The 72,089-nt window shown below is 39.0% G+C and overlaps 1 protein-coding gene and 1 long non-coding RNA gene across 2 annotated transcripts in view; both read right to left on the bottom strand.

Moving 5' to 3' along the window:
- The window catches only part of LOC105925645 (excitatory amino acid transporter 3), a 9,027-nt gene extending 6,224 nt beyond the window's left edge, over positions 1-2,803 (bottom strand). Inside the window, exons 1-2 of the mRNA XM_012861606.3 lie at positions 2,589-2,803; positions 2,360-2,500 (exon numbers count right to left, since the gene is read on the bottom strand). Coding sequence (XP_012717060.2) covers positions 2,360-2,500; positions 2,589-2,688 — 241 coding nt within the window. The 5' untranslated portion in view covers positions 2,689-2,803. The remainder of the gene's footprint in view (positions 1-2,359; positions 2,501-2,588) is intronic.
- A 41,212-nt stretch (positions 2,804-44,015) lies between these two features.
- LOC118561068 lies at positions 44,016-61,246 on the bottom strand. The gene is made up of 3 exons (XR_004929750.1): positions 61,097-61,246; positions 45,063-45,193; positions 44,016-44,087 (listed from the first exon to the last, which is right to left on the bottom strand). It is a non-coding gene; the product is annotated as an uncharacterized LOC118561068 (long non-coding RNA).
- Between the last annotated feature and the right edge of the window lie 10,843 nt (positions 61,247-72,089).

Below are 72,089 nucleotides of genomic sequence, written 5' to 3'. Positions count from 1 at the left end.
CCTCTTCCTGAATGTTGAGACAAGCAAACATGCTGTGGGGCAGAATAACCAAGCAGAACCAGGGTAGAAAACCAAGGACACCAGATATATCTACAGCTGCTATTTCTATTCAATTCGATTCAAAAATACCAAAAGGGACACTAAATTCGGACACTAACCTGGTGCATTATTTAAAATATGACTTAAAAATTCACCTCCCAGACTGGAGTGTAAAGGCTCCTATGACGTACGTTACGTCCATGCTTCCGATCATTAGGTGGAGCTTGGCGCTTTGTTTTGTTTTTGTCCTGCTGAGGTCTCAGAGCAGAAGAACTAAAAGACTAACATGGGTGTTAAGCTAAAGTTGGCTCTCGGTGTGCTTTATTGATAAAAACACGATATTACACCTCCCACATACTTGCGTGTGCTGTGCACATAATGCGAGCCGCACGGACTCTCCCTGGATCCTCTACCTTCATAGTAGAGCGTACCTGTTGTCTACATATCTTGTGACAAATTCCCACACTTATTCCCAGCAGGACGAAGCAGGGGAAGCAGGGGAAGGGATTAAATGTTTGATTAGCGTAGCGAGCATGTAGAGCCGTTTCTTTTCCAGCAGGCATCCACCGCACATCTGTCAGTGCGAGGCCGTCTGGTTGGAGGAGCTCAGTTGATCAAGCTTTGTGTCATACATGAAAGACTTAAACGTGAAGACTTCTTGCCGCCGAGTAGTTTATAGTGTGATGCGGTCGTACAAACTGAGCTGCGCTCGGACTCATGTCTGCGCAGCTCACACATTTAAGTTCACGGTGATTTTAAAAAAAATTGATCTCTGGTTATATGAATCAATTTTTAGGAATTAATATGAGAATCGATTCGTAACTGGAAAATTTATTTTTTTAACTCAGCCTTAGACTTTGTTTAGATTAAACCCCGACGTGCGCAGTATCCAAGAGACTTATCTACTTTGTTTACTGCCACTGGCAGTCTGGAAGGACTGAAGCAAAACTACCAGTTTTAAATCATCAACCTGTAAAATTTTGAATTTTAGTGACAATGTAGCTTCTGCAATTCATGAAGAAAAATAAAGCCAGACTCAGTCCTAGGGAACTGATTACTAATTTATATTGATATTTCTTTTACATTGTTTTTTATATTTATGCATCAATCAAAAACCACTCTCTAACTGAATAAAAGTGCATTGTTATGAAAAATGTTGGGCTAATCTGAACTGTTACTCACATTTTACACTTTATTTTATTTTAAGTTTTCCATGTTTTCCAAGCTACGATGGGCTGTACCCCGCCTCTCGCCCATTGACAGCTGGAGATAGGCACCAGCACCCTCGCGACGCCAATAGGGTTAAGCGTGTTGGAAAATGGATGGATGGATTTTTTCCAAGTTTATATTTGTTACCCTCTACATTTAAATTTGTATTTTATTCCATGTTGTCTATTTTTCCAAAACTGTTTTTATTTTACTTTTCTTGTAAACAAGTTTCAGAAAGGCCATAAAAATAAGAGTTTTGTCATACTATGGTATGTTGTTGCTGGTGTATTTAATTTTAAATTGGATTTAATTTGATTTGATTTTGTAAAACAAAACAAAAAATCCTTTCAGCTATGATTTCCAGTTGGTAATGAACCTTAACAAAGTGACATAGTAAACTCAAATAAACACTCAAAGGCCTCAACAATTTGGTAAAATATGAATATCTTTTAACACATGAAATTAAATTATTATTATTATAAAATGTAGTAACTGGGAATGAAAAGGTTTGCAGTTGTGTTTCACATTTTTTTCCGTGTAGTCTCCACATTGCCATTGCGGTGTGCTTATCTATTTGTTTTTATGCTTCCGTTCATTAGTACTGCTTTATGCTTATCCATTAATATTTATACATTAAATTTCCTGTTAGCCAATAATAGTAACATATCATAGCTGTTTATTTGATTGACATCCAGATGATCATTTCTTGTGTTTATTAAATAAATAGCCATTTGCATTATACTAAAAAAACAAATAGATTTTTTTTGTTGCTTGACATTACAAAAGAGGCCTGTTCTTGGCGTGATTGCATTATTTAAAAAGAAAACCCCTCCGTAGCAGAAAGCAATGGGATGTAGTAGTTCAGTTACATGTGGCAATATACATAAACGTATGTGCTGACATTTTTGCAGTAGTAACATTCAAAATCCAACATCTGATATCTATTTATTGTTAATGAAAAAAATGTCATCTCTAATTTAATCGTATGGTGGAACAACACCATGTAGGTTAGCTTGATTAAAGGTAATAACACAGTTTAAATGACACATTTTTTTCTGCATTTAAAGGGATATTTGGCACCACTGAATATACATTTTTTCTAGAAACTCACCGATTATCACACCACTTGCCACGATCGGGGTGGTTACCACCTTAACCATGCCCATCAGCATATGTACTGGGAAGGTGATGTAGAGCTTTTCCACCTCGAGCAGATCATCAAAGGTCTTCAAGATCAGGCCTATGATGACCCCTTAGAGAAAACAACATGTGGATTTGAAGGCAGACAGTCAATAACAAACTGCTCGTTTCTGCTGAAGCACTTTGCAAAACAAACTCACCCAGACCAACAGCCACCACACAGATGAACACCCGAAGGTTACCACAGATGTTGCTCAAGATCTGTCCACATCTTCTGAAGCCTTTCTGGTAGTTGCCCATGGCTTTACTGGTTCAGATACACGAAAACGGGACCATCTTAGAGTGCCAGACTCAAAGACAGGGATTGAAGCTGTCTTAGAGGTAACTGTTTAGTGTTGACATTCAAAAGCGTGTGCATTCTGTTTCCGGTAGATATCTGTAGAGGTATGGCAACAGTGAGCTGCGACTGTTCAAACAGTGGTTACCTAGCAACGCTGTAAACACGTATGTAACTGCTTTATATGAATGGCAACAATGTAAAATAAATGTTCTTATCTGAAATTAAATCTCATTCAGCACCTTTCAGGACCATATAAGGCAATACAAAAAAATCAGGGACAATTTCGGATAAGTGCTGGATAGCATTTCACTACACTCATAGTTAACACACTGACAAACCGGAAAAAAACATAAATTTATCATTATTAATAATTATTGTCATCTAGGGCGGGGTTTTCCAAAGTTGGGGTCAGGACCTCCCAGGGGGTTGTGAGATGGTTTGATACTGATGTGCTATTAAGATTTTGTATTTCTTTATTGTGAAGGTGGTACCAAAGTATAACTTTGCAAAATACTCAACAGTTCTCATTTGAAAGCAAGAGAAAGGCTGCACTTTTTTGCAGCAGTTCTTAAAAAAATGTGAAATTTTACACTTTATTGTCATAATATTTGGACTTTATTCTCATTATTTCCCCCAAAAAGAGAAGAAAAAAAAATCCTATTCGTTAAAAGGTGGTCACCATTCTGTGGCGGTGCCATTTTGGGGGTCACAGACTGAAAAGTTTTGGAAGCCCTGATATACGGGGGAATGTATTAAAATAACTTGTCTCATTCACTCTTCTTTTAGCTAATCTCAAGAACTGCAGTTGTTGACAATGATTTACTGCACAGAAATACAGCAGAAATGCAATAACATTTTCAGACAATACTGTTGATGTCCTGGTGTTCAGTTCAACTCAGTGCAGATGTATTTGAACAGAATACTAGTTAAATAACATTTAGAAGTGAAATTTATCCTCTGACTCTTGTTAACATCTACTGTTATATTAACATTTACTGCTATTTTAATTACTAATGTCATTTCCGGCATTAAGATCAATAATATCATCAAAATGCGCGCGCACACGCACGCACACACACACACACACACACACCCGCACGCACGTACATTATAATAATGTCTTTGGGGTAATTTAAGATTAGAGCTGCCATCATTTGAGGTTCATTAAATCAAGCCAATAAGGAAACTAGTTAGCAAGTTATTAAGTTCACCTTTTGACAAGTGCTTTACTGTCTTTTGATGGTCAAGCACTTGTGGTGGGTAAGGGTGGGATCATTTGACATGGGGAATGTTTATGTGGGAATTATGTTGACCAGGTTCCACTTTATTATCGAGCCACCACTTCTTGTAATTCATGATGGTACAAAAAGACGCTGCCAGACCAGAGCTGAAAATATCACAAAGGACACCTTCCACCCACACCACGAACTACTCTCACTTCTGGATTCTGGGAAGAGACCACGCAGCCTGTGGAGCAGAACAACAAGGTCCCACAACAGATTCTTCTATGGAGAGAGAAAATAGTCACATTATCCAGCTTTAAACCTGTATATAAGTGTAAAATAGGTCTTAAAACCCTTTGTGCACGCGTAAACTGATACATGCGTAAATGTAGCGTAGTTTTGTCCATGTGTATCAGATGATTTGTGCACATGTATTTAATGATTTATATGGGAAGGAGCCCTTTTGAATTAGTCATTATTACATTTGTGAGGCTGAGGATAATAGATTGAGTGTCAAATTTAATGCTTGTGTAATTTGAAAATATGTTTGTACAGTTTACAAATCAAGTATTAAACACACAGATGTACAGTGGCTTGCTAAAGTATTCATACCCCTTGAACCTTTCCACATTTTGTCACATTACAACCACAAACATAAATATATTTTATTGGAATGTTTTGTGAAAGATCAACTTAAAGTGCTATATAATTGTAAAAATATACATGATTAAAACATTTTTTTTTTTACAAACAAAAAACTGAAAAGGTGTGCAAAAGTATTTTGCACACCTTCAATTGCCTTCAGAAGTTGCCTGAATATTGCTAATGGCTGAATAGAGTCTCCCTGTGTGTAATCTAATCCTAGTGCAAACACAGCTGCTCTGTGACGGCCTCAGAGGTTGGTTCAGAGAATATTGGGGAGCAAACAGCAGCATGAAGTCCAAGGAACACAGCAGGCAGATGAGGAATAATGTTGCGAAGAAGTTTAAAGCAGGATTAGGCTATAAAAAAGATTTCCCAAGCTTTGAACATCTCATGGAGTATGGTTCAATCCAGTAGCCAGAAATGGAAAGAGTATGGCACAACTGTAAACCTACCAAAGAATAGAATGGTTTAAAGGTGCCATGACATCACTGCATAAACCATTTCATGTAGTTGATATTGCTACATATGTAACTTCTCTAAAGAATTTCATCTAAAAAAAAACAAAAAACATCAGCTTGTTGTTTTGTCAGGCCAAAACTAAGTAATCTGACATAAGGAAAAAAAGCAAGGGGCCTAACACTGACCCCTGTGGGACCCTGCACTGAAGACGAGCAGCAGAGGACACAAACTCACCCAGTTTTACTGAGAAAGTTCGTTCTGCCAAGTAAGACCTAAACCACTGCATGGCAGTAGCCCTGACACCCACACACTGCTCCAAACGAGAAATCAAAATTGCATGGCTAACTGTGTCAAATGCAGCTGTTAAATCCAGAAGCACAATAATAACATCGTCCACTGAGTCAGTTGCTGAAAGCACATCGCTAAAAACTCTTAAAAGGGCAGTTTCAATACTGTGTACAGCTTTAAAACCACATTCTTCTAAAAATGCCATTAGTTGCTTGTAAAACCACCTTTTCAAGAATTTTAGAGATAAAATGCAATTTGGAGATAGGCCTGCAACTCAAAAGCATCATGATTAAGACCAGGTTTCTTAAGAAGAGGTGAATAACTTCCCGTTTGAGGTTAAAAGGAACAACACCAGAGAACAGGCTACTGTTTATAATTGAACGTAGAACTGGTGCAATAGTGAGGAAAAACTCTTTAAAGAATCAAGGGAGAGGGTCATAACAAGAACCTGAGGGCTTCATGTGAGCAACAATCTCCTGTAAAGAAAGCAGCAAAACTAGTTCAAACTTAAAGACAGCGGAGAGGGGAGGGACAGAGGAGTCATATTAGCAAAGGGGATCTGAGCTTTCAGAGATGTTACCTTTTTCACAAACAGGGCCGTAGCCAGGCTAGAACAAATGAGGTCCACAACTCTTTAACAACAAAGACCAAAGCGTAATTCAAATGGAAGCATTTATTTAAAACATAAGTGACTGGTCAGTGTATATGACATGTATGTGTGTGTGTGGTTGTGTGTTGAATCCATAGGGAGCGACATCATCTGAAGCAACAGGGACCTCGGCACAACCATGACTCACTGAAATGACACAAATCAGTTTATATGAATGTTCATTGCTCAGAGTGCACAAACATATTCGAAACATGATAGTGGCATACATTTTACCTTCTTATCACATACTAGTGAGATCCTATTTTCTCTTCCATGTTCTTTCCTTCAGGGTCCTGTTCTGTGTCTTAAGGTATCCTCTTGTTCTCTCATCTATTCTCTCTTTCTCTGTCCTTATCCTCTTCCTCTCTTTCCTTTTTCTTATGTGTTCTGACCTCACAGGCTCACTTGTTAACTTTAGATTTGACTCATTGAAATATTTTTCTAAAAGAACACATAAATAAAATGTTCTTTATCAAGTAACACACGGATTTTATAGTAAAGTGAAGTAGTTTAAAGTGAATGCGATAAAGGCCATTCTGCTTTTGTCTTTTTTGAACAACAGTCTCAGCAATGTGTCCTGGCCTGAATGGATGGACAGAAGTCATCCATTACTTTCATCACTTTCCTGTGTTTTTAACACTCTTTCCTTCAAAGCTAAACTTTATTTTTATTGCAGCCTTTTCTTTGTCTGGATAAAATAAAGAAAAGGATCCCTGTTCATTTATGAAACCGGTTAAAAAAGTCAATTTAATGGATGGACACTTTAATGGATGGACACATTAGCTTTCGAAATAGAAACATCATTAATCTGTCATAGCTGCTCACAAAAAAAAAACAACTTAACAGTGTTATGAAGGGTGAGGACTAGTGAACTGTTATTCGGAGAAGAACGGAATTGAAGAAGAATATTTTTTAGCAAGTTACCTTTGTTAGGTTTCACCCAGAGTGATGTAACTGAGGCCTAGTCCACACGTAGCAGGATATCTGGGAAAAACGAGACAGTTTGTGAGGTTATGCCCTTCAGCCACGCATAAACGGCTCTATACATCCCTTAAAAAAATTATCCTAAAACATCCGGCCAAAGTGGAGATTTATAAACGCTCCGGTTTTGAGCCTGCGTGTGTACATGAAAAGACGGATAATAATGTCCGCCGCATCACGGTCTGCAACGGATATTTCCGCGCCGTGTCAGACGTGAGCGACCATTGTTTATACACTTGGCCATACAGTGGAGTTAATAATGAATTTCGTCAGAGAGGTGCTGATTTTTACATAGCTTCAGACACTTTTTGTTTGTATTTTTTATTTTATTTTTTACAAGATCGAACCTCCTGAATTGTCTTTTTCAGTTTTATATTTGTAAAAAATAAAATAAATCATGTAGAATTGTCTTACTACTTCACAACTGTATATCACTTTGTGTTGGTCTTTCACGTCAAATTCCAATAAAATATATGTATGTTTGCGGTATTAATGTGACAATATCTGGAAAAGTTTAAGGGGAATGAATACTTTTGCAAGCCATTGTATTGAATGTATTTTTTTTTCAATTTTCTTTCCCTATGCCTTAAAATTCCTGAACTCAAATTAATTTACCCCCAGCCCCTGACCTACAGTATCCCCCCCTCCTCCACAACTCTGTCTAGTCTGATTATAGGTTTGCCCCAAGGGTGTAACACACGCATCTTTTGTCCTTTCTTATGTGCAATACAGACAGTTGTCAATTAATTCACAATGTGCAATGTCTGGCTGGTTTACAATCCATAGTATTTTTTATGGTGTTTCTTTTCTACTATTTTTAGAATTTGTTTTGTTGCAATTTTGCAATATTTTGCAATATAAAATATGTCTCCATATGCAGTATAAATATTTATATAAAATATATAGAAAATGCTGTTGCTGGTTTACTTCTGCACTTTTCTGGAACCATCGAAAAAATTTAAAAATTATCTTATCCAGATATGGTTTTGGTAATGCAAAACTGAATGACAATAAAGATAAATCTAAGTCTTAATTTGTGAAAAATATAGTTGTTTCTCTCACTCTTAGCTTGGCTAAGATTAGCATGATACTGTACATTTATGTCATCTGTTCACAAGTTGTGCCAAATTTTAAATAAAAATGTTGGACACAATGCTTAGGCTTCAGGGTGCTATGATGTTGAGTTTTGAGGATCAGATTGCGGCGGAGTCTGCATCTTTCAGTAATTGAATGTTGAATGTACTTATGAGAAAACGGCCTTTTCTTTTGGGAGATAAATCTGAAATAAAACGAGTATACTGGGGAGAAGAAATAATTAAATTTTAAGTTGCATGCAAGACGGAAAATAATTGAATTAAATCCACTAGATGTCAATGTCGTTCAGGTTTTCGGAGTGCAAAATTTACTATCTGATGCTCTCCATGGCTTGACTTAATCTGGAGTCTCCATTATGTTGCAGGCACAGCACAATACCCAGAGCTGCTTCCTCCAAATAGGACCAGCTGCCACATCAGAGAAGGTCAAGTTACAGAGTGACCACAATGAAAAGATCTTCTCCTTGAGTTTCCTAAGAACAGCAACAACAATATGTCACTCCTTTGAAGTGGATGTCAATGTGAAGTGTGTCTTTTAGTGTGTCTGAGTCGGCGTTCACTGACCTTGCCAGCTCTTGCTGCAGCTTTCTGTTGGTCCTTTGTCATTGCCTGGAGACAAGGACAATGGCCATCATTGCATGCTAAATATGGTTGAGACTTCAGGCAGTGAGTGTCTTGCCTTTATGCTCCAATTTTGTTTCGCTCAATTAAGGAAACTTGAAGATAAAAAGAGCATACATGAGCCAAAGCCTTACCATCCCGAGGGCTGTCTGTATAATGAATACGGCAGTAGATTAATGATATTTATTGGAATTTTCAAAAGTGTGGCTTATAGGAACAATTGTTCATTACGTTTCAATGGTTTAAAGGAAGAAGTCAATATTTTACAAGACTCACGTGTTTTTATTTGGGGAGATTTTAGATGAATTGCACATTGGAAGACAAATGCAACTTGATAGAGGAAATAAGAAATTTGAGCCTGTCAGCGTGCCAGACTCCTATGAAAAGAATTATTGATGTGAAAGAAGCTTGGCATGAGTTTTTATTTTATCTTAAACTTTAGTTTGTCTTTAGAACGATTAATTTCATAGCAACCTTGGCTGTATTTAGCTCAATTATATTTTCAGTTTGAAAGACAAATACATTAAAATATTGCTAAGCTCATTATTGAGAAAACATTACTAAGCAACTGTAACCTAGCTTACCAGACTGCATCCTCAACTGCAACTACAACTAAGCAAAATTTTGCTTGAGTGAAAAAAATCTGAACTTTTCAGTCAATTTACATCATGTTAAGAGTGCTTCTCCTCCATTTATTTAAGCACAAAAATGTTATTTTTTTATGTGTTACATATTTAGACAGCACAGTTAGGCTATTCTATTGAACATTGATTTATTTACTCACCGAAGGCGTGTGTAGTTGGTGTCCCAGTGGGAGATATGTCCTCATATTGGGCCACATTACATACAGCACCGTGACCCGCTGCGTAAAATCCATCTCCTCAGTTAAATGCATCCCCACTTCTCCGAGAGTTGAAAGTGCTTGTCCATCCTCCGTGGGGGAGCAGGTCTCCATGCTCGGTCCTGGAAAGATGGAAGTACCGCTGGAAGCGACGGTCATCCATGCAGCTACAGGTGGTGGTACTCGGCGAAGCGGGTGCATTTCTGGAGGATCTGGTGGACCCAGGGGCGACAACGCTGTTGTCTGGCTTTCTACATTACATACAGCACCGTGACTCGCTCAGTAAAATTCATCTCCACCGCTCTGTGAGGACCAACTCTGTCCTGGGATGCCCCATGGACCCAGTGCAGGTGGTGGGAGACAAAAGGGCTGTGAGACACATATCACTGATGGACAAAGTCTTCCACTCCATGCATGGAGCTGTTGAGCTCTTTCAGTGACCGACTGCTGCATCCCAGATGCTCAAAGGAACATTTCCACAGGTTTTTCCTCTCAGCTGCTGTTAGACTTTATAATGTCTGCTGGTTACAATAGACTCAATAACTGTTTGCAAACATGTTAATGGTTAAACGGGTTCTGATTTAATCATGAATCCTTTATACTCTCTACCAGATACTAAGGTACACTTGTACACACCTTCGCTACTTCAAGATAGCTGCTTACTATACTATCATGCATATTGCATACTACCTCAAGTTCTGTAAATAGGCTGGAGTTTTTCCACTGTTTAGCTTGAATATTTCATAATTTTTTTTTTTACCAGAGTATGCCATATTATCAATAACTGTGCAATATTTACGGTGTCTTTATTTTAATTTTTTTTTAACTTTTTCCACATATGAGTCCTTTAGCTGAAGCTATAGCTTGCAGACAGGTAATAAAGAGTTGAAATGATCATGTTGTACAAAGGTAGGCTGCATAAAAAAATGCACAGCATATAAACTATTGCATAGTGGTGATTGTCACACTTAATTGGTGAAACTATGGAACATGGCCAGTACTGAAACTATACATTTCCAAAAAGCTGAAGAAAATACAGGACTGCAACTAGTCATTAAGGCTTCCAAAAGGCTAACAGCAACACTGATGGATGTTGCATGAATGTCCAAAAAGTAAAAAAAAAAAAATGCGACAATGTCACTTCAGACCATCTTCAATGAAACAATAACCAGACAGGTCCAGAAAATCATCTCTGTCCCTGCTTGTAGACTGAACCGCTATAACAACTTGCTATTCCGCTTTCTACTAAAGCAATAAACAGTATCAAACAGTAAATTGTGGAAGTAGACAATGGTATCCAAAAATTTAAACTAAACTGAAATGCTTCTTATATATATTAATTTTTCTTTTATTGAATTTTTTTTATGTGTGAATGTACTGTGCTAGCCATGGTTTGGACTACGCATGTGATTTTTACCTGTTTTCCCATCATCTGTTTTTTGGTCTGTTTTCATTGCTCCCCCCTATGATCCTTCCATTAAATACCGGTCTCCTACATCCATTCCCTTCCAGATCACTTGAAACCCTTAAGCCTGTTTTACACTGACTACGTTCCTCACTCCTTTAATTGCAAAATGTGCTGCGCAGCAATCCAAACTGGATCCATTCATGCATCCACAGTTCCGCCCACTCACTTCTTTATTTAAAAACATAGCAGATCCGCTTTACACTTTTTGTGTCTGACGTCCTGTATGCTCATCTGCTTTTTGGAAATCGACGCATTTAACTCTGTCATCCATCACAAATAGACTCGATCTGTTTTTCTGACAGACAACGGAGCCTGTGGAAAATAGCCCATTGACTAGAATGGCTTTTATTTGTGATGGGATGGAGGATATGTAAATGAGGGGTGAGTTGCGAGTGGATGGTCAGGAAACAGGCTTGGTAGCCAAAGAAAGCTGGACAAGTATCTCTTCTCTGGATTTCCTGTTCTTGGCTTGTTCTCGCTGGACACCTCATCAGGTTCTGTTTTCTGGAAACGACCTGGACTGTTTTCCTGACCCCGATTATTTGCCAAGCCCATCGGACCTTTCAGCTGTTTTCTGCCTCACAGTTTATGAAAGCCTGACTCATGTACTCCAGCATCAGCCCTTTTTGCCCACCAGGATTTGCCTGCCAACACACGTTTCTGTTTATTTGTTTATTTCGTAAACCTTTAAAACGCGACACTGTGAATATTGGGTTCTCTGATTCTCTGAGCATACCATACCAGGCAGGACTTGGGGGCCATAATTTTTTAGATCATGGGGGAAGAGATTGCAAATGGCATTGTGCATTATTTTTTTAAGATTGTTCTTAAACATATTTGCGTTTTTAGACACTACTTCAGAGGTGATTTATTGAATTGAATTGATTTGCTTTATAGTTACCAGTGGGGGAAATTACATGGAGAGGCAGGTTGTTCATCGATATATTACTGTTTTTATCATATCCACAGGGTTAGGGGTTGGGGTAGGGTAAGAGTTGTGTGAAAACTCTCTGGAAGGTGTTACCACCAGGTGTGTCCTCGCAGCTGGAGCTCACTAAGGACAATTGGGAAGAGCTTATAGAGGAGCAGATTCTCTGAGGCGGATGGATTGCTCCCACTGAGTGGTTATTAGGCCTCCTTCTCTGTGCTACCAATAATTTTATTGTGTCACGAGGCAGACAGGCAGGGAACCCAATATTCCAGCCAGACATGGTATTGGACATTAAAAAGTCTTATTGATAAAGACCTGGTGCACACTGGAAATCTCCGCAGAAGCAAGATGGAGATTTTGGCGGTGAAGAGCTTGCTGCTCCCGGCAGAAGGTGACAGGTAGGTTGGCAGAGGTTACGTCAGAGACCGGAACACAGGCTTGGGTCATAAACGGATGGTTAAAGCTGAGATAGGCGGCTAGATTCATGGGTCTAGGCAAGACTTGTAGTCGTGGTAGCAGTCCAGGTTGTGGTCCAGAAGATAGTTGCTCAGGCAGATCTCTGACAAAGGTTTGGCAAGATGGGGAAGCCCTTAGAATGTAGTCGAGGTCAAAACATTGTTACAGGCCTGAAAAAACACCGGATATAACTAAAAGCTCTCAATAATCTGCCGCTGATCTGGTATCTCCAGTGAGATTAAACCATGTGTATTATGCCTGAAAAGAGCAGGAAACAGGTGTGTCAAATGAGGTGGATTGTATGCAGCAGATAGGAAAACTCACAGGTGCGGTCCATAAGGCTTAATTATAATGGAGTATGGGAAGAGTGGCAGATGATGACACCTTGTGCTCCATGTTTACCTCTCATTCTCTTCCTTTTAGGAAGAACCTCTGTTTCCAGTCCTCAGCCCATCTTCTGGTTCCAAGTCCTTTGACTCCTCGTGTACCAGAGTCCTTTCAGAATTAACCCCAGGACCTCACCAAATAATCTTTTTAATTCATTCATTGTTTGCGTTGAAACAGTAGAATTTAAATTTATATCCATAACATCAGAATTATTGAAACATTTTAATGCCTAAATAAATACTAAGCGTCAAATACATGTGTTTTAAGCCCCTTGATGACAGGCTGAAGCAGGAGATGCTTAGATTAACTAAGATGGGAGATCTTCTGAAATGTCATGGGAAAGAAGACGCTGAGCTGAAGCTCTTGATTTATTCAACTGTATATTCTAACCCCTTGTAGTCATGAGACATGGGTAATGACCAGAAGTAATAACTGGATGTAGTTGAAATATACTGCTGTAGGAACTCTACATCTTTAGAGATAAGTAGAGGAGCTCTATCATCTAGAAAAATCTCAGCGTACAGACACTGCTTCTTGGCATCAAAAGGGGTCAGCTGAGGTGGCTCAGGAATCTGATTACAATGCCTCCAGGTCCCTTCACTATGGGGGTTTTGGGCACAAGCCACAAAGAGCAGAGGCTGAGTAAGACCCAGACATAGTAGGGTGGATTATCCAGGAGTAGCTAAATTGATTGAATTAACTCTTGAATTGTGATCTGTTCCACTAATTAAACTGAAAGTTTTAAAACTGGACTGTTCTATTGAAAAATATGTAAAAAAGAAAAAAAGCTCCTCACCAAGAGGAGCCGACTGGGGCTCCTCTTACATGAATTACTGGATCAGTGCAGTAGCATAGCTGGTAGCATCCAGGTCTTAGTTTTGATTTATGTGTGAGGACAAGAGACAATTGAAGATATTCCAGAACATAATTTAGCAAACAAATACAACTTGTCATCCCCTTTACCATCCATTGTGATGCTACAATCAATGATGGTGTCGAAGCAGATTAATTAAAATGGCTTCATGTAAATGTGCAATATGTATCAGCATTCACAATATTGGGGGTTTTGTGATACTGCATAATGAAAAACATCCACAGGTCACTGATTCCATAAAGGGGAAATGCATCCAAATCAATATGAAATGAGATGCCAACCTTTGTCTGACTCTAAAGTTAGACCAGCAACACTTATTGTGTATTTGGTGTGGGATCTATCATGTGCAAGACCATAAAGCCTGTTAGATTCAGCAATGGAAATTAGAAAAAGAAAAAAAAAAACTGATAATAGGGCTGATAATTTATTCAAGCACAAGAATACATATGCAGAGGGGAGACTGGAGGAAGATCTGCAGGCAGCCCAGTGGTATCCACTGGCATCCCACAGTGCAGCATACTGTACATGATGTTCCCCTTTGCCACTCTCAGGAAAACAAAGACTGACACAGACACATGGAAGAGGTGTGAATAAGTTGCTCAAAACCTCAGTGAACTGCATTAGTCTTTGTAAATGTATAAAAAAAAGGCACACTCTGATGCATCTGTGCTGCTTACTACTGCTGTCTGGGTTTGTTTAGTGACAAACTGTCATCCAGGCAAATGAAAAAATAGGTGCTTACTTGTAAAAACCTTTCTCTAAGGAGAAGGCGTCGTGTAACAGAAACAGTTACAGTGACTAAAAAGCACAAGTGGCAGCAACAAGCCAAATATGCTAGATATTATTTGCCTCCTGGTCTCATTCATAGAAGACACAGAGATTACTAGATTTTTTTTTCTTGACACAAATGCGGGCAATGATTGATTGATTGATTGCTTTATTTCGAGCCACATAAAAAGATGTTACAACCCATACTGGATAAAAAAGGAACCACACACACACACATACATACATACATACATACATACATACATACATACATACATACATACATACATACATACATACATACATACATACATATATATATATATATATATATATATATATATATATATATATATATATATATATGTATGTATATGTGTGTGTGCAATAAGTACACATGCAGTACAAACCAGACATTGTCTAAGTCATCCAGTTATTATTTTTTCACATAATACTATTTATACTTAAACAAGAAACACATTAAGCTCGAAAAGGAGTGGGAAGAAGACAAAGTTATCCACTTCCACTCCCTATTCATATATAATCATGTTATTGCCACTTTAATTTGGGATTTGGTAAATCATGTTATGTTATGAAATGTTTTTTACCTTTTATTCATGATGCATTTCCTTGTCAATACCCCCGGGGTCACCCATGGAGGAATCATCATCACATGAAAGTAACAACATATGCAGAAAAATAATCAAAATTAATACTGGACACACCAATATTCTGTATTTCTCAGCTCAAAAAAATAAAAGGAACACTTTGAAAACACATCAGATGTTAATTGGACAAATAACATGTTGGATGTCAATGCAGATATAGAATGGCTAATGTGTTAGAAACAATAGGATGCCACATCATTTGATGAAAAATGATCAACCCACAGAGGGCTTAATCCGTAGTCACCAAGAAAGTGAAACTGAAAAACTGACGTAACAGGCTAGACCAATTTGCTAAAATGTCACTGCAGCAACTCTAAATCATCAGTTTGTTTGGCCCCATGTGCTTTTGTGCATTCTTAACAATGTCAGGGTGCGCTTCTTATGAGATGACGGATGGTGTCCTGGGTCATCTCCAAGATCCTGACTAGGGCATCACTGAGCTCCTGAACAGTCTGAGGTGCAACCTAATGGCATTGGATTGACCTATACATGATGACACAGAGATGTTCTATGGGTTATAGGTCAGGGGAGCATGGAGGCCAGTCAATGGTATTAACCCTTTCATCCTGTAGAAACTGACTGCATACTCTTTCCACATTAGGTCGGGCATTATCTTGCACCAGGAGGAACACAAGATCTACGGCACCAGCGAAGGGTCTAACAATGGGTGTAATGATTTCATCTGATACCTACCTGCAGTAAGGGTGCCATCATTTAGCCTCCGTAGACCAACACTGACCCACCACCAAACCAATCATGCTAAACAACGTTGCATGCAGCATAGCGTTCACAGCAGCTGCTCCAGACCCTTTCACATCTGTCACAGAATGGGCAAAAAGGGACAAAGAGCCAAGCAAAAAGGGTAGAACTCTGCCAACCAAAACAAAGGTCTTAAATGTGAGTTTGGAAAACAGTTTTCCAATATTCTTAAAAATTCCCCAGCTCAGAGTAAAGAGAAGAAATTCCTCCAAACTATATTAAGTTTAATATAAATATTGGAGTGGGGAATATGAAGACAGGGATAAACAGGTTTTAACTTTGTCATTACAAAGACAAAAAAGCATGTCGATTCATTTCAGAAATTCTAAATGTAAAATAGTTAATACTACTTTATGACACTTTATATAACATTTAAAGGACATGTCCTGGTTAAAAATAACACCAGTGCTTTTACATCAGTACCAAATTTAGTAGTTTGTCCCTGTGGTGCTCGGATATAAAAATGTCTACCAGTGTCCTGCCAGAGATGACCTTAAAATGCAAAAGTAATTCAGATTTTTTTTTCTTCAAAACAAATTTGTGATCTGTTTAACTGATTGAACTCAAACATTTTTGTGAATAAATACAAAGCTGAAAATTATCATCACAACACTTTATATTTACCTTGTATTGTCTAATAATTTTACCAAGTGGAAATACTTACAAAGCAAATATGACTGGTCAAAGTGAGTAGAGATTCATGAACCATAAAAAACTTGAATCTATTAGAGAAAAATATGATGAATCTTAATGCTGTGTTTTCAGTCATCAATAATGTTATTGTACACCTGGAGAAAAGAACATTGAAGACTTCTCTTTCATTTACCTAATGTTTAGGGCTGCCATAAAGATATTGTTTTAGTATTGTCCAAAAGGTTTATACAATGATGTTTTGCTTTTCTCCAAGCAAAGTCAGTGTACCCAGGGTCAGAGAAAAAACTTTTACATTTAGACCCCACGTTATTGGGTCTAAATTACATGAACAATATTTATTGTTCAGGCAGTCTAATGTTACCTGAAATATGACAGCAGGAACGGGACTTTTGCTCAGATTCTGAATCACTCTATGGCCTTTTCACTGGTGCATGGGTGTCATTTTACCACCACAAGATTGGGCTTGTTACCTGAGGAACCAACAAGGCTCATCTCACAAGTATACCCATGACTATTTCACATTGTGATTCTGTTATATGAAATGGCCAGTAAAGAAGCTTACTGCTTTCCTGTGGTCCTGAAATGTAGTTTTACCTTCTAATCCAGGTTTTAACAAAGTCCTGGTCATTTCTTGTTTATCTCCAGGCTGAGGCTGAAGGCTGGTGTTGCTTAGATAAGAACTGATGTCCAGCGGTGTAAGCGAGATTTAGGAGCAGGTGATCACATGTGATATAATAATTGGCAGAGCAGTGGCTGTGAATTTGTTATACAATAGGAAATAAAATACGGTTTAAGGGGTATTTCAAGAAAACAGAAATGCAAGCAAATAGGAAAATGGATACAAATTTCGTATGGGAGAATGGCTAATTGAAAACAGCAATTTTACCTTTTTTTGAGAAAGACCAAGGCAGATTTAAACATGAACACAGTTTTCTAGTGAGTTGTTGTTTGTTAGAGGTTGTGCAGCAGACCAAGCACTTCTCTAATGGACCAACAATATCTTGTGGAACGTTTTTGCTGTTCTTACTTTCAAATGAGACGCATTTGCTCCAAATTTTCTGACTGGGCCTGGAAACCAGGTAGGTTGTCAGAGAAAAGAGTTACAGTTAGGCTTCAAAGCTCACCATAGAACTAAAACAGCTTTGGTGAAGGGCGCTAATGATATTCTCATGGCCTTGAATAATAGACTTGTGTCTGTACTTGTCCTGTTAGATCTCATTGCTGCATTCGATACAATTGATCAAGATGTTCTCCTAGAAAGACTTGAACATACAGTAGGGATTAAGGGGAAAGCAATAGGCTGGTTTAAATCTTATCTGTCTGACAGATTCCAGTTTGTTTATGTTAATAATTCTTTAAATTCAAGTGTCACCGGTGGAGTACCACAGGGTTCAGTCCTTGGGCCAATTCTCTTTACAATATATATGTTTCCGATTGGTAAAATTATCAGACAGCATGGGATTCATTTCCACTATTATGCTTTTGACACGCAATATTTATCCATAAATCCTGTGGAATCCAATCAATTACTTCAACTACAGGCATGTGTTGAAATTTCTTGCTTTTAAATTCTGACAAGACAGAAGTTGTCATCTTTGGACCAGAGTCCTCAAAAAATAAACTTCTTAATCAATCACTTAATCTGGATGGCATTACATTGGCCTCTGGTAATAAAGTAAAAAAAAACCCCATGGTATTATTTTTGACCGACATGTCATTAAAACCCCATATTAAACAGGTTTCCAGGGTTTCCTTTTTTTCAACTCTGGTATATTGCCAAAATTAGAAATATTTTGTCCAGGAGTGATGCTGAAAAACTAGTCCATGCATTTGTTACTTCAAGGCTGGACTATTGTAATTCTTTACTATAAGGAAGTCCACAAAATGCAGTTCAAACCCTTCAATTGATCCAAAATGCAGCAAGAGTTCTGATGAAAAGCAACAAGAGGGATCATATTTCTCCTATATTAGCTTCCCTTCATTGGCTCCCTGTTAAATCAAGAATATAATTTTAAATGCTCCTTATCACATATAAAGTCCTTAAAGGCATACTATGCAACATTTTTCAGTTAATGTGTTCCATACCGTTTTGGATGATTAAATGGTTTGGATGAACAAAGGTTTTCTCGGCCGCCCTGGTGGTCTGTGGGTGAAATATCGTACTTGCAATGGCGTACGCACAGGCTCAGAAGTCTCGTGCAAGACCGCAAGAGTCGGTCTTGCTTTACGGCGAGAACTCCATGTGTTTTTGCCCTGCCATTCACTATATGCACGTGTGAAAGCAACAACAAAGAACCGCGTGTTAACGTCAAATAAACATGCAAGTATAGGGTAGTTCATTGTTATTGTTTTGAGGCGGGTTTTTCGCGCATGCGCGCCGGACTGGTAGGCAAAAGGCGAACACAATGGCGGACGCAAACAGAGAAACTGACGAGTTCTCCACGTATTTTTCTTCTTTAGATAACGTACTACAAGATCGTTTTAAGAGTAAGTTGATGGTTGATGGTATCAGATTGCCAGATCCACACAGCAAAAGCCTTAAGGGACGGAGCGAGTCTGTGAAATGCTGGCCAAGCGCTCCGTACCATGACATATACAGCTGCCTTATAAACATGGCAGGCCAGTACAGACAGAGAGCACGAAAGCCATGAAACCACTGGACGGCTACAATTATTTTAAATCGGGAAAAAGGCTCCAGCAACGCCTGCGACGCCATGAGGGATTAATCGGTCAGAAAATGGATGGATGGATGGATGTTGTTCACACATGTTTGTGCAACAGCACAAAGCGGCGTCGGACACAGGCGGCGTCTCAGCAGAGGCCCGGTAGGTAAAAAAAAAAAAAAAAAATCACTACGGATTATTTAGGTGTTTTTGTCTTGTTAAAATGGGTGGCGGTGTCGGCGACATTGCAGCGTAAACACAGAAGTACTAGCACCCGTGAACCGGGGCGTAATGGCAGCAGCAGCTGCTGTAGCCCCTGCTGCTAGCTGCTGCTAGCCGCCCCGGCCCGGCTACACGGGCCGGGCCGGGGCGGCTAGCAGCAGCTGGCAGCCCCGGCCCGGCCCGTGTAGCCGGGCCGCCCCGGCTAGCTGCCGGCCCGTGTAGCCGGCGGCGCCGGCCCATGTAGTGTTTACGCAGCAGCCGCTGGCTGCTGCCGCAGCCCGTGAACTGGCAGAGCAGCCGCTGCCTGCTCCGCCGCTGCTGCTTGGCTGCTGCTGCTACCGCTTCTCCGGCCCGTGTAGCGATCTGTGTACCCTCCGCAGCTATTTAAGTAGAACAATGACTAGAGCAGAATTAAGTTGTATTTACCGGAGATGAAGTGTAGACTGCAAATTCTGTCGTAGTACGATGCCCCCCCCCAGTCCATTGGGAGTGTCAGCCTGCGCTCTTTTCATTGAAAATATCCATTCCTTTCTTCGTCCTTCCTCCTTTGGAAAACGACAGAAACGTACATCCAACGATTTGGAATGCCTCTCTGTGCAACCGGGAGCACAACAAGTCGTAGGCATTGCTTAGATTCCATAAATAAACGAAGTAAAAGTACGCTCTAAATCACCCGTTTTGTCATGTAGTAGACGAGAACAGTACTGTTTTCTGCCTACCAGCGGGACCCGGATGTAGCGCTGACGTCACGCGGGACGTCACACGTGAACTACCCTATATCGAGTTTTTTATTATTATTATTATTATTATTATTTTATTTTATTTTTATTTTTTTTTAATGTTGGCGAGGCGGTAGCGTGAGTGTATAGGCCCGTTTACACTACACTTTTTTAACCGAGCCGAGACCAGTCCGAGCTCGGTCAGCGAGATAACTCTTGTGTGTAAATGGTCAGAAGACTGAACTGGACCACGCTAACTGCAGACCAGTTCCTGAGTAGGTCTCGGCCTGTTTTTTTTTTTCTGGTCCGGTTATCTGATAAAGAGCGCATGAGCAGACCGCGTCATCCGCTTACAGTCAGCTGACTGTCTCCGCCGTGTCTGGCTGCACATCCCGATTCACACTCCATTCAGACAAATTTCCGACATTCATAATAATACCAGCTTCCTTACCATGCCACACGATTTCCAGAGATGATTCTGCTTAGCAGTGTGATGAACCTCAGTGTCTGTCGTTGTTTCCTGTGTCTGTAAATCCTCATTAGACGTTCGTTTGTCTTATCCACGTCCCAAAAGCCGACTCTGTCTAACATTAACATCCTGAATGTTACGGGCGCCGCGGTTTTGTTTTGCTGCTTCCGCCTTCAATCCCAGAGAGCGGTAGTACCGCAGATCGCCACTAGGCGGCGAGGAGCAACCAAGGAACCAGGATAGTGTGGTGTGTAAACGGTCGTCTTGGCTTGGTTAACTGATCCAAGCTCAGACTGGTCTCGGCTTGGTTAAAAAAGTGTAGTGTAAACGGGCCATATATTTTTCTCACTCTGCTTAGTTCTCCTACTGTTCTCCAATTCCCATTGTTTGTTGTTATTTCTACTTTTCACTTTTTGTTCTTTGTCATTTTTTTCTTCATAGTAGGTACACCTGGTCTGGCGTTCTGTTAGCTGTGACATCATCCAGGGGAGACAGATCATCAACTAATATCATATAACATAGAAAGGGTTTGTGGATCACTGTGTGCTTCTGTGTCTCTGCTCTGTCTTCTCTAACCCACAGTCGGCCGAGGCAGATGACTGTTCATACTGAGCCTGGTTCTGCTGGAGGTTTTCCACCCTGTTAAAGGGGAGTTTTTGCTCCACTGTCACTTCATGCATGGTCAGTATGGGGGATTGCTGCAATGCCATCAACAATGCAGACGACTGTACCCTGTGGCTCTACGTCCTTTCGTGAGGAGTGAATGCTGCTTGTCAAGACTTGATGCAATCTACTGGGTTTCATTTGTGAAGACATTTTTGACAAATCTGTATGATTTGATTGAATTTGACTTTGTAAAGTGCCTTGAGATAACGTCTTGTGAATTGGCTATATAAATAAAACTGAATTGAATTGAATTAAAAAAAAAAAAGAAGGCACAGATTTTCCAACTGTATAGGCATATGCAGTAAAGACACTAAGTTTTTTGGGCTATTTTGTGCTGCAGAAGGATTTTTTTTTCTTGGTTTGCCCTTTAAAGTAACATTGGAAAGTCACAGTGTCACACTCTTGCACATCAACACTTCGTCTTGATTAGCTGTCTTTGGAATATCTTGCTGAAAAAACAGAAGTTTATAAATATGAAGTAGGATAAAAAGGTAATAGTTAAAGCAGTCAATGGGTTTGCAGAATATAAAAAGAATGGGTTTGATATTTTCCTTTTTTGGTGTCAGGATAAGTTTATATAACATCCAAACATCATCAGAATCCAACCCAAAACTTTAAAGATAAAACTTTACCCCATGCAATCTGTAGAGATAACATTAGCGGAAGATCAATGTTTTGGCTCGATTAGGTATGGTTTTAATTAAATCCATATATCTACAATTGTGCATAAAACCAATTGCATTTGACACGACAGTTAAAAAAAACAAACAAAAAAAGAACATTAGCTTTCCTAATTTATAAAAATTCCATCTCCATATTTAGTCTAAAAATAGTCAGACATTCTGATTCCTATCATCTACATAAATGTTTTGACATAAATAGATATATAGAGAAGTACCACACAAAAATACATCCACAGACATAAATAAATAAGAAAATGGTATTTAATAACTCTACAAATGTGGTATGAGAGTGTCTTATTGCCCTGGGAACAAAAGATCTTCTCAAGCGCTCAGTTCTGGAGCTCAGCGAGCATATGTGTCTGCTGTTGCTACAGCTGTTCTTTTTGCCAGCCAGGAGCCAATGAAGTGGATCTTTACTAGTCTTACAGATCTTAACAATTTTGCTATAAAGAATTATGACTATATGACCCACATGACCATCAGCTTTGTCAGTTTAAAGGTTATTGACATGATCATAGAAAAACTAAAGGGTTTGCAGCTCAGCCAGAACCAGGAAATGTTTACATCTGAAGTGAGAGATATAGAATAGACTAGAATAGAATAGAACAGAATAGATCTTTATCTTGTCTAATCATAAAAGTTTGACAGCTATACTGCTGTAGAAAGTCTGAGAGCTATGGTTTTTGAGCAAGTCCTTCATTGTTGTACTTCATTGCCATTATTTTTATTACATTTTTTATGTGTTGCTTTCTTAGTGCCAAAGAGAGCCCAAGAAATGTACTTTCATAAGTGGAGCATTACTGCTTTTGCTGCTGTTGTGCAATTATGCACTGTTTTAAGTTCTTTAATGTTTACCCAATAACTCTCGGTCTGTTAGGTATCAGCTGTTAGGGCTGATACCCAAACAGCTGATATTAGGACAATAGTTAAAAGGGTGATTTGAGCACTGGCATTATTTTAACATTATTTTAACAGCAAACTCTCCTCGAGAGTCCACAAGCAAGAAGTGAACATAAGGGAGATGTAGCCTAGCTTCAAAGCAGGGCACCCTGCTGTGAGAGGCTGTCTCTGCATAGATGTGTGGAATTCCTTTGCTTACAACCCATTTTGATTTCTCCTCATGTTACATGTTGTTCCCAATTCAATCAGATTTTTGCCCATGACCTGATGGCACAACACTGAATATAAAGATATCTACTCAACTTTTGTTCATTACTAAAGACTCACAAGTACACAGCAAAATGTATCTAAGGGCTAAAAAAGTGGATTTTGCATAATATACCCCCTTTAAATTGCTGTATTCCCCTTCCTCGTTGGAAAAGGGTAAAGGTTAGAGTTAATTTCAAAATAAATGTATAAAAGTCCCAAATTAATGAAAGCGGACGTGATGCTGACTGTCAATAAATCTTGGAAGCACATCAATAGCTGACCGATCAGCAATCGCAATTTGTCCCAAAGTGAAACGCCCTTTACCTGCAGAAGCTGCTCCCTTTTTCCCTCCTACAAGATCCCAGGATGTTACATTACAAACGCATTGTAGTCAGAGTGATTTCGTTAAAAAAAACAAAAAAAAAACATTGGTAAAATGATTAAAAGTTGTTAGTAGGGAACGTACCATTCAGACACGCATTATCCTGAACGTTTAAAGGGTGTTTATTCCTTTCCCGAAACCTAAAAGGAGTCTAGTAAAATGTAAAAGATGGATATGCTGTGGACCAATCTAATGAACAGCTGAACACAACAGTGATCGACAGAGAACTACCATAAGTTTGTCGCTATGAAGGTAACTAAATTTTTGTTCATAAACATTGTATGGTTAATTGTTATATTAAGGGGTAATGCCAAACTGTAATTCGGCTGTGTTTTATATGTTTTGGCTATGCTTAGGCTGCAACCTCTGGTTGTCAGAACTTAGCAGACAGCGCCATGCAGTTCTCTGCTGGCGCTGTCCCCTCTGCTCTCTCCACAGGTGACTGCAGCTGACTGGTGGGCGGGGCGCGCACACCTGCGGCTCGTTCTGCGAGTCAGCGCTGGAGCATAAGAGCAGCGCTCAGACAGCCGGTGGATGCCTGAGTGTTAGCATCAGTGGTATGCTTGTGTGGCCACTGTCTGTCAAACGATTATTGCTCGCATCTAATCAGTGCCTCTTGTCCTCTCAGGTTCCCGTGCCTTGATCCAGCCGTGGCGCTTATGCACTCGTCTTGCCAGACTTCAGAGGAAAACCAGTCAGTCTGACTCGCCAGATTCCACCGGCTGTCCTCGACCACCTCGAGCGCTGCTCGGACCTCCCCTTGCTCCCTCAGCTCACCGCCGCTCAGTCACCAACCTCCATCAGAGCCGAAAGCGCTAAGTTCCTCCTCCGCTCCACTTCCCCCGGTCCGGTCCCCGAACCTTGTGGTAAGCGCCCCGCCCCTCAGTCCGTTATTTCGCTCACCGCAACCCTGCCTAAACTTCTTGTTTCTCTCCCTAGATCCTCTCACCCCGGCTCCGTTCAGCCTTAAATTCTGTGATCAGCCAGCTCCGCTCCTGTAAATAAACCTTTAAACTGCTCATTGTTGTCCCAAGTGTCTCTCTGCATGTGGGCCAAATACGTCCGAAACATGACACTGGTTGCCTGAGTTTTTTTATTGACAGCTAAGATCAGTTACCAGGACTTGCATTTTGCACAAAGGGTTTTATATGTAAAGTAAAATTCGCACTCCTAATACAGACTTTCACTATAAATTCTTGCCATGGATAGCTTAATGGCAGTATGAAAATATCTACTGCAGTCTGCAGTAGATATTTGTCATAATTTAGGTTTTTGCTTGTTTTCTTAATCTGCCTTCATCTCAAATCCATCATCCAATCAGCTCAGTCTCCCTCCAGCCTCCAACCTACTCTAGATCAGCTCCACCTGTTGCCACTAATCAGTCAATTTAGCTCACCTGTTCACCTGTCTACATATACCTGCTTCATCCTGCCGGAACGTCTCTTCTCATCTTGTCTCGTTTGATGTGCTTCGACTCTACCAGTTCCTGTGTGCTCAGTCAGCTGGACTCTAATGTTTGCTTCACTAAAGGAAGTTGCCTGTGTCTGCATGCTGCAGTTCTGCCTGTTTTCCCATGAGTTCCAGCTGCTTGCCCTCCCCGTTCTGGTGGTTACCCAGTCCACATCGCCTGTTCTGGTCTGTCACTACCTGCCTCCTCTGGTCCCCTGCTCATCCCTGCCTGCCTGCACTATCAGCGTTAAGTCTGGTTCTGTTTGCCTGCCTCACCCGCCACTATTCATCTCTCACAATAAACCTTTTAAAATATAACTCTGTGTCTGGCTGGATATCGGATTCACCAGCATTACCCTTTACAGCATTTTAAGTTACCATAATATATATTTTAAGTTGGGTATAGGTTTGTTATTTTAACCTGGGCTTTAACATGGATTTGTTCATGGTTACCTTAAAATAACTTTACTGATGTGATGTACCATTCGCTTGGAATTATTTCCCCGTTTTTTGCCTTAATGTTAGTAGATAAGGCAAAAATGCCTCTTTTAACACTGTGAGCTTCACTATCACTACCATTGCAACAGCTTTGTTTGTCGAGGGTTAGAGCCTGGGGTACACTTTCTGCGTAAAGAAGTTTATGCAGTAGGAGTGAAATATATACTACACAGCTGAACTTGCAAATCTCCAAATTATTCTTTAGCTGAAGTGTAGGAAAAAAAAAAAAGCTAAAATGTTAATTAAGGTATAATTAAAGTGTTTTTTTTAAAAGAAAAAGACACTGACTCACTGCTCGTCATATTAATAGTGGTGCTGGGCAATGAAACAATGTCGTAACTGCTGATTACAATAACGCCTTTTTGCAAGAACATAAGGGAAAGCATGCACTGACAGGTTTCTAATCGTCCCGGGTGTTGTCGCGTGGGAACTGTTTGCTCCTGATGAAAATTGAGGTAAATCAATTTTCCATTTTCTTTCAGGACTTCACTTCAATCTGGTGTCAAGCTAATGACAGCATGAGCCACTGGGACAGGAGTGATTCATCAGAGGCATTTAAAAGCAAACACCGCGCTGCTTCCTTTCTTGCTGCTCATTAGTTCAAACAAAATTACCTCTGAGGAGAGCGTCTTGCAGCTATCACATTTTCCTGTATGAGGTGGAGGTTTTTTTTTATTCCCCACAGGAGCTGAAAGGAATAAAATTCTGAATTACATAGGGGAATGATATATTGATGTCATTCATTTATTTGTCCTATTTTGAAAATTAGTCAAATAGAACACTTTGTCTCTTTAAGCTGAATGTAAAACAAAGTTGATACACTGTGTCTTTGCATTTTTAAAGAATAACACAAAGGATGGATGGATGGATAAACTTACAAAGGGATGGTGGTCACACAGTTTAGATGATGGACAGATATATTTGAAAATTATAGATGGAGGGTTGGACACATTACAGATGGATAAATGACTAGATGGATTTACTGACAGGTGATGGATGGGCAAATGGTTGGATTATGGACAAACAGAAGGATAGACAAAATATGGATGATGGAGAAACAGATGGATAGGTGGGCAAAAAGATGAGGGGAGTGATCATAATAATAATATTTTAACACATTTCATTTACAGACGATCTGGTAGTGTTACAGTCAAATCTATCAATGTAATAAAATCAGAGACATTAAATACAGATGAACTACACAAGTAAAAGTAATAAGTGCAAAAAATGCAAAGTAAAATAAGACAAACAATAAGAAATAAATTAAGAGATCGTTAAAACATTGGGTTAAAAAGAAAGATTGTCAAGCCTTTTATGAAGCACGTGAAAATGTTTGGAGCCCTACGATTTAAAGGCAGTGTTCCACAGCCAAGAGAGTACCGGGAATGTGGATAGGGTGGGTGTTGGTGAAGTGGAGAGTGCGTGAGGGACAGTGAATGGTGAGGAGGTCTTTTATATCAGATACCACATTACCATGCAGAAACATGAGCAGAGGGATTTTCTATGTGATCCTGGCAGGGACAGGAAGCCTGTGAAGTGAATGGAAAATAGCGTGATATTTTTGTGTTTACGGCCTCTCATCAGGATCCAGGTGGCATGGTCTGAATATACTCTAGTTTTTGTATGTACTCTCCAGGGTTCCCAATGAGAAGTGTATTGCAATAGTCTAGTCTGGTGGAGACAAGGGCATGGACAAGCTTTTATGCGTCCGAGAAGGATCATGTTGGCCGGGGTTTAGCAGTGTTGCAGAGGTGGAAAAATTAGAATTTTCAGATATTTTTGATATGGGTTTCCAAAATTAATTGTGGCTCAAAAATAACACCAAGTTTGGTTGCTGTAAAGAGAAATGTTCTGGTCACAGAAAGTAATACTGAGATTTTCTTAAAAATGTATTTATTAATAATTATTTTATCTGATATAAGTAACAGTTTGAATCACTTCTGTTGTTGAAATATTAAGGTGGATGAAATTTTGCTGCATCTAGGCCTTTAGCTCCTCCAGACAGGCTGTAGTTGTGGAAAGAAAAGAGAATGGGGAAAGGTGAAGAAGCTGAAGATGATTAAAATAGAGTGACTGGGGTCTCAGGCTCTCAGCTTCTCAGCTTAAGGTACAGCTGAGTGTCATCAGCATAGGAATGAAACGAGACTCCATAAGTGCAGATAATATGCACACGTGGCACCATGTACTATTGAAAAAGAATGGGTCCCAGAACTTAGAGCACACCACTGGGGACAAAGAGGCTCGGTGACCTGGCAAGCCCAATGGAGGTAAATTCAGGTCTGTTTGGAACCACTCCATGGTTTTGGTGATGCCTCTCACTCCATGCTTTAGGTGGTGGAGAAGGATGTGATGGTTCACAGTATCAAAGGCTACTAACAAATCAAGTAGAATCAAAACAAGACAATATAATTCAATTAAGATGTTTTATTTGTCCTTCTAAATACAAGGTACTTACAACAAAATTTCGTAGCTCAGATGGACCAATGGCCGACCTGACCAGCATGTCTTTTAGTGGTGGGGGAAACCGGAGCGTACGCAAGGAGAACATGAAACTCCACACAGAAAGGCCCCTACCGAACTCAGGACTCAAACCCGGGACCTTCTTGCTGTGAAGCAAGAGTGTGCCACTGTGTCGCCAATAGTGAATAATGAAAGAAGTAAGAAAATTTGTTTCAGAGGTCATTAGAGTCAATGAGTGATGCTGTTCAGGGCTGAAGGAGATGGTGGAAAAGACTGCTTTGGAGCTATGGTTATATGCTATTATGGATGGCTATAACGGGGATCAAGATTATTTGAGGTAGTGTGCATACATTTTGTGGTGCTCCAGACAAGTTAGGTTGTGGACCAGCTGACCAGAGGGTAGAAAGTGCCTCTCAAGTGCTCGACCAGCTGCCTTCAGGGGGTCTGTAGATGAGGAGCACTGTCATTGAATAAGGGGGTTTGTTGCAGAAAGCCAAGCACTCAAAGGAGGACATCTCAGGCACAATCACAGGACAAAGGTCAAAATGAAGGCTAAGATAGGGCTGTCATGATTATTCGAATGATTCGAGGACCTCGATAAATAAAATTCATCGAGGCAAATTTATCTGCCTTGAAGCTTCGTTACATTGTTTATTTATTTAGCACGCTGTGTTCCAGCCATGCGGCTAACGCTAATGATAGCCTAGCCTGCTAATACATGGATGACAAGTGTGGCTGTCCGCTATGGAGACGCGCAGGGAAAGAGACCTAAAGTTTTAAAGGTGTAAGAACACCTTAAATTACACAGCGAGCTGCCTGGTATCAGCTGAGCTTCTAGCTGCCAAAGACTTGTTCTTCTGCTCACTGCTTGGCCCCCACCTTTCCCCTCTTGCCTGAGCTTGCCAATCACGTGAGGGTCATAACATACTGTAAAAAAACAGAGAGCGGTGCAGTGAGTGCAACTGTGAAAAGAGGGTGAGTTTGTTAGTTTTTCCTGTTAAAATAACTATAAGGGACAAAAAGAACAAAGAATCTGGCTGAAGTTTAAAGATGTTGGGGACAACAAAGCAGAGCTCCTTCACTGCAGAGTGAAAATAACTTTAAGAGCAGGTTGCACTACAAACCTGCAGAGACATATCATAGCTGTCAATTTAGATAAGTTTTTGGTTCTGTTCTTTGGATGTCTTTGCAGTTTTGTGTTAATTTGTGCAACAACAACAAAATTTGACTAAAATATTATTATTATTAATAATAATACATTTTATTTAACAGCGCCTTTCACATGTGGGGTTCCCCAAGGGTCCATCCTGGGTCCCCTCCTATTCAATATCTACATGCTCCCTCTAGCTCAGATAATAAAAAACAATAACATCAGCTACCATAACTATGCAGACGACACCCAGCTCTACATCACCATGTCACCAGGTGACTATGGACCAGTTCAAGCACTGAGTAAATGCCTAGAAGAAATCAATACGTGGATGTACCAACATTTTCTTCAACTGAATAAAAACAAAACTGAAGTAATAATATTTGGACCAATAGAGGAAAGATCAAAAGTTCGCACACAGCTTCAGTCGCTTCAACTAAAATCCACTGATCAGGCCCGAAATCTGGGAGTAGTGATGGACTCAGACCTGAACCTTCAAAAGCATCTAAAGACAATTACAAGGTCAGCTTTCTATCACCTGAGGAACATTTCTAGGATTAAAGGACTGATGTCTCAGCAGAATCTGGAAAAACTAATCCATGCGTTTATTTTTAGTCAAATTGATTACTGCAACGGTGTTTTCACAGCTGCAGCTGATCCAGAACGCTGCTGCCCGTGTCCTCACTAAGACTAAGAAAGTAGAGCACATCACCCCAGTTCTAAAGTCCTTACACTGGCTCCCTGTATCTCAGAGAATAGACTTTAAAATACTTCTGTTAGTCTATAAATCCCTAAAAGGCTTAGCACCTAAATACATTACAGACTTGTTATCAGTGTATCAACCCTCCCGACCACTCAGGTCTTCTGGCTCCAGCCTACTCTGCATACCTAGAACCAGAACTAAACACGGAGAAGCAGCATTTAGTTCCTATGCTCCGCTTATCTGGAACAAACTTCCAGAAAACTGTAAAAGTGCGGAAAGCCTGAGTTCTTTTAAATCAAGACTAAAAACACATCTGTTTAAAATTGCCTTTGACTGTTCTAGTTAAACAGTTTTACTGTTTTTAATGTTCTTTTTTGTTACTACATTCTATCCCTACTTGCTTTTATTCTATTTTCTATCTACATTTTATTATTTTGCTATATCTTAATCATGTAAAGCACTTTGTATTGTCTTGTACTGAATTGTGCTATATAAATAAATTTGCCTTGCCTTGCCTTTCTGGACACTCAGGGTCACTTGCTGAAAAACTAGTCCATGCATTTGTTACTTCAAGGCTGGACTATTGTAATTCTTTACTATCAGGAAGTCCACAAAATGCAGTTCGAAGTCTTCAGCTGATTCAAAATGCTGCGGCAAGAGTTCTGATGAAAATCAACAAGAGGGATCATATTTCTCCAATTTTAGCTTCCCTTCATTGGGTTCCTGTTAAATCAAGAATATAATTTAAAATTCTCCTTCTAACGTATAAAGCCCTTAATAATCAAGCTCCATCATATATCAGAGCTCTGATTACCCCGTATGTTCCTAACAGAGCACTTCGCTCTCAGACTGCAGGTCTGCTGGTGGTTCCTAGAGTCTCTAAAAGTAGAATGGGAGGCAGATCCTTTAGCTATCAGGCTCCTCTCCTGTGGAATCAACTCCCAGTTTTGGTCTGTGAGGCAGACACCCTATCTATTTTTAAGACTAATGTTAAAACTTTCCTTTTTGACAAAGCTTATAGTTAGAGTGGCGCATACCCTGAGCTATCTCTATAGTTGTGCTGTGATAGGCCTAGGCTGCTGGAGGACATCAGGGTCTAATTTTTTCACTCTACTGATTTCTACTGTTCTTCAGTCTACTGTTCTCCAGTTTTGCTTTGTATTACATTGAAATGACTGTCGTTATTTCAGCTTTTAACTTTTTGCTCTCTCTCTTTTTCTTCATAGTAGGTACACCTGGTCTGGCGTTCTGTTAACTGTGACATCATCCAGAGAAGACGGCTCACCCGCTACTACCATCTAATGTAGAACAGATTACTAGATCAATGTGTGCTTCTGTGCTTTTTTGTCTCTCTTATTGTGTCTCTGCTCTGTCTTCTGTAACACCCAGTCGGTCGAGGCAGATGACCGTTCATACTGAGCCCGGTTCTGCCGGAGGTTTTCCTTCCCGTTAATGGGGAGTTTTTCTTCCCACTGTCGCTTCATGCTTGCTCAGTATGAGGGATTGCAGCAAAGCCATGTACAATGCAGACGACTCTCCCTGTGGCTCTACGGTTCCCCAGGAGTGAATGCTGCTTGTCGGGACTTTGATGCAATCAACTGGTTTCCTTATATAGGACATTTTTTGACCAATCTGTATAATCTGACCCAATCTGTATAATATGATTGAACTTGATTTTGTAAAGTGCCTTGAGATGACATGTTTCATGATTTGGCGCTATATAAATAAAATTGAATTGAATTGAACTTTACAAAGAATAAAAATGAAAATACAAAAATATGAATACAGGAACATATTACACCGTTTTGTAATTCATCTACTGATTTTTCTTCACTTTTTAACTTGAACACTTAATTTTTATCTGAATATGCCTTATTATCTATTAATAATTGCACAGAATTTTTCTTTCTCTTCTGCTGTACAGCTTCATTTTAAATGTAGCTTTTTTCATATTACTTAATCTTGTGAAAAAAACTTTGAATTTGATAAACTGTTTTAAATGTATTTAATTTACATTTTTTCCCTGTTTCAGATATTTGTTTTTCAGTTACAATTGTTTTTTTTCAATTTCAGGTTTTTCTTTCAGTTTCAAGTGTGTTTTCCAGTAAAAAATTTTTCACTTCCACATTTTTTTTTCTTTTTTAACAGACTTTATGACCCCAATTTGGCTCCATAGAGGAGCCATCCAGTAATTTCGGTGAACACATTTCGTTTGTGCATGACATTCTGACCGCGGGCAATAAGAGGACTGTGTTAGAAAAAAAACAAGAAAACCAGTTGGGCAGTCTTCAAAACGAAAATCCATTGTAATCTAATCAACCTTTGGGTCAGAATTTGGGCAAACGTTGGAAGCAGTGAACAGCTCTGCTCTGCCCTATTAGTTTTAGGTTTCTGCTTGACATGGAAGGCCATTACACAAAACTCACAATAAAATAAGCTCTCATTTAACCAAAATAAGTAGATGGGTTTGGAGACAGGCTATTGTGGGGTAAGTTATAAATTCATGACGGTTTTGTTGCTGCTTTATTGGCTTTAGGGCTACACTGCAACACCAGGCATGTAAATCAAATCTGACAAGCTCCCATGTAGAGCAGACAGAAGCGGAATAAGCTGCTCGTCCTCCCGTCTTTATTGCCTGGAACCTTCTGGATCACAGGAACTGCAACATCATGGACCCTGATATAGAGATTTGGTCGCTGAGAGGTAAGTTGGGCTTCAACATCGTCTGCGAAACATTTACAATTCTGAACAAAATTGAGCTTTAAGGCGAAAAGTATTGTGAAATTGAAGCATTATATAGTTTTACTGTGTAAAGTTTTTGCCAGTATTTAAAAAAAGACATGTCTCAGGGCAATGTAATAGCAATGCCATGTCAGCGACAAATCTAACGTGACACAAACAAGAATGTAAACTTCACATTTAGGAAATAAATTGCTTCAGGATCTGAAATCAAATATTGATAATTTACTAACTTTGATCATCAAACTGGTTTTTGGGGCGTGCTGGTGGCGCAGCAGGTAGCATGACCCATGTATGGAAGCCTTAGTCCTCAACGTGGTCGCCCTGGGTTCGACTCTGACCCGCGGTCCTTTGCTGCATGTCTCACCCCGCTTCCTGTCAGCCTACTGTGTTAAAAAGCAAGCCACTAGCGCTGTGAAAAATCTCCAAAAAACAAACTGGTTTTCATGATACACTGAAGATATGGTACACATCAGTATTCCCTTTGAAAAAGCTGGGGTCTGTTCAATGTGAGTGGCTTAAGTGAGACCGTATGGTTTAGTTTTGGATTGTAAATATGAAGAGGCTTGTTCAATTCATAACTTAATCTATCACAGAGGCAGTTGTTGCTGAAAACCTAACCTGGCCTTGTGCAGGTCGGGTTTACAGACAGCAGCATTTGCAAAAGCAATTCTTTTCAAAAATGGTGAAATGTAAGAATAATTCCCTAACCAGACCCTTTATTAGCTTCAACTGTTTACTTGCCTGTTAACAAAATTAAAAGTCAACTGAATGATGACAACTCAGTGCTTTTACACATCTATAGCTACCTCTAAAAAGATGTGACTATTGCTATAAGGTGCAATATTTTTTGCCTGTCATCTCAAAAGTGAAGCTGATTCATATAATCATATATTCCAGCCCTTTGTTTCTCATAATTTCGACTGTTATGGCTTACATATAACAAAAACTGCAAATTCAGTGTCTACCCAAGGCTACACAATCAGTGTCACCTTTAGATTTAAAGAGACCACACCAAAACAAGTTGCTCTCAGATCCACTTTTTGTAGACCACAACTGAATGATTTAAATGTGAAAAGGATATAATTAAAAAGCATAAACAAAAAAATCTGTTCAAAGTTCTTTTTAGCTTATAGGTCCTATCCAGATTTAGTCTAAATAAAAGTTTAGAAAATAAGACCTGGTGAATACAACCACCTTTAAGTCATATTTAGGCATCTGTAATTTTCTTTGTGTCCTTATGTTTTCATCTCTCACGTTCCTATTACATTGTCAAGATCAGTAAGATCACCATGTAAAAAAAGATGGCTAAATCATAAATACTTCAAATAAATTACAAAAGTTTAACTGGTATAAGAAAATAGTTTTTAAAGTGTAACTCAACCCAATGTAAAAGCAAAATGCCCGGCCCCAGACAAATTTTCAACAATTCCACAAAAGTGGGTAGTGTCAAGAGACAGTGTCAGTGATGGCTCCTGACACATTTCCTAAAGCAAAATGGCTAAGATGACCTGTTCAATGGGTAAAATATTCATAAATGAAAATCAGACAGCAAACTTTACAGTGTTGCATTGCAATGCTAAATTTGTTTTCTTTTTCAACCACTAGATGGCGACACAATACATGAATTGCGCATACTGTACAGTATTTTTGTAGAGGTTTTAAGTTAAATGTACCAGTGACTAAAGCGTGTATAATTTGGACCAATGGAACCAATGCCATCTTAAGGGTTGAACCACTGTTCAACCCTAAGCGGGCAGCACTAAGACAGTTTTAAGACAAATACTGTAGAACTAAACAGGTTCACATGAAAATGTAAAAAATGCACGATAACATTAAAGTAGCACCCTTATGCCCAGTTTATACATATTATCTGCAAAATAAAGTTGATTTTGGGTGAGTCACACTTAAAGTAGCAATATGATTAATTTTGTGGTTGCTAAACCTTCATATAAATGTTGTAAGATGAAACATTAATTTAATTGAAATGAACACTGACTTTAACAGAAGAGAGCTATCGTGAGATCAGAGACTGATACTGGATGAGATCGCCTGACTTGCAGTCTGTAATTCTTCTATCCATCCTTAATGTGCTCTATCAGGTGGCGATCAGGGCTCTGTGAAGACCAGTCAAGTCCCTCCACACCAAGCTCGCTCATTGCTTGCTTTATGCACCTTTTGTTGTGTGCTAGTTAGTGCACACTTACAGTAGAACTGAAAGGGGACATTCCTAAACTGTTCACACAGAGTCAGGAGCTGAGCCCAGCTACTGGAGTCCCACACCATAATCCCCTCTGCACCTCAGATATAATATGACAATGAAGTCAGACAAGTGTCGTCTTTCAGCCAATTGCCAAACTGACAGAGAGGCATGTTTCACTCACAACCCAAACGTCCAGTGGCTATGTGCTTTGCACCACTGCATATGACGCTCTGCTGTGCACTCGGTGCTATAAGACCTGACTTCAGGATCTTAGCCATTAAAACCAGTTACATGAAGCTTCCTACCCTCTGTTTTTTAGCTAATCTAAAGGCAACGTGACGTTTAGAGGTCGGTAGCTATACACTTCACAGAAAGTTATTTAACTATGCACCTCAGCATCTGCTGGCAATGCTTAGCAATTCTATCTGGCCTAACACTTATCGGCTGAGTTGCTATTGATTTCAATCCCTTCCACTTTTTTAAAATACCACTAGCAGCTCACTGTGGAATGTTTAGTAGTGAGGACATTTCACAACTAGCCATAGAATAAAGGTGAAAATTCACTAGCCTTCTGTGAGCAACTCATTCTTTCACAAAGGATTGCAGATCCTGGTTTGGATGGGTAATTTTTACCTTTAGACATTGTGTACAGCTTACGGTATGTACAAACAAAATAGTAATTTAATTTATGTCTGCAGTGAATCAGTAATGGTGCATCCAACACTGAGATAGGTTCTATTGTTTTTACAAGCAGCCAATGACAAATTAAAAAAGATTAATACATGTCCCTTTAAGTTATGTGAAAGACAATTACAAAACAGAACTCTTTCTAAATTATGTGAGCTGGTTTAATAAACTTTAAAGGTGCAGAGCCACGTTACTTAACTTTTTTTAATTTATTGTCATGATTTAGGGTTTTATGTGTTTTGGACTTTTCCAAAATTTTTTCCAGTATCAGCCCTGTCACCCCTCAGCCACCAGTTATCATAAAATCACCTCAGTCTCCTTCCAGCCAACACTCTGCTCCTGATCAGATCCACCTGTTGCACTAATTCTGCTCTTTGCTCACCTGTTCACGTGCCTTCTTATACCGGCCTCACTCTCTGCCAGAACATCTCGTCTTGCCACATGTGCACTGCTGCCGTGTTACTACCAGTTCCTGTGTACGCTGCCAACTGGACTCTGGTTCCCTGGCCGTGTTCAGCCTCACTGATGTTTCCAGTGTCTGTGTGCTGTCTCGTGACTATGCCATCATTACAATTTTCTGACAGCTTCAAGCAGTTAGACGTCATGTAGCTGGGATAACATTGCAAATATCCAACCAAATATTGGACCCTAGTTGTCTTTGCATTTGCAGTATTTCAAACCCTGATATTGCAATTGAAGCAGGGTTTTTTTGTTGCCCCCCCCCCCCCACACACACACACACACACAAAGAAGCTGAGTATTATATTAAGCAACCCACCAACCAAAAATAAGACATTGAGGGAAAGTCTCATTAGCAAAAAAAAAACAAAACGGCAAAACCTGTGGATGGTGAAATGCAGGGTTTAGATGATTCAAAACAATTCCAGCTTATCAGTGCAAAACAAAAAGGTTACCTCATGACCTGGGAATTAATGTTAGAATAGATGTTGGCAGCAAAAAGATGAAGGGATATTGTATTTTCAAGAGACTTTATTTAATCTGTCTGGTAGGATGTTTATCCTGCTTTCATACAATTCCAACTCTTTATACAATCAAATAAAGGTTTAGAAGGTTGGTTTTCCTTTGAACCTTACATAATTTCATTTCCCTCAAAGACAGATTGGAGAGTGCCAGTACAATATTCACTTAGAAGTAGATGGTTTGCTTTTTGTTCCACTTAAGATTTTCATATCAAACAAATGTTAGCATTTGGCTTTTGACTAGTGGTCCATTCCAAAACCCTCATTTTCTCAGACATCCAGATGTGGATTTGCTAGTGAGTTTTACAAGGGTTAGTTTTCCACATAGGGGCAGGTTGGCCATTTTCCCCATTGTTAATGAAGGAGAAATGACTAGTGTTTGAAAAGTGCTTTGTGTACTGTTAAGCAGTTAAGCAGCTAAACCTGAAGAAATGAATGGAAAACACTAAATGTTTGATACCATTTTCAAGTCAGAAAGAAGGCACCTATTGAGTAGGGCTGGACGATAATTCAATAACAATATATATCGATTGGTAGATGTATATCGATGATAGGAAAAAAAAGGGTAAATAAAAAGTTGAATTGAATAAATTTTCCTTCCTTTTGCATTCTAGCCTATGATGTAGGTTAATATTACAATCATTACAACCTCCCAACCAATCACAAATGCAGACCCAGGAAACATGCCATCACCAAGCTCTGCTCCGGTTAAAGAGTTCAGAGAGCACATGTTTTTTTTTTTTTTTTTTTTTTTCCAACTTGCAGGTTTGGTAAAAAGTTGGTTGAATAAAAGGTTGAGTTTGAATTCAGTGTTTCTTTGTTTTCTGTAACTAAAAATAGGTTGCTAAGCAACCACATAAAATGGTGAGGGCTGCACTTAAAATATATATTTTGAATTTAATTACCGATATCGATCAATATGATTTCTATTTTATCGATATTCTGTTTCTACTAAATCGTCCAGCCAAACTATAGAGTTGCCCTTTGGTATTGTAAAATCCACACACCAAAATAGAAACCTGCGTGTTGGGCTTTCTGGCAATACTTTACAGAATGAGCAACAACAAAAAAAAAAAAACCCTCACTGCTTTAATGTGATACTGTTTTTGGGTACTCTCTGGCAAAAAAAGAAATGCTAATAAAGATGTGAATACTATCTAACCTGAAATGATCATTAATCTCCAACAGCATCTTTCATAGCAGTCAGTTTTCTGTATTGTCTTGTACTGAATTGTGCTATATAAATAAATTTGCCTTGCCTTGCCTTGCCTTTTCTGACCCACATGCAGAAAGTCAGCAGTGATACTTAACCATTTATTGAAACTGGGTCTTTAGAGGGTTCTTGATGATGAGTCTAGGTAATTCTTCAGTGGCTAACCTTTGAAAAGGAGCAGAAGTACCAAAGGCAAAAACCTTGAGAGAAAACATCAGAGGTTTAAGTTGCTGTACCGCTAGATTGACTCTCAGGCATAATGACCAGCAGCCAGCCTCTTTAAGGCTTCAATAAAGAGCTTGCTCAGACACAGGTCAGGGGAACTCACCTGTTAATCAGGAGAACCTGTAGCTCCAGATGAGGAAAGGAACCACCACACAGACAACACACCCAGATCCCTGACAGCATAATGTCTTTGTCCTTGCATTACTTGTTAATGCTTTTAGTCGATCACTAAAGCGTGCAGAACATGGATGGTTCACAAACGGACAGTTTGATCTGGGAATGGCTTATCTCAGATTGTGTTATAGAAGCAGCATGTTAAGGAGCATGATGGGAAGTGCTTTTTCCCCAGCAGCACACTCAATGTCATTCTGGAAGACAGCAATGTGTTCCCAGATCAAAGAGGAAAAGATGTATAATTTATCCAGTGAGTTCTGGGTATTACCCAAGGTTGATTCTCAAAAGGACATATTTCGTGAAGACATGCTGATCAGATCTCCTAACCAGCTAAGCCGACTCCCTTAAATGTGGAGGTACAGTGACTCTACACAGATTTCAATTCAGATTTCTGACTGTGTCATATGATTTATGGGTCTGAGGCCCACTCTTATATTCTTGATCCCAGTGTTTCGGTCATGATAATTATCTCTTGATTATATGTGACAGTTGAAATGAAGATTCATCCTGTGCATAAAGGAAAAAGACTATTGGTTTTTGGACTCAACACCGACGGCCTTCAGTGGTGCTTGTTCTGGAGTTTATTGGCAGTGTTTAGATCTTTCAGCTAGTTCTTGTTTTTTTGCTTGGGTCCATTTATGCAATAAAGGTCTTGAAATGTGTAACTAGTTGCTTAATGTTAAAGTATCAGAGCTGATAGTATGTCAATGAGTAACTGCATTTTATCAAGCTTTTGTCACACTTTTTGCCATTTTACTGTGCATGCTGATTCAGAATGTTGTATTATGTGGGTTGAAGAGGATTTAATGGAACAGAATGCCCTGTGATGTCTTTGAAGAATGTGCCTTGCTTTTGGTCTGTTCCCATATTGAATAGTGCATGTGCATTGGGATCAAGGGCATGAAATGTACTCTTTTGCCTCAGCTTTTGCTGTTTCATTTTATTTTTTAAGGTTTTCTTTGTGATGGGGAATCTATGTAATGGGAATAGGTTTACCGGTCTGAGTGGTCCCGGAGTTGTCAGAAAATTGTTATCAAAACCTACTTTGTGATTAATTTGGCTGTCAGTTTAGCTTTCAGCTGGTGAGTGAAGAGTCCACATAGCTTTGGCTTTGATTACCTAATGTTATCATTGGGTCATTGCTGCAACATTTGAGTTGCATTTCAAGTGCAGTATGCATGTCTTCATGTGCAATTGAAACCAAAAAAAAAAAGAAAAAAAAGACACACAGTATTGTGATGAGGGTATTACAGTGTGAAATGCTAAATGTGAATTTGTGAGATTCAAATTGGTTGACGTTAGGAAATTAGGTTTACACTTTGGCATTAGTTTTATCAATTCAGGTGACCGACAATTTTGGAGTGCTTGATTTCAGTGATGTTTTTGATTTAAAGAGAGAGGGGGGGACAGCAAAACACAGTAATTAGATTTGCCCAGAACAGACGCTGTTATGATGAAGTTCCTTCATTTGCAGCTGATGATAAGACGTAGTGGTTGAGCAGAGTTGCAGATGGTCATGCAGCCCTATTCAATTCCCGCCATGTCACCACAGGTCCACATTGTGTGGAGCACATTCTGAAGCGTGGGTCTGAATGAACGAAAGCCCTAGGAGATGAGGATCAACAAATCATCCCACCGGTTCTGGCAGGCAGACAAAGATCCACTCCTCGTTGTGAAAGTGGTCACAGCTTGGGATTTAACTGCAAGGATTGATGAAGTCACATAAAAGGAGAGACAGCAGCAATCCAGAGAGAGTAGATAGGTCACACGACTATAGGACTGAGGCTGAATATCACATAGTCACTGGTGCATCATGCAGAGGACACTGACAGAGGTCAGGTGTCATCTCTGCAGCCAGCGTATCCAACAAGCTGTCAGTCTACTTGAATGGAAAATCAGTAAAAAAAACAACAGCAGTCCATCACAATGTGTGTTTGAATAATGTTATCTATGGAGGCAGGCTAGGCTGTTAAATAAATATAGATTTTGCAGTTATTGTTTTAGTACAACTTGTTTTTTTTATTTTTATAGCTTTGTCTATAACATCTGGCCTCTATTATACCGCCACACGCAACACAGTAGCTATTTATCTGTGAAATACAGATGTTCACTGATAAATTAAATGAATCTGTTTTATGTGTATGTGCCTAAAATGGCTGGATTTTTACTGCTACTAAAATGTGGTTTGACTGATCTGAATACAAGGGAATCTTGATGTGTTGACTTTTAGCATTTAGTAATTCTAATAATTTTGCCAATTAGTGTCATTAATAGTAACATATTAACTATTGCTTAGTGTCAATAAACCAATAGGAATTCTGCTTGTAATCACATTTCCTTAAGTATTACTACTCATCCATTTATCAGTTCAACACTCCCCAAAATAAATTTGTATTGGTGAAATGTTGCTTTTAAGTTTCAGGAAACAAGTGGGGAATTTGAGATCTTTTATCAGGCTGCCTTTTGTGTCAGTTTATTCTCAAATATTTCTCACATATTTCTCCTACAATTTGCAAGGAGAAATGGAGGCTACATCAGCAGGAGCCATACTTGAGACTTCAGGGTGATATCATTGAGATCTTCATTTTGTGTTTTTTTTTGTTTGTATTTTTGGAGCTCACTTGTGTCTCCATTTAATGTTTTTTAAACTTGCAACAGTAAATAAAATCAATGGACTAAGCAGCATATTCCAAAGGCAGTTGGACCGCTGGAATCTATGGTGGAGCCCTTGGGACTTGGAACCATGAAAGGAATCCTGGAGAGCAGCATGGAAGCCTGGATACCCCCAGATGAGGCTCTTGAAAATTGCATGGAAGCCTTGTGAGCCCTCACCAAGTCTCTAGTGCAGGGGCCTGCAACCTTTACAGTTTAAAGAGCCATTTTGCCTACAGTCCACTTGAATTAAACTTGTTCAGAGCCCCAAATGTTGCCTGGCCTTTTGAAAAAAGACAAGTGATAATTTTTTATAAAGATCTACTGTAGGAAATATGTTGTCATCGTTAAAGAAACGCTCTTTTATGTCTATTTTCAGGTTTAAAAAAAAAAGAGAATGGATGGGATGTTGATATTTATGGACAATGATGTGAAAAAAATCTATTTCCAACATAATGAAAAAATATTGATTTAAAATTAAATATTACTGGCACTTTTAGCATCATTCTGCTGTGAAAATTAAAAGTAATTATTCCAAATCTGCATTTATTATCATTATTACATTTAAGTACCTTAATGAAAATATAATTTGTAGCCAAAGTTATAAAGAGCCACTGTGGAAGGTACAAAGAGCCACTTGCGGCTCCAGAGCCACAGGTTACAGACCCCTGCTCTAGTGTATGGTGTGAAAAGCTGGATATGCTATTATGGAGCACAGCAGAGTACTGTGGAAGTCGGTAGATCCCTTGACAGGGCCCCGGAGTGCACAACATGTCCAGCTGGACACTCATCAGAGAACACGGGAACATGGACATGAGGCGGTTCCACGGACATGAGGCGATTCCACCTGGATACCCTTAATGGAGAACTCCCAAACATGAAAACATGAGCATGACGTGAGTTTACCTGAACACCGTCTTTAGAGAAGTCAGGATCAGAGACAAAAGGCTGCAGTGAGGTAGATGGTTGGACCAGGAGTGAAGTTGATGAAAATGACTGAACCAAGAGTGCAGATGGCTGAACCAGAAGTGTAGACGATGATGTCTGAACCAGAAGTGTAGATGATTATGATGGTGACCACGAGCTGGCTCTGAGGCAAAGGTAAGCAGGCTGTTGGGGTCTGAGACAACGATGACCTGGCTTTGGGGCTGGCTGGCAGCCGGAGCAGGGACTGAGGCTCTTTGCTGCAGGAAGGGGAACTGGACAGGTGGGGGTGACAGCAGTTGTGGGAAACTCTGCTACTGTGGACTCAGGCATAGAGAGTTCTGCTGCTGCTGAGGACACGAAGGGCTCCGCTGTGGCTGCTGAAATGGAAAGTTCTGCTACTGCTGGGGAAGAGGAAGCTCCATGCTGTTAATCCATTAATTGTTTTATCTTTTGAACACTATAATGAAAAAACAAACAAACTGTAACCCTTGTTCACTGCCTGTTTGATCGTCTTTACTATGTGTACTCTTAGCCGGAGTCTCCACTGAAGCAAACAAGCATTCCCACAACTTGTTAGGCTGGGCCACAGTGTTGCAATATAATCTCAATTTGGTGGTTAATATATATATATATATATATATATATATATATATATATATATATATATATATATATATATCTTTTAAAGGGTCTGCTAGGTCCAGTTGATTGGTTTGTTCTATGATTTTTAAGGAAGAACCCAAATGCACAATGTGAATGATGAGGAAAGCAAGGAAACTTACTAAAATGTCAGCAGACACAGAGAAACAGGCCAGCAAGAGACAAAACGGAGGGGAACAGGTATAAATCCAGAAAGGAAAACACACGACCCAGCAACTGGGAGATGAGTGCAGGCTGGGGAGGAGACTGAGAGAAAGCATGGAGAGGAGGTGAAGGTAATGAGTTGATTGGTATGGGTAACAGCTGGGAACAATGAAGGCTGAGGGAGAAAAAAATTATAGGGTAATAGGGGGGAAACATAGAAATCTAACAGAAACAATATATAAAACAGATACAGAATGAACTAACAGAATCCACTGACTATATAACAAGGTAAAATTAAATAAACCAAAGAATGGAAAAACTAAAAAAAAGCATGACCCAAGAATGCAAAAAAATTCAAAACACACCCGGATCATGACATAGTCAAACAGAGACTGTCTTTACTGCTTTTCAGCTCCTCAGGGGGACTGAGGGAAAAATTGAGGCCTTCCTCTTCTCATAAACGTGTTCACGGTTTGCTTCTTGTGACTCTAAGCCATTTTGAAAGTATATGGTGAGAGCAGCGGAGCTACATTGAACGGCTAACACTGAAGCTAACCGGATACATAAACACTGGAAGTACACAGTCAGCAAGCGGAAACTAACAAGGAACGCAGATGCACATTGGCGTTATGTGAGCGCGTCAGAATGATTTGCATGTGGTTCAGGGCCGGACTGGTACTCATTTTCAGTCCTGGAGTTTCATGCTTCTGACCGGCCCACTTAAGATAACGACCTATTATTATTTAAAAAAATATGCAGATTAATTTCATATTCCATCACATTCCCTTTCACTTATGGGCTTTGTGTATTTACCATCTTACTTTTAATGATTAAAAAAAAAAAACTATAACGGGTCACTGATATTGTTTTGGTATAGAAAGAAGTTATATAAGAACTAATGCTTGTTTGTTCACACATTGTTACAGCTTACCTTTTTCTTCCATACTAACAGGAACAATCCCCTCATCACTACTGGCTCTGCTTCTGACATTAAATCATATGTTGAAATGGGGCTGGGCCTTTATCAAATCGTTTTATCGTTATCTTGAAAGATTTCTTATCATGGTAAGAATTTTGATTTACCTTGATGATAAAATCCAGCTAAACCCCCCCCCCCCCCCCCCAAACTACCAGTATTGTCAGCTTTGGTATTTTTGCTATTTGCGCCACTGTTGGTTTATTGACAGCATCAATAAATATGTATGATTTCAAAAATATAGTTAAATGCGGTTACTGTGTGCAGTTTGTAAAAAAAATAATAAAATTAAAACTTTTCTATGTAATCAGAGTCCTGATAAAACATATTTAAATTTTGTTTTATTACATGTTACATTTTCAAATTATTTTATGGACAGTTTTATTACTTATTGGGCAGTAATTGACATGCAGTCACAGCCACACAGTTACCTGAAAAAGATTGCAAGAAGCTGTAAGTACTCTTTTATCATCACTTTTATCGCTCTCACATTAAGACAATACATCGTGATAAAATTTAAAGTCTACATCACTCACCATTATTTTTAAAAAAATGGTTATAATTTCCAGCACAAAGGAAATCACCCCTTGTTACAAAGCCATTTGATAAATTCAGGTCAGTTTCATGAATGTATTGCTGAATGACCTAACATCTCAGGGCACCGTTCATACAGAACAACTCCATACTCTTCATTCTATTAATTCTAATATTCACTTAATGAGTAATCCTACCAGCCCATTCAGGACTTGTGGGCTCATGGCTGGTACTTGGTGCTGTATCTTGTTTCCGACTCTGTGGGGCTACGTGATAAAAAATTTACAGTTATGTGGCGTTGCATCATACTATTGTTTAAACAGCTAACATTTCATTATGCGCCACAGCATCACAAAATTCATTGACTTGATAATTAACTTGTATGGTGGTTCACAGGCAAAGTTCAACATCTTTCTTTATCAATTTCATTGTCCTCATATTATTAAAAAAAGTTATATATATATATATATATATATATATATATATATATATATATATATATATATATCTATATCTATCTATATATATATATATATATATCTATATCTATCTATATCTATATATATATCTATCTATCTTATATCTATATATATATATAGATATAATAGTATATAGATATAATTAGATATAATAAGGAAATAGCACAACAAACTAATTTAAAGTTTTTAAAACCACCAAAATTCAGAAGATTGTACATCTCCAGAATGTCACAGTGGTGATATTTTTATTCCTCGTTTACATAATGATTAAATTTGTCTAAATGAGGTTTCATTTGTAAGCGACCAGTTTGTTACATGGTATTCTGTATGTGAGAATAAACATCCTAGTTGCATTAAATGTCATTGATGTCCGAATGTATCTATAATTGTGAAGGCTGAATATAATTGTTTTAGAGTTTTACTTGACATGACTCTTGAATGTAACAGCCGATTCAAGAACCACTCCAAGGTACTTAAACACTTGTACCAGAACACATTAAAATCTAATTTTAACAACAGGTCCTTCTCAAATGATAAATAAAATATCTTATTAGTATACTGAAATAAAATCCTCTCTCAGAGACAGTCTCTTTCATGTGACACCCTTAATCCCGTCAAGAAGGAACTATTTGTGGAACATCCATGATTTAAAAGTCGACAGAAGCCTAATGAAGCCCCTGGGTCAGAGCAAGTGTGTCGTGGTAATAAACCGAGATGAATCATTGATTGTTCGATGGTCCTTGATGAAAACTCTAATGTTACCTTGTGGTCTGACGCTGCGCTTCAGAGGAGGCCTGTTTTCTTTTCTTTTCAGCCGAGTTCCCTTGTGGCTGTACAGAAATGTCACGTCGCTTGTAGCACCAGTTGTGCAAAGCTCCCTGGAGCTCTGTGACCTATATAGAAAAGAAGCTAATTTGAATGTTAAAATTATATTGAAGGGTGGTCTTGTCAATCTAGTACATGAGTGTACAATGACATACTGAAATAAGGGGATCATATAAAAGACCAGTTTTCCTTCTTTGTATGTTTGTATTAAATGTCTTCATTGAGAGCAAAGCAAAACTGATTCTGCTTCTAAAAAGTAAAGAAAAACAACACAATTATTGATTTCTTTTGCAGTCTTTTAAGAACTATGCATTTATCCAAACTGAATCCTGATTTTGTAACTTTGATTCATAACCTGAAAGTTAATTGTTTTCTTGTACTTGTATGCATGTCGAGCTCTAGTATTTTGAAATAATGTATCATAAGTATACAAAATGTCTTTTATCAATAAAAAAAGTATGTTAATAAAATATCTCTTTTTTTACATTTTAGCTTAACAGTTGGCCTCAGTTAATACCTATTGGCTCAAGGGCCCCTGACTCTGATGATTAAAGGATCAACATGTGTAATACATTGAAATATTTATGTACACCACTGTTACTTTGCAGTTATTTATTTTGCAATTTAGTGTTTTTTTTTTTTGGTTTTTTTTGCATGCATGCATGCATGCATGAACAAATTTCAGGGGTTTAGACACCTGTTTAGGCTGCCTTTAAGAGTTATTCATTGGAAGATTTTTCACCTATTTCCTAACAAGTGGAAACTTTGGGGCAGACCGAGGGTTCATTGAAGTGACTGTTTCTCTTGGTAACGGCTCATAGTACCACCAGATGAACCAAAGAAGGTAGCTGTGGAGAGGCAGATCTGGTGATTTCTATTCAAATCATGCACCCAGCAACCTTATCCCAGATATGCAACAGAAGACAGATGGATACATACTTCTCTTTTCATTCTCCCAAGAGTATTTATTTCTGTTCTCTTTTTTTTTACATGCCATTGAATGCTCTTAACAGCTTCTTTCATAGGCCACAATAACTACCATCTCCATTCGCAACAGCTAAAATCACCTTCATGCAGTCAGCAGTGTAATGTAGCTCTTAGTAAAATCAATAGTAGGAGACTGCACAACACACACGCTGACAATTTGCTGAATGAGAAAGGAAAGGTTGGAACCTGGTGCCACAACAGGAAGGGTCATTTTTCTCCTTTTTTGTTGCTCTGTACCTACCTTCATCCTGACTTCCCCGTCTAACTATGTACAATTTTTGTACAGAGCACTTTGCATCTGAATGATGTCAGATTTGTAAGGAAATGTCACCTCAACTAAGGCTCATTTTGGACATCTTTTGCTTTTTACTGCTGCTCAGTTGGGACAAATAGCTTCCATTTGGTCCTTTTTATAGGATGTGACTATTAGACGCTTATCCATATTTCAAAGTGTAATAAAAAACTCGTAAATTATAATATGGCTTTCAGTTTTGATATGGCACCATCTTCTGTAACTTCCTTATATTATCATTTTAGTTAATTGGTAAAAGTGGAAAATTATTTTGGCAATTTATAATGAGCTTTGTTGTAGAGACCCTGCTGCATGAAACAAGTGGTACAGTTGTTAGCAATGTTGCTTTGCAGCAAGGAGGTCCTTGGTTCAAATCCCAGCCTGGGGTCTTTCTGATGACTGTTAGGTTGATTTGTTGCTCTAAATTGCCCTTAGATAAGATTATGTGTGTGCATAGTTATCTGTTCTGTGTAGATTTATGTTTCTAAGTTTAGCAGATTCAGTCATCTGTTGAAGAAATCTCAACATCTTTAGCCATTTTATGTCCTCTCCAGAAAAAAAAACAGCAGTCAGTAAATCACAGTGCTCTGCATTTTTGTCCTATATTTCATATAAGCTTGTATTTGCAATGTGGCACTAATGAGATTGGACAAGAAAAGCACTGATGAAACAGGCCTTACAAGATAACCGATGGACCCTGACCAGTGAATGTGCAAGCTAATATCATCCAAAACATCAGCGTGTATAATTAGGGTTGGGAATTGATAAGATTTTCACAATTCCGATTCCCTTATCTATTCTGTGAAACGATTCGATTCCTTATCGATTCCAATTTGGGGAAATTTTTTTAACCTCTTTAACAAAAATAGACATGGTATTAAGCATTTAAAGTAATACTAATTTAACATTTTAGAGACATAAAAGGACAACAAATAAACATTAAAGTATGATTTATTGGTTGGGTTCTGCAATGTTATGAGTATAAAACTCATCTTTAGAACCAATCTCTGCTCAAAATGATGTTCTGTACCGCCTAATCTACTTTCAGCAGTTATCGTCAGTTATTGTAGCCGTAAACTGCAGAAAATACGGCCAGATCGGCTCTTATGAAATTTACAAGCGACTTTAGAAAAAAGAAGACCAAAGTCACATAAAATAAGTAGGCTTCACAACAGTGAGCAATGTTTCTAAGAGTGTCACATCCCTCCGCCCCTCTGGTCGGTAAACAAATGTCTCGGCAAATTCTACATTATAAAAAAAAAAAAAACCTACCGAAAAGTCTTTCTCTCATGTCATCTTGAAGACATTCTTCTTCGAAATGTTGGCTACAGACGACGTGTTTTCTCTCTGGCCAGAAGTTCGATGTCAAGTAGGCAATCCAACAAAAGAGCCCGTCGTTTTTTCACTTTTACCCGATGTATTGGAACATCCAACGGTCATGCACATGGACATAGTTTCAATCCTTATGCAATTTTGTCTGTGTTTTGTGCACCTGCCTGTTGCTTTAATCCTATAATTTTCCCCGTCATGGGATAAATAAAGGATTAGCTAATGTTATCTTATCTTAATTAACACTTTTTAATAGGATATATGTACTGGGTTCTTTCAAGGTCTTAATTACATTTTCTGTGTGGGCTCCAGTAACATATGATAGATAATATCTACTTTGAAAGTTAACATGAACTGCTGCTGAAGATGACCACTGATCTACCTGGATGTTCTCTGGAGGACTGAAACGACTCAGTCATTGACGTCAGTCTAAGGGTCTGGGTCTGTCGGGGCAATGAGAGAAGTTTCGTCTCCTCTTTCCGTTTCTGTTGCTCGACGTTTTCTTGCTCATGGTTTTTCACGTGCTTAGATAAATTTGCTGTGTTTCTTCTGAATTTAACCAGCATTTTACAAAACATACAGCTTGATTTCATTTACGGTATTAAAATAGAGCCAAACGGCGCTATATTCCCTCTTCATGTTTTTCCGCTCCTGCTGTCTGTCTATCTCTGAGAAGCAGCAGCACAATTGTTTGTGAGAGAGAGCTGAGTGGGCGGGCCAGGCTGAGCCTGCATGCTGATTGGCTGGCGCCGCTGAGCCATGTACCAGAGGGTAAGGGGAACAGCAAAGTACCGTGACACAGACTGCTGCGCACGCTGACTGACACTCTGACCATTTTAATGGTCAGTCAGAGTGTCAGATTTGGGCCCCTCCTCTGTCCTGGGCCCGGGACAACTGACCCGTTTTCTCCCCCCCTGTCGGCGCCCGTGGGTACACCTGGTCGGGCGTTCTGTTAGCTGTGTCATCATCCAGGGAAGACAGATCACTCGCTATTATCATCTAATGTAGAACAGATTACTGGATCAATGTGTGCTTCTGTGCTTGTTTGTCTGTCTTGTTGTGTCTCTGCTCTGTCTTCTCTAACCCCCAGTCGGTCGAGGCAGATGACCGTTCATACTGAGCCTGGTTCTGCTGCAGGTTTTTCCTTCCCGTTAATGGGGAGTTTTTCTTTCGACTGTCGCTTCATGCTTGCTCGGTATGAGGGATTGCTGCAAATCCATGGACAATGCAGACGACTCTCCCTGTAGCTCTACGCTTCTCCAGGAGGAGTGAATGCTGCTTGTCAGGACTTTGATGCAATTAACTGGGTTCCCTTATATAGGACATTTTTTGACCAATCTGTATAATCTGATTGAATTTAACTTTGGAAAGTGCCTTGAGATAACATGTGTATACATGTACAAATGTGTTTGTGTATATAGTAATAAAAGTAATAAAAAATATATAAAAACGCATGAGTGACTGTGTTTTGTAACATACATACATTCTGTCAGAATATTCTATTACTTTTAACCCCACTAAGATTATTTAAATGCACTAGACCATTTGTTATAATAGCTATAGTTTAATGTTTTCAGAAAAAATAAAATAAAAAAAATTAAAAATTTGTTCAATATTCAACGAGTTATAGTTGATTAAAATTGATTCTGCGTCTGGTCAACACATTACACTGAGCTGAGCTGTCGACCGACCCAAGATGGCGCCCCCAAATCTCGTCAGCGCCCATAAGCAAAAGCGATCGATGTGGGGTCTACTCTTATATTATGTCTATGATCGAGATGTCAATTTATGGTTTTATTTTCTTATTGATTAACGCCAAATTCAATAAATCACCACGAACGTATTAGTTTTAGGTACAGCTAATGATTCACTGATTTTTCCTTGTTGACCGGACTTTCGATCGCTTCACCCGATGGGGCACCATTTTTTTTTTGATTTGCTTTTCTAGACTTCACCTGGTCACGTCGTACTTGCTTACTGAATGCCGTGTACGTAACTTGCGTAAAAAACGTGACGTAAGTCGGGCTGCCCGGCTCTGGTGCTGCCTGGAATCGATAATCGAGAATCGTTAAGCGAGCTGCCAAACGGTGCCATGGAATTGGAACACACGGAACCGGTTCTGAACAGGAACCGGTTTTCCATTCCCATCCCTATGTATAATGTATGAAAAAATTTCAGTGAAGGGAAGAAGCAGCAGTGATTTAGAAATGGTGTTGTCGAGTTACCCAGTTTGTCTGCTCTACCTACAAGTAAATAGTTGTTTTATTAGGATACATTTTATATCACCTCTGGGATTTATCATACAGTAGAATGATAACTTTTGTCCATGTATTACTCAGGATATATATATTTTTTTGTGAAGATTTAAAAAAAAAAAAATACTATTTATAGTTTATCAATGTGGCGGTATTGAAATGCAACAACATGAAAGTTTGTCCAGAATTGCTCCTGGGAATAAAATAATCACCAGAATTAAAGAGTGAGATGCACTCCTCACCTTTTAATTGATTCAGTGTATTAAAAATCAAATAAAATTAGTTTCACAATGTTAGATAAGCAATGTACTTATTTTTTATTTCTGTATTTTTTGGTTATGCTAAAAATGCAAATGGAGTTAATTACATAAACTCGATACTTTTTAGAGCCGTCATAATGCTATTCATCAAGCAAGTTTCTGTCCATTACAACTTAGTCATGGGGGAAAAGATTGAGCAGGGGTTCCCAGGTATTCCTCTTCCAACAACTAGAGGAGTTGGCAAACAAGAGAAAACAAACTAGTATACGTTTTTGTTCCTCCTCAGCTGGAAAAATGGGGATTTTCCATTTCCAGTTGAGAATGAATTACTGATCCAAGTACCCTCAGGGCATTGTTTATAAGTGGGTGTTGGAATGCAGCCAGAGAATGATGTGGTAGTAGTTTTCAACTAAAAAGCATTACTTTATAGCTCAGAAACTGCATCTGTAAAAAATACATCTTGAACTTTCTAAAGCCTGCACTGTGACACCATTTCTGATTAGCGTCGATCGAAGCGGATTCAGTCTGATAATTTAAATACTTTTTAAAATTGTCTAAATCTATGGTTATGCTTTGTCCCTTAAAAAGGATTGTTTGGCAAAATTCACTTTTTTATTTAAGGGAAATGTGTTGTTCCCCCCCCCCCCCTTTTTTTAGTCCCTACTATATAGTTGGCTGGCACTAAAAGAGAAAATGTGTTTTTTTTCCCTTTTTTTCTCTTTCTCTTTTTTTCCTTGTTGAATTGTGTCTTGAACACATATTCAATTACAGTGCACTTTGGCCATGAGCTTTTATTCCTTTTACATCAGATCACATAAGATAATAAAAAGGACGGAGGTAATTGAAGGATTAAATCTTTGTGAAAGCGGATCCAAGCATTACAAAGGTTTTATCTCCTAACTGTAGCAGATAAATATAGCACGCGGACCCTGTTACAAATGATGCTAAAAGAAAACAGATTCGTTCAGTTAGATGATTTTCTTATTATTATGGAGATTGGCTGCCATCTCATAGCATGCACAAAGTAGAGAAGAAGGTAGAGAAAAAAAAAAAAGTCGGCAAGAATCTGAAACTATGTGCTGGGAAGTGTTGCTTCCTGTTAAAAGTTTTTATTTGAGAATTTTTCACCCAATTCCTTGAGCTCATTTAATCATGTTTAATCCATATTGTACATGCTGGAATACAACATTTCACCTTCCCAACCAGATGTCTTAACGGGTTTAGAAGAAGCTTTCCAACGCCGTTCCCAATTCACAAATGAGATGTGACTCTGGTCTTCAAGATAACCTCTCTGCGCCTCTCCGTCTCCCCCACCCCCACAGCATGACTCAGTTTTTTATGTCCCTTATCTTGTTGTCTGAGGCACTCTTCTAATAAATCAATTTCCTCCATGGGGATTAATAATGTTGAAATGAAACTGAACACGAGCTGTAGCAGATATGAAGATGCAAACGGTAGTGTGGCATCTCTTTTCACATATTGAAATGAAACATAATGTGCTTATCCTTAATGCCTCTGACGGGATTAACCACAACGATTTAAGATTTTTCGCCCCACTGGGAGTTCAGGGCAACAAAACACTCCTAGATACAAACACAAACACACAGCACCCACAATCTGGCTGTAATTGACTCGGTTGGTGAAAGCTGAAAAGCACAGAGCAGTAACTCACTGACTCAAAAGTCTTATTTATGTTCAATCGAGTCTGCCGCTCGCTCCGGGCGAAAACTGTACTCCCTCTGTCAGCACTGTGTTTTGGAGCTGAACAAAAGTGTCCTGTAATAAGGAGCTGGGTTGATGCTGCTAACATTATCTCAGCTGAGGATGAATACTTCCTGTGGCAGTGCTGCCTCTGCTGCGGGCAGTAAATATGAAGCCTGTCTACTACATGGTTTCCCATCTGTGACTTCTTGTTTTATATCTGTGATCAAGTGATGGTACAAAGTTTGGTCCCAAACATGTTCTAGTGGAGATACAAAAAGATGTACCACACACCCCTGCTAGAATACAAGGATTCTTTTTACATAAATAATTCGACCCTCATAATGATTTCAAATCTTTTCCATTTTTATGGTGGCACTATTCTTGTGCAAAATTGAATCAGATGCAATAACCTGAATGTGTCGGTGTGCACACACCTAAACTAGGTGAAGCAATTTATGTCTGTTTCAGCTTTCAGTCTTTTTGAATTTAGAACTACCAAACAGTTAAGCCAAAAAATAATTAAATAATCATTTGTAAATATTGTTGACATCTTTCTTTAACTTTAAGCTACATTAGCACTGATAAGAGTATCTCTGGAGAGGGCTACAAATTAGAGTGAAGGTTAAAGAGGCCCATCCAAAAACAAATACATGGAGCTCAGTACCAAAGACATTGACAAAGTCGCAATGGAAACATGTAAAATGCTAACCCACACTGTTCTTCAGTTGTGACAGACCGCCTAGACAGAAACATCAGCCTTTTTTATTTTACTATGCGATTAAAGGACCTTTTTGCGATCTCCATTGAATGGACTGATGTGCCCAAGGTCTTCTGAATCAGATGCTGCCCTGATGCCCATTTTCCACCAACTTCACTTGGCTGGGGTCTACTTGGCTCCATCTGCTTTGCAAATATTTTGATTACAGTTTTTTTTTTTTTTTTTTTTTTTTTGCAGCGGTCTCGCTTTTTTCTTCCCCCCTACCATTGGAGTGAAGTGGGGCAGAAAAGTGACATGAACAGATTACTGTTCACTGATTGGCCAAGGGCGAGGAGTAACGAGAAGGTTTTCTCTGAGGAACAACAGGGAAAAGTTAAACTGAAGAGCGACAACGTTAATATTAAAGATCACCATGAACAGAATGGGTCAAACCGGAATATAATTTTGGAGAAGATTAGAGTCACATCTCCCTCCATATTTGTGCAGGAAGAGAGAAGCTGGGCCTTATTTAGATGTTCAGGCTGATCTGTGATCCAGATATTTATCCATGTGGATTATTTTATCCTTTGAAAAATATTCAAGAAATTTTTGCATATACAATAATGCAAATATCATTTATATTTTTTTCAGTTTTATTGTGGCTTATTTAGTTGTTTATTATTTACCGTTTCTAACTTATTTATTTAAAATGTTGATGTCACACAGAAATGCGTAAAAGCAGTACAGCTGGAGGTGGAGCTTAAAGCCACAGCGCCAGCTGTTAGTGGGTCCGTGGAAATGCAGTCAGGAAAGAGTGGTGTAGAATGGTGCGGGGCTGAAATTGTCAATTGAAATGTGACATAACATCCTTGACTTGCCAAGCGAGGCAGTCAAAGTCTCACATTAGCTGACTTGCAAAGAAACAATTTGGCTTCGTGGATCAAGGTAATGTGGTGAGTAATGTAGTGATGGTGCATGGTTTGTGTGATCAGCCAGCCACAAGAACTAAAGGCGAAGAATCAAGATGAATGTGTGTTGACCTGAAACACAAACCCCAGACGGTTTGCTGTACAAAATTAAACCTGATAATGGCAGCGTTGTACTGCTGGGTTACCTTTCTGAAGAAACTGGGATTTTTCTGAAGGTGGACGGAAGTATAAACAGTTCTAAATACCAGCCAGATTGAGCAAGATAACCTTCAATAGCGTATTAGCTTTAGGGTAAGAACACTGACGCAACAAAGTTTGGCGGTTTTAAATTTGTTTTTGGTTTTTTACATGTTTCTGTTTCTTCTAAAACATTTCTTTGATTCTTTTTAGATTAACCATATTGGAAAGGAGTCAGATTAAAAGTGGTAAATGTTTGACATCTTTGGACATTTATTGCAAATAATAAGCTTGTTCTTTTAATCTGGATACCTTTTGTGCTGCGTGTGTGATGTTCTGAATCTGCATTCATGGATAGGGTAACATTAATAGACCTTGTGCAATCAGTAATTTGGTTTAATTAGTCCTCCTGTCCATCTCCTGACAAATGACAAATACCTATATTTATGTTTCTCTTTTGTTTTCCTTTGTTAATCTTAGCCTTGCAATGAAATTTCACTCAAATGTCCTTTGTGAATTTGCAGCTCAATTACAACAACATTTGTCTAAGTCTCTATAAGTCTGCTGCAACAAATCTTAGTTTCACTTAGGTTTTTTGTGTTTATTTAAACCCCCAGAGAATAACTGGAATTTCTTTTTCCGTAAAAAAGAAAAAAGAAATCCCAAGGAACACGAAACAAATCCATGATATAACAAAAACAATGCATCCATTGTCTATACCTGCTTATCACTATATCCGGCAGGAACACCCTGTGCAAGTAGCCAGTCCATTACAATCCAACACAGAGCCACGCTGCACAAATAACCATTCACATACAGTCACTGTTAAAGGCAGTTTAGAGGAAAAATGTTAATCGGCGCTATTTTCCTGTCGTCATGTCTGTGTGTATGTGCTGGTGTGGGCTTCTTCCTTCTGCTGAGGATCTCTGCTGGAGGGCGTGGCTGAGCAGCAGCCGTTAGCTCACCTGTGTACAATCTCACTCACCTACTGCTGTGTTTCTAAGGAGCTGCTAGACGATCGCTCTCTGCCTGATGGTCAACGTTGTTGATGATCAAGCTCTCTGAGTGCTACTTGAGCCTTGTTCTTAGCTCAGCTTACCCTCCTTGTTCACTGTGCTCCCAGGTTGTCGATGTCACCTTAGAGATCCAGGGCTGCTTCTGACTGCTACCCTACTCTGACTGGTTGTCTCCGAAAACTTCCTCATCCATGTTCATCCACCACAGCTTTCCTCGGCCTGCCCGCTCTAAATGTCCTGGACCCACCTGCTCAGATCTGCCTTAATCCTTGCCCTGCGAAACATGCAGTTACAGTCGGAACCAGCCACTGTATACCACACCAGGATTCCCTTTCCCTGTGTAGTAGCCATTTTAATGCTTTAATCAGAGTATTACCTTTCTGCAGTACGCTTCCACTAATCACTCTTCCCTCGCGACCCCAATAGGGACAAGCGTGTTGGAAAATGGATGGATGGATAATCACTCTTCTCTTTAGATGACACCTAGCCTCATGAACTCCGAGTCCCGTTCTGTTCCACTTTAATGCAATTTGTGTTTGCAAAAAAAAAAAACTATTTACGTTTTTTCATCTGTGTTCGGTGTGGGTCTGAAAATTATCTCAAAATTTGAGAAATCTTCAGTAGGTGTACCCAGCTTGCTGAATTGCGTTGCTTTATCTACATATTTTCCTTAAAAATGTGGCACCATTTAAATGGAAATAAATTGAGCCGCACTCTAGGTCACGTGGCCCATTCAGCGACAGATCCGATCCTCTTAAGTTACATTGGCAAGTTTTTGAGAAAGGCAGTCCGCAGGGAGCGTCGCTACGCTACGAGTGCTGTATATTGACATGAAAAGGGATTTCATATATCTCAAATGAAGCTAATACTTGGGTCAGAATGTACACAATGCTGCTTTAAAATGACACGTTATGGTTGGTTTAATGTATGGTTTAATTCCAGATGACCTCCTAGTTGACCGCATTTGTGCCCTACCTTTATCACACTCACGTTTTAGTCCTCCAACTTCTTCATTACTTCTGATTGACACTAAAAAATGCCTTTAAAGTCTTACTGTGTGCCTTCTTTTCTTTGGAATGACAGAATTCAATATCTATGCATTTGTATGTCATGAAGTTTAACAGATGCTTTTTACTGACACATTTATTTAAATCAGGTGCGTTAGAACAGGGACACATTTAAAACTTGTAAGGTCCCGGCCCCCGAAGACCAACATTTGACACCTCCTGTCCAGAGCTGCACTTTAGAAACAACTTCAAAATGTGTTTATTCTCATTTGACTTAAATAGTTCATTTGTAATGAGACTTCAGGCCTTATTCATCTGCAAAACAGACATTTATCTCCAGCAGCTGCCTTCTGCAGGATGCATCCCAAAAGAGACAAAAACAACTCCAACTATGGAGACGTGACTGCTGTAACTGACACGACGCTTCGGCTCACATCAAAGCTCTCGCTAAGCTGAGACTTCATCTTTCTCCGCCCACCCTTTCTGTCTTCAGCCATCATTCAGGGAGAACATTTGAGCTGCAGCGATGTCTGGATCAGAGCGTCGCAGTAGGTAGCATGATTTGTCTACACTGCTGACACATGGCTCTGGGGCAGATGGCAACTTCTGATTCTGGGCCAACTTGCTTCTTGTTTTTTGGCAAAGAGTTCAGGTTTTTGTTCATGCAAATTACATCAAGTCAAGAAAAAAATTGTTAAGTAAACATCTAAGTACAGGGCTCTGACTCTGTACTGAACATCAGTTTCCACCTGTTTAGGTGTTACTTATGAACCATAATGTGGAAAGCTGGCGCATTTGAGTTGCAGCTGTTTAAAATGCAGTTAATCATTTGGATGTTTCTGCCGAAAAGACTCCAGGAGAACCAAACTCATGGAGTGCAACCATCTGCCTTAAGTTGTGGAAAGACTGGGAAGAAAAACTGAAAGAAATCCCAACTTGTTATTGTAAGAATGAATGAAGTTCTGACATTTTTGATGTGGGGCTTGTCTTTGGATACTTATGTTTATTTATTTTTTACTGAGGGGCTTGAACTAAGTGTATCTCAAAAATGCTCACATTGACCATGCTAATGGTGAATAGTGGTGCTGGAAGCCAAAGGGTTTTTAGTAGAAAAGTTACTGTCAGCAAGTCTGTAGCATGTGTTTATGCTCAATTTGCTTTATTGATGATTACTCTGACTTCTCCGTCATCTGAAAAAACTGCTTTTTATTTGACTTTGCAGGTTCTAGTATATAGACCCAGACCCAGAATAAGACTTACCTGTTATCATTGTTAATGACATAGTTGATATGGTACTTACCGTCAAAGTTTTGGTCTGACAAAACTGATTTATCTGACAAAAGGGATTTTTTTTTAATCAGCATTTAAATTAAATAGACTGTTAGCTAATCTCTAAAGTATCTGTATTCCTTAATTCAGTTGATTTGATGCATGAGCAGATACTAATTTAGCATGTTCAAGCTTTAACCATCAAAAGTTAAAAATACTTTTTGCCTCAATTTCAAAAATTAACTTAAATGTTTGTTTTAAAGGAATGCAAACAGAATAATGTTTTTGTGTGAAGTCAGAATATTCTCCTTTGTTGTTTCCTCCATTGCTGTTAATCTTGAAAAAAAATCTAATTATTTTGTGCCAAAAGTGAAATATTACAGTTCATTAAGTGTTATTCATTCTAACCACTGAACTGTCAGAGCTATCAATACAGCCAAAATACCACCACAGACTCTAATCTTAAACAATTTATCTGATGTTGCACTTAAACAAAGGCCGGATTAAATGGTTTTTAAAGATAGCAGAGCAACAAGTAACAACACAGGACTTAATCATATGTAAATAAAATTACACAGACCCTACTCAAATTCAAGTCAAGTTTATTTGTGTAGCACGGTTCAAAGTGCTTTATATCATGAAAATATAAAAACATCAAAGTTGTCAAGACGGTCACTGGTTCAGAGACCAATAACAAACATTAAATTGTATCAGGGGAAAACATCAATACACATCAAATATGTTAGTCATTGTTCCTGTTATTATGGGGCGTAAGCAACCGTAAACAGTTTTTACTGTTTACGGTTGGATTTTCAAAGGAACTGGAAGTTTGCTCCAGCTTTGTGGCACATAGGAGCTAAATGCTAACCTGACAACAGCCAGCTGCATGTATCGCTCCGCCTAGCTCCACTCACATACATCTGGGACACGGCTCATTGAAAGTGATTTCCCCAACCAAATTTTTGGTCCCAGATGTATGTGAGTGAAGCTAGGCGGAGCGAGACATACAGCTGGCTGTTGTCAGGTTAGCTAAATGCTGCTTCTACCATGTTTGGTTCTGGTTCAAGGTAAACAGAGAAGACCAGAACCAGAGTGTGATTTATTTGGGCTATCTAAGGTGATGAACAATGAAAATGAATAAGTTAAATTTTAATCTGTGAACTAAAAGAATAACGCATTTGACTTAAGACTCAACACATAGTAATTTTTCATGCAAAATCAGATGAAAATACTATTATGTAATTAGACGTCTAAAACTCTAAAAGATTATACAAATGTATTTATTGCTACATTTTATTAAGAAGTTTCAAGCAAAATTCGAAGAAGAGAAAAAAAAATGTTAGTACTGCTTGTACGGTGTAGATTTTGACTTCTTGTATGGCCTGGCTCCATCTACAAACGACTTCCAGATCAGCCAGAGGCACCAGAGGGCATTATAACTTTCATTATGCGCTTGATGAGCCACTGGAAGCAGTAGCTGTAGTGTGTATTTTGGAGCTAATGAGGAGAGTCCAGGAACTATGGAGGCTTTGAAGTTGGACGCTAAAACCCAAGTGGTCAACTTTCTCACCCACTGGCGGATTTAAGCGCATTAAATGCTTTGATTGGTGCAACTTGGTTCCCCTGTTTCAACTCTTAGTGGCAGAGTGGCAGCTGAAAACTCAGGCCTGTTGAAGGAGGGGAGTCAGGACAAATGGAACAGTGGAGACACAGCTGGGGGAAAAGAGAGGATTAATGGGGAATATGTTGCATTTCTCGTGCACTGGATTGAAGCTGAATTTGCCTTGTCTTGACACTCACTTGTCAAGACAAGGCAAGAGTGACCTGAAGTATCTCTTTAGGCATAAAAGTGTTGAGTTATCTTTAAATTCAAGAAAATATGCTCTGTGCTTCTTTTCCTGATTACTGATTCACCTAAGATGAAAGATCATTAAAAGCTAAATACACTTCTGTTAATCTTCATCTTTAAAGGAATTAAGCAATCACTCCACATCACAATTTATTATCAGAAACAGGAACAGTTGGAAGTCACAGCTTATTACGCCGATGTTTTCTCTACTGCTTTTTCTCAGTTAGAATCAGATATTGACCCTGACTTGGCCATTCTAACAAATGATTCTGCTTTGATCTTAACCTTTCCACAGTAGGTCTGGCTGTGTGTTTAGTGTTTTTCTGTTTATCTGTTAAAAAATAATCTGGTTCATTTCTGGACAAAAAGTCTTTACTTTATGATTGGTCACATAAGTTATAATGTGACTGGAAACTGAATCTTAAAAATTCCCTAAAAAAAATCAGGTCACACAGAGATTAAAATGTTTGAACCTTCAGTCAAGAGCACCACCGATTAAAATGAAAGGCCAACTTCCTGGCAAATTCCTTATGTCTCTTTCTACCAGACTTCTACCGAGTCCTGAACCTGTCAGTGGGCTTCAGACACCAGTTCAAATGCTTTAAGTGCATATTCTTTGAAAGAGTTATAAATCTTAGACGCAGACACACTAGGAGAAGAATATGCGGCTTGAGGTTTGAAAAACAGCACTACAAAAGCAAGCTGCACTTGTCCTATGACCAGGACCTATTGTCAGATACACATTCAAAAAGTGAAAAGAACATATCTGAATCAGGTTCTTTAGACAGAGGACCCAAGTGCAGGTAAGTGGACACGTCAAAAACTTGTGGAGGCACATCCAGACCATGCAAAGTCTGTACACTGTTACTTAAACTTAAGCTGCGCTCCTACAGGTCCAGCTGTTTTTGTTCTGTTTGCAGAATTAATAATAATTTACGCTGTACAATAGTCTATTCTGAACTTATCATGAACCGGGTTTCTTGCTGAGCTAGCATCAGGTTAAAAAAAACCCTGATTTAGACAAATTAAACTTTTAAGATTGATTTAATGTTCTTCTTCAGCTATTTGAAAATGTTCAGCAGTTTTCACCAGCTGTTCCTTTGAACAACATTCCAGGAAGTCCTCGGTTGGAGCTTTCGAAAACTCATCAACAGTTGCCATTATGACAGAAATTATCCTTCCTAAGATGATGTGAAGAAAAGAAATAAGGACAGACTAAGTCACCAGATAATCTGCGCCACAGACCACGCACACAGATGAAATGCCACTGAAACGCTGTCCCTCCAGCTACCTACCAGCATCTAGCTAAGCTCCCCACTAGCCTTCAGGTGCTAATTATGGTGGGTATTTCAGCACCAAAACCAAAGCAACCATGTAACCAGCAATGCCGGGTACAGCATCAGACAATCACCCTCAAGCCACAATCACACTTAACAATCTCTTAGGGACATCCACTTTGAAGCCTACAGGAACAGATCAGCAGTGACTTACAGAGATATACACTCGAATCTCTAACCACATTAAGTGTTCAGAAAACAAAGACAGTCTGACCAAGACAACAGCTGAACACAGTTCATTTATCACTCACTACTGTCTCCCTAAAAACAGGCTCACAAAAAAAAAAAAAATAAAACAGCCAACAAAGAAAATGTCACCACACAGACACATCTCCTTCCAGCTCTGCCAACTGTCAGTTTACTCACATGAATTCACAAACTAGGGAAAACTCTGAGCTGTTAATGCCTGGCTCAAGGGCAGAAACAGAGAGAAACAACAGGAGGTGATGGTATTTTAAGAAAACAACCAAACAAAATTTTTTTTAAAATGTCAATCGTCAGCAATGTTAAAGTATATTGTTTTACAACTGAATCCTCACCACAGCTTACAGGTTCTCTATCTATCTATCTATCTATCTATCTATCTATCTATCTATCTATCTATCTATCTATCTATCTATCTATCTATCTATCTATCTATCTATCTATCTATCTATCTATCTATCTATCTACCTATCTATGCTGTGGCACTATGGAGAATCCGTTTTCTGGTGCTATTTTTTTCTAAGCTGGATGAAAGACGCTTGCCTTCACTGACATTGCAGGTTGTCAGCCACTTCATGACGTCGCCCTAGAGCCACTGCAGCATGCAACCCTAAGCCGACGTTACTGTTATAATTTAGCAAGCAGTTTAATTTACTTACAGCTCTGGCATCTCCATCCATGTGGTTTTATTGCAGGAACTGCAGCAGTTTTAAGAATGAATCTCTTGGACAATCCATTCTGGTACAGGCCGAGGTTCACCAAGCAGTCATCAGTGAAGTGATGTCACAGACAACCACTAGAGGGTTTGTTAAGTGCTCCAAATAAATAACAGCCATCCACTTCTGGTGATTAAGCTCTTCTTTAGGGAGGCTGAACAAAGTCTGACACCTCTAGCAGCTGAAAACACATTTTTTTTATATCTAAAAAAAAGATCAGTTGCTGTCACTGTGCAAATTAGGTGCTAAAAGTTTTAAAACTTTGATCAGAAATGATCGCTCTCTGCCTCACAGCACCACCCACTGCTCGTGGAAAGTGGGTGTGTTGCTTACTGGGCAGGGGTGGGGCGGCACGGTCAAGGTAGGTGCTTCCTGGAGGGGGCAGGTAATCACCACTCTACGTAGACCTGTGATCACAGACACTATAAACGTAGACGCCTCATTGGGCGGGTTCTGCCTAGGCTGCGGATGCGTCAGTGCGTCCTCCATGTTGAATGTGGCAAATCTGAAGTTAGACTCAGTCACTTAAACTGTATACGAGGGACTTTAATCTCAGAATATACTTTATATTCGTAATATTTTTATTTTTGTAATATTAAACACACACATCTATGATCTGGACATATTCTTATATATAAACACACCTATTTATTTTGAATACTTCAAAATCTATATATGCACTTAGATCAAAACATTGATCAAAACATTGATCAAATGCCAAATAGGCTGCCAATCTCTAGCAATTAATCTCTATATATTTTTTTTACAAGTATATGTAAGCTCCATCTATATCTTTCTATCTGAACACTTAAAACATATACACAGGAAACATAGACGTTCACTATTTTCTCCCACATATATTATGGCGGTGACGTTGACGTACAAACCTGCGCCCAACAATGACTTACTGTATGTTTAGGCAACTGAAATTGAAACATTCTTCTTATATTATTCACAACTTGCTTCTTGGTCATGTTGAAATGTACATTTAGCAAGATTTTCTATGAAAACCAAATTTGACCAAAACATCCTGTCACTAACCATTATATGTCACATGTTATTATGTATTGTAAGGAGACACTGAAGTTGGGTAAACTTTGTGAAAAGTATTGTGTTCACATGTGATCGTCATAAAAAAAAAAATCATCTCATGTTGACAATGTTTCAACCTTAGCCTTGAATAAAAAAAAAAACTTTGTACCTTGATAGTACACCAGGAGCCTGGAGAATGTCTGGAGGGCTGTTGATTGAGGCCACCTTAAGAGATTAAAAGAACACCCAGTTGCTCTGAAATAATTGATATAAAGCAATGGTTAACAATTCAGGCATGAATCATTCTGCAAATTCAACTTGATTCATATAACGCATTTAAAAACAGCTCCAACAAGTAATTTACAGAAAGTACAGCAGACCATAGCAAAGAACAACAGGACGGTAAACAAACTTTGTCACTCAGGCCTGTGAGTAACACTGAGATATTGCAGAGGAAGAAGCTAAAGCATAATTTCTTCTTCATTAAAACAGAATTACACCATTTGTTTTATTACTTAATCAACACATCTAGAAACCTGAGCTCTTGTTCCGTAAAGGAAGAGCGCTACTTTTTCTGTTTTGAGTCACCATCTTGTTAATATCCTGCCACAGTCGCCTTGAGTGTTGTAAAATAACACTGTGGTGATGATTGGAAAACAATTAAGGAACTAATGAACGGAACATGGCAATTCATCTTCAGCCAGATTTCGTTCTTGCTTCCCATGGCCTCAGAGACAGGAAGGGATGAGACAAATAAGTGACGTTTTGAGCCGTCTCATGAGACCTGATAACAGAAAGTGAAAGAACTGAGGTGTAGTTGTGACGAACATAATTAGACGGGGACTATACATCACCGTATTCGCTATAATAGAGGAAATCACAACGTATTTCCCCTCTTCCAATGAATCCACTGTTATCAGAACCTCGCCTGAGGTTTTACTGAAATGTGAATTTCTGCTCTAGCAAGGGAGTCATTGAGCGGGTTTGGATTTGATTGGACAGTCGGCTTCTGAGTCTTATCAGTGGTAAAGCTGATATTTCATGATTCATGCTGTAAGCCCGGGAGCTCAATACAAACATGTTTGAAACTGTTTTTCCTTTAATGTTGAGTAGATGCTGCATCCAGCTGCTTATATTCAGGGAAAACTGTTTAACCTTTTTGCATATAAAAAATAAAAAAGCTTCTAAGATGAAGGGTGGATTGAGACATAGCTGTTATTTGCCGGTGTTTAAGGCAAACCTTTTTATAGTTGCTGGTGTCTCTTCATGCTTGCATCCTCTTTGCTAAATTTTTTATCTTCTCTTTCTGTTTCAGTCCCAAAACCGGTATGACACATATCAAATTGACACAAATCATGTGTGAGAAGCTGGTCCTGGAAGCTGTTCTAGTAGTTATTTGGAGGGTTTGAGTCTGTTGTGTTGTATTTGAGACCATTTTTTGGGGATTTGGGTTTCTGTTCACATTTGTAATTAATCATGCTCTGTTATAGTTATTGATTTACTTTTGCTCTGTGCTTTCCTGCCAAGATATTATTTCCAAACTTTAAGCTCACAGTTCCCCTTGCAGTTTTCCATCACATTAATCACTCACCTGTTGTTACTTTACTAATCATCTTCCTCAGTATTTATATTCCAGCCATTTCTGGATCCCCCTATTGTTTACCTGTTCCAGTTGTTCACCTCATTGCTGTGTGCTCCCTTTGCTACCTCTTTATTCTCTCTATTCTGGACACAGTTCTCCTCACTGGACACCATTAGGCTATGATCCTGCCTCCATCCTATGTTTGGCCTCACTCACTGTGCATGTCTTCGCACACTGTATATCTCAAGGTGTTTGTTAGTGAGACCTCTGTGCAGGTTACAACCACAAACAACAGTTGACAGTTTAAATGAATTATTGAAATGACAGAGGAAGAGAAGGTTTCTGCTGGGCTCAGGATCAGGTTACTGGACAGCATTTGGCGGGAGAGGTAAGTGATTATTGCAGGAAATAAACAGACAGACTTCCTCCATCCAACCCAAAGCAAAGATGATTCCTGACATCTCAGTGCATACAGAGACTGGAACAATGACTGACATACCATTTCTGTTATATAGATCTTTATTTTACATTTATTTTTATTACTCATCAAATAAGCTTAAGTAGTTCAATGAAATATCTCCAGAATGTACAAATTTTGTATCAGATTTCTCAATTAATCGTGAGAATAACTGAAAGAATACTCAATAACTAAAATAATTGTTAGCCGCCCATGCACATCACACTGTTAACAAACAGAAACCAAAAGAAATAGCTGATCATCCTCTTAAGACCACCCCCACATTTTCTGAATTTGTGCTCAAGATATCATGCTTAAAAATCTAATCACGTTTTATCCAGCAATTACAAACTCCATTTGAATAATCTTGGTTAAATCTTAGATAATCTGTGGATACCAAATTTGATATGTTTGATAAAGGGAACTTACAGTAATGAAACCTAACGGGGAAAAAAGGAAAAAAAGGTTAAATTTCTCCACCAGATCTGGTGGCTGCTGGGCTTATGACCGTTTTACTGGAGTATAACAAACTCAAAAGAAGTGATTAAAAACTGAAATCTTGAATATTACATTTGAGGGGGTTATGACATAAAGCGCAAGTGTTACCAGGGAGCAGAAAACAAATCAGTCAGCTAAAATATACCAGGGAACAGCCTACAACAATACAAAACTTGAGTCAAGATGTACAGCATCCTGTAAAACAGAAAGTACTGAAGGGAAAAGCAGGGTGTAGGAGCCATAAATGTAAAGATAATTTGATGTTCGTTTGTCTGGGTTTAGAGCTGTTATGGTTTTGTTTTTGATTGGTTCGTTGTTTGTGGAGGTATGGGTCAACAAGATGTGGGCGGAGATTAATAATTGGGCATATTACTTACCTGTTGGAGTGTCACGGGAAGAGAGATCCCGTGACACTCCAACAATACAGATCGCTGTGATTACCGTTTGTCAAGTTATATTATGGATACGTTATTCTATGTTGTTTATTTATTTTTTTTGTTAATAAAGTTTGTTAATCAGCACCATGTGGTCTCAGCGGATACTTTTTTCAACGAGCGCGTCGGACAAGGAACGGCCCGACCTGAGCCTCTCAGCAGCTTTGTTTGTTTCCTGAAGTTGCTGCAATACAGCGAAATGACTAAAACATTCGCCAACCAAAACAACACAATCACCACAATAACTCGCTTGATTTACCAAGCTTCTGCAGAACTTTAAGACTGGATTAGACTCTTAATTTAATCATTTGAAATTGCTGCTGGAATGAATTAAATCCTGCAGCACAGTGGGTTCTGGGGACTAATACTGAGAAACGTCATTCCTTCCCTTTTCTGTTGACTGTCACAACAACCGCGGGGAAAATCATGTTCCTTGGCTTAATCAATAGGGCTCACATTTTCCTGTAAACCATGGTTGAAGAATCATAAAACTTTGCACAGAGCCTCTGGTGTCATCACTCTCCTCCTTTTTCAGACAACAAACCAGATATCACATAGTTAATGAGGACACTGAAGGAGAAGCAGCTCTGTCTGTATTTATATAAGCCAAACTGAAATGTTTATCATCGTAATGAAAAAGCTCATTTGTGTGAGTCAACTCTGAATGTAGCAAGTGAGTTTCTTTACTACTCAGTGCTCGGTAAGCTTTTTTTTTTTTTTTCTTCTGTCAGCTGTGTAACTCCTTATGTGTGTGGGATTTGTTTTCTTGAAAAGGCTCTGTGATGGAGGGCTCCCCAGTGCCCTGCTGGCCATTTCCAGCCATAAAAAATCCTTTTGGACAAAAAGTAAAAAAAAAAAAAAAAAAAAAAAAAATGAAGCTACACGAAGCAGTGAGAAAGAGTGGGTGAAAATCCCCTAAAAACGCAGCTAAGCTGGTTGTAAAAAGTGTTACAAGCTATGATTCCTGGTGGGGGGGAGCCTGATGAAAACATAAAAAATGCTGTTATGGCAAGGCATTTTTTCAGACAGTTGTTTTAATTGTCTATAATATTAAGATAGCATGTCTTACTTTATGATTCCCTCTGACAATCTACTCAATCAGTTAATCAGGGTTACTTGATTTTCTTCTCTTTAAATAGATGAACATTGAAATTACATAAAAAAGGGAAGGTAAGACAAACTCTTTCCCAGAGATGATGAGAAAAGTGGCAGATCTACCAAACATAAAAAGCTCTTTTCACCGCAGCCACTGTTAAATGTTCTAATGATGATGCATTTGCTGAAGCTCCCTGTTGTGGAAAGAATGGAAAACTGAATGTCATTTAAAAAAAGATAAATCTGGATCTTCAAAGCAGGCATCTGTAATTTAGTTGTATCAAGTCAAAAATAACATATCAGCAATGCAGGATGAAATAAGACCCATTCACAATCAATATTTAACATATAGTCTTATTCAATAAATAATAATATGGGTTCCAGTGAGGCTCATTTGTCGCATTAAAAGTACCTTTTGAAAATAGCAACTTTTAAGCAAGTATATAAACATGCTTTTTCATTAAGCTCTTATTTCTGTATTCAAATGTATTTATTTTTATTGGTTAGATATAATGATCTTAAATGTTGTGTTTTCATTATATGTAAGCAGAAACGTTGTTGGTATTAACAGATATAAGGGCTTTAAAACATCACTCTGTGAGTAACTAATGTGTTTACCTTAGTTAATTGGGTTACTGAAACAAATTTACTTTTTGAATATGACTGTATGTCAAACACCAATCTTCCAATTACCATTAACTTCAATCTTATTCTTTTCAAATACTCTTAGGTCATGTTTTGCACCCAAATTCTGGTTTCTGAGACATGAGACAGACGTTTTAAACAAATATGAGGTCCAAAATGGTGACCCAGTAGATGATGAGACTATCTAATGTAATGATGTCAATATCAGTGAGTTGTTTTAAATGTCTTTATTCACACTGGATAATGGATTTGTTCTGGTTAGATAAAGCTAGCCTTTACTTGTGAAGTAGTTAACATAGTCTCAGACTATTATAAAGAGTTTGACCCCTCAGAGATTTATTATGTGTTTCAGATTATCCAACAAATTGTTGGATAATCTACAACTACAACCTGAACAAATGCAAGATGCAATTTTCAAAAAATTATCACATGTATTGAGAGAAAAATAATCTATCCAAACTAAAATGGCCCCCTAAACCTGATGACTGATTGTACCACCATTGGTGTACGAACTGGTAAAAATCTTTTAAATCACTTTTCCCAATTCCGGTCCACTTTTCTTTGCAGAATTGTTTTAACTCAGCACCATTTAAGATCATGCCACAGCATTTTTTGTGGGGATTTGAGTTTGTACATTGAAAAGGACACTTCAAAACTTTATTCAGTTATTTTTGAGTGATTCCGATATTTGGAGACTTCTGGATTTGCTGCTACAGTGAATTAGATCATTTTCTTAATGCGTATTTCAAGTTTGCTTGATTGTAAGGTCATACATTTATTACCAGACGTTTACCTTTTATAATTATTTTTGGTAAAGAGCTGAATTCCCTTGCTGCATTGGTGTAAGTTGGTATGATATATCTTTCCTGAAATGGGATGAAATGTCACAGGTTGCACAACTTCTAAAAAGTTATACTTTTGTCTTCTTTTTACACCAAATATTTTCTCAACCAGTCTTCAAGATCCTCATCAAAAGTGAGTCGAACCTTTGTGTTCTTTTAGCTGAGCAGCGGCTTGACCTTGGAGACAGTTCTTGCCCAGACTGTTTTTATAGCTGAATCATGAACACTCACCTAAACTGAAAGAAGTGAGACATGTAGTGCTTTAGATGTTGTTCTGGTTTGTTTTTCTGACTTAAGTGAATCGCTGATATTCTTTTGGGTAATTTTGGTAAACCAGCCCCTACTGAGACATTTCACTACTGTTCCATGTTTTCTCCATGTGCGTATTATTTATCAGTGTGGTTGTCTGGACCTCCAGAGCGTGTGAAATGGCTTTGAAACCATTTTTGGACTGGATAAATGTAAAGGATGTGGTTTCTCAGCTGTTCATGAATTTATTTTTATCATAACATTATGTGCTGCATTTTAAATATTTTGGCTTACTTCATGTAGTTAGAAAAGTTCTGTTTAAGTCATTTCTAGATTCTACAGATCTGACAGTGATCAAGCTTTTATATTATATTTTATATTTTATGAAATTGGGCTCGGCTATCCAAAAATACAGTTACTCCTACTTAATTAATGATTTGACCAGTGCTGTGATTATTTTTTTCACATGGGCCACGCTGGTTTGGACATACCTTATTTGCCTTGATAAATTAAATTATAATTTTAACACTGCTTTTATTGTTCATCCAGCTTATCTTATATCTAAGTTATTAAGTTATTAAGATTTGACGAGGGGACCTGTACAGTTTCAGAGAAATGTATTTCATTTTCAGTTTTTTATTTATATGGCAAACATTCACCAGACATCACCTAGAGGCTCTTTACAAAATCGATTCAATCAAATTATACAGACAGATTGGTTTTAAAGTTTTCTATCCAAGGAAACCCGGCAGATGCCATCAAATCATTGACTTGCAGCATTCACTTCTCCTTTTGTATGTGCAACATTCACACTTTAACCAAAGAACTGGTCTGACAGCCAAGATAACTGGGCAATATTTTTTTTTTTACAGTGTTCAATTTTGTTTATGCATTTTGCCATACAAATTCTTTTTTAAATAGAGGTCCATAGAGCAGATTAGACATTATAGGCCCGTTTACACTACACTTTTTTAACCGAGCCGAGACCAGTCCGAGCTCGGTAACCGAGATATCTCTTGTGTGTAAACGGTCAGCAGACTGAACTGGACAGCGCTAACTGCAGACCAGTTCCTGAGTAGGTCTCGGCCTGGGTTTTTTTTCTGGCCTGGTTATCTGATAAAGAGCGCATGAGCAGACTGCGTCATCCCCTTACAGTCAGCTGACTGTCCGTGTTTTTTCCGCCGTGTCTGGCTGCACGTCCCAATTCACACTCCATTCAGACAAATTTCAGACATTCATAATAATACTAGCTTCCTTACCATGCCACACGATTTCCAGAGATGATTCTGCTTAGCAGTGTGATGAACCTCAACGTCTGTTGTTGTTTCCTGCGTCTGTAAATCCTTATTAGACGTTTGTTTGTCTTATCCACGTCCCAAAAGCCGACTCGGTCTAACCATAACATCCTGAATGTTACGGGCGCCGTGGTTTTGTTTTGCTGCTTCTGCCTTCAATCCCAGAGAGCGGTAGTACCGCAGATCATCACTAGGAGGCAAGGAGCAACCAAGGAACCGGGATAGTGTGGTGTGTAAACGGTCGTCTTGGCTTGGTCAACTGATCCAAGCTCAGACTGGTCTCGGCTCGGTTAAAAAAGTGTAAACGGGCCTTATGAGCTCTGTGTTGGGGGCTGCAGAGTGGCTCAGCCCCAAGAAGGTCCTGGGTTCAAGTCCCAGCTTAATCTTTGTGGTGGTGAGTTTGAATGTCCTATCTAAGTGTCGGTTCTCTCTGGGTACTCTGACTTCTCCCTTAGTTCTCTCTCTGGTGACATCAGATATTAATCACTTTAACACATTTTGCGTGTTGAAAACCTGGCCCAGTCAGACCCATAACCTAACATTATCTTATAGCAACCTAAATCTGGCCCTGACTAAACAATCTCTCCAGGCTACACTCTACTATAAGATCGACAGTCTGATTTTGAAGTATCCTCCCTCCAACAGTCGTCTTCCAGAACTGCGTCTTCTGTTTCTTTTGCATGACAGTCATGCATGTTGACTGCTTTTATAGGCTGCACTTACAGCATGGAGTTGCTCATTCTGAATGAGAGAGTCACTGAAGAGCCTTCCTTGTAAACCGTTAATCATTAATGCCACCACATTCGTGCCAGTGTGAGCACTGTGAACATCCCGAGAAATGGTTTGATGTTTAATATGCAGCTGCTGTGAAAAATATCTCCCCCTTAACCTCCACCCCCACCCCCACCCCCACCCCCAGAAGTGGCTCTTGCCATACATTTACATGTCTGAGGCCCAGTGATATGACACTGCAGGGGGATGACTTCTATTTGACACACTGATTCAGCCTGATGGAGCTAACTTCCTGAAAAAAAGACCTTTTTCAATTCATGTACATATGTAGCTGGTAGGCTGAACTCAAAGAAATGCACAGAAAATACGACCCTGTAGCAGTAATGACTAAGCGCACAGAAACTTTGCTGAAATAAAGGTAAACATTCTCACCTCTGTGGAATTTGTTAGACTGACCCTTTGCCTTTTCTGTTTGACCCATTAAGGCCAATCCCAAAAATAAAAAAAGATATAGAACATTTGCATTTAGATTATAGCCTGAACTATGTGTCAGCTGTACTGCACAATGTAATGGTCTCTCTGATGTTTGAGTCATCAGAATTTGTCTCTGATCTGATGCCATGGCGGTTAATTTGCCCAACTTTGAAAATGTGTCAGATTGAACGCTCTCCGTCTAACTGTAGCTCCCTGCTCCCTGTCTCTCCTCTTGATTTCACTCCGGTGCAGTAATTGCTGTATTAGGGTCATGCTGTCAACAAAAAGGCATCCCTCTGCCATGTAAGGACTTCCTAGCGAACATTATCAGGGAAAAAATAAAAGATAATCAGCGTACAGCGATGGCCCTCATTGATTTGCTCGTAAAGAAGAGTGCTCACCGTGATAAATGAAGAAATATTACTCTGCAAACTGCAATATCGCCTGAGCGGCAGCACTTTTACAGGCATGATATAACCATTTAGAGTATTTTATTTTTGACTAAACTATGTCATAAAAAATGCCAGCAGTATAGCTGCTCGTAAAAACAAAGATGTATCCATCATCCTTCAAAAGCCTGCGTCAGCAGAGAAAGACAAGATGAAAAAAGGAGCCATCTACTGTCACATTCATCACTACTCCTCTTGTCAAAGCTGGAGGTTTTCAAATGGAGGTCCACAAATACAACTTAACTTTGATACAGGATGATGTTGTACTGTGCAAGAGTTTTAAGCCAACTTAGTTTTAGAGTGGTCTAGATTAACAGCTGAAATCCTTTTTCCTTGTTTTTGTTGGAACTTTAGCTGATTTTCAACAATTTTCTGCTTAGACCTTTTACTTTCAACCATTCCATTTCAGCATAACATGTGTGTAAATGTCTAAAAAAAGTATCTAGAGGAGATGAGCAGTATCTAAAATGGTGCCCTGGGTAAGCCCCTCTCCCTCCACCGCACACCTGAGGCAAAACACTTCTATAAAGTGATGCTGGCTACCTTGTATTTCATATTGTTCATATGGTTCTTGATCTTGTCAACTTACACTGTCTCTCAGATGCTGATGTCCATTTGCACATGCTTTAAAGGAGAAATAAGTAATCATGACACCTAGTGTCTCAAATCGGTACAACAGGCTGCCAGTGACAACGATCTAATATGCCGTTTCTAAACGGTCTGTTGTTGCTGTGAAACTCCACCGAATTTTTACTTATACAGGATAAGTATATGATGTTGTATTCTGTTCTATTTCTGGTTTGCTTCTCTTACTGGCTTCCATGTTTGCAGGCTGCTGCTCTTTTGCCAAGAGAAAATACCAAATGCTGCACTCTGTTTTGGGAACGATTGGCTCAGGAACCAGGAAATAAACGCGGGCTACACTCTGAGCAGAAGTCGTTCTGGACCGTACTGCTAGGTTTGAAAGGAGAAAAAACTTGACTAAGAGATTGTTGAAGGAGAGGACCGACTGTTTATAGGGAATGCTACTTCCACCCCGGGTCACAAATCAGAATGATTTTTGCTAATTTTGCAGTAAATTTCTTACTTATTCCTCCTTTAGCTACTCTGAAGTGTCAGTCACACCCACATTTTCCCATTGTGGGAGAATAA

Source organism: Fundulus heteroclitus, unplaced genomic scaffold (genome assembly GCF_011125445.2).
Source record: "Fundulus heteroclitus isolate FHET01 unplaced genomic scaffold, MU-UCD_Fhet_4.1 scaffold_55, whole genome shotgun sequence".
Lineage (NCBI taxonomy): Eukaryota > Metazoa > Chordata > Actinopteri > Cyprinodontiformes > Fundulidae > Fundulus > Fundulus heteroclitus.
This window is presented reverse-complemented; position numbering and strand designations above follow the sequence as displayed.